Source organism: Antechinus flavipes, chromosome 1, assembly GCF_016432865.1.
Source record: "Antechinus flavipes isolate AdamAnt ecotype Samford, QLD, Australia chromosome 1, AdamAnt_v2, whole genome shotgun sequence".
In the NCBI taxonomy this organism is placed as follows: Eukaryota; Metazoa; Chordata; class Mammalia; order Dasyuromorphia; family Dasyuridae; genus Antechinus; species Antechinus flavipes.
Window position 1 is genome coordinate 536,163,989 of NC_067398.1, and position 72,089 is coordinate 536,236,077.

General features: G+C 34.1%; 1 protein-coding gene and 1 non-coding gene across 2 annotated transcripts; both read left to right on the forward strand.

Moving 5' to 3' along the window:
* The first annotated feature begins 6,372 nt into the window (after window positions 1-6,372).
* On the forward strand, window positions 6,373-39,078 carry LOC127544089 (nuclear transport factor 2-like). The gene is made up of 6 exons (XM_051970580.1): window positions 6,373-6,924; window positions 12,594-12,706; window positions 19,648-19,719; window positions 36,219-36,317; window positions 37,362-37,507; window positions 38,991-39,078. Exons 2-6 carry the CDS (start codon window positions 12,608-12,610, stop codon window positions 38,992-38,994), a joined length of 420 nt encoding a protein of 139 aa, XP_051826540.1. The 5' UTR covers window positions 6,373-6,924; window positions 12,594-12,607; the 3' UTR covers window positions 38,995-39,078.
* On the forward strand, window positions 25,980-26,085 carry LOC127546057 (U6 spliceosomal RNA). The gene has a single exon (XR_007949921.1). It is a non-coding gene; the product is annotated as a U6 spliceosomal RNA (small nuclear RNA).
* Window positions 39,079-72,089: the final 33,011 nt, after the last annotated feature.

A 72,089-nucleotide genomic window follows, 5' to 3' on the forward strand; every position in this document is an offset into this window, starting at 1 on the left:
ATCCTCAGTTTTGCTGGATAGATTTTCTTGGTTATAACATAGCTCCTTCACTTTCTGAAATGTCATAATATAAGCTCTCTTCTCTTTGATAGTGGGAGATGCTAAGTCTAAGGTGATACTGATCACGACTCTGCATATTTCAATTATTTCTATATGGCTGTCTTTGGTATTTTCTCTTTGACCTGGTATTCTGCATTTGGGCTACAATATTGTTGGGAACTTTCATTTGGGAATTTTTGGGGGATGTGACTGGTGGATTCTTTCAATTTCTACTTTACTTTCTCATTCCAAGATATCTGGAGACTTTTCCTTGATAATTTCTTAAAATATGACATCTAAACTCTTTTTTTAATCATGACTTTCAGGTAGTTCAATAATTTTTAAATTATATCTCCTCAATCTTTTAGCCAAGTCAGTTGTTTTTCCTATAAGATATTTCATTTTTTCTTCTTTTTCTCCTCTTCCTCCTTCCTTACTTCCTTTCTCTTTCTCTCTTCTTCCTTCCTTCCTTTTTTCCCCTCCCTCCCTTTCTTCTTTTCTCTATCCTTTGTTTCTTTGTTTCTTCCTCCCTCCCACCCTTCTTTTCTTCCTCCCTCCTTTTCTTCCCTTCTTCCCTCCCTCCCTTTCTCCTTCCCTTTCTTTCTTTTCTTCCTTCCTGCCATCCTTCCTTCCTTCCATCCTTCCTCCCTCCCTCTCTTTCTTTCTTTCCCTCTTTTTCTTTCTTTCTTTCTTCTTTCTTTCTTTCTTTCCTTCCTTCCTTCTGTCTTTGTGTCTATGTTTCAACTTTGTTTTATTGTCTCTTGATGTCTTATAGAGTCATTGGTTTCTACTATTCCAGTTATAATTTTTAAGGAGTTATCTTCTTCATTGAGGTTTTATATTGTTTTACCATTTGGCCAATTCTGATTTTTAAGGAGTTCTTTTCTTCAGTATATTTTATGCCTCTTTTGCCAAGTTATTAAATACTCTTCTCATAGCTTTCTGGCATAGTTCTCATTTCTTTTCATAATTTTTCTTCTACTATTTTTATTTGATTTTTAGGATTAGTTTTGCTCTTAAAAAAGCAAATCTTTAGCTTTTTCAGGGAATTTTTCTTGGGCTTGTGTCCATTCTGCATTTTACTTTGAAGGTTTGCTTGTAGTTATTTTTAAGTCATTGTCTTCTTCTGGATTTGTATCTTGAGCTTCCCTATCATCATAGAAGTTTTTTATCGTTAGGTATTTTTCATTGTTGTTATTGTTAGATCATTTTTCCAGTTTATTTCTTTACATTGAACTTGATATTAGAATTGGATTATGTTCACCTCTGGAATATGGAGGATATCTGACCTGAGTTTGTCTTTGCTGCTTTCACAGTTCAGAGCAGAGCTTTAAGTTTTAGTACTTCTACTAAGGTGTGATCTGGGAAGAGTTCTCTTCACTCCTCATCTGATTTGCACTTTGGTCCTTATCCAGGTAGGGTATTTGTTCCCTTAGGATCACTCCTCTCTTTTCCCTCAAACTGATAATGGATAACAGAGCTGCCAGATGGCTACTAGTCTTGTGTTCAGTGTTAGGACAAAGTTTCACTGGGATTTCTTTTAAAATAGATGTTCGGTCTCCTTTTCATCCTTGGGTGTTGGTTTGCTCCCTACTACTGCTACTATTGTCATAGCTAGTTGTTACTACCACCCCTGATGCTGCCTTTGCTGTGCTATGTTCTTGACCAGCCCCGACTCCAATACTGTCCTTCTGACCAGTCCCTATCTCAGTAGTGTCCTTAGGCCCCTCTTTTTTACTTTGTAAGCTACCCTAAGCTGGAAAAAATAACTTTAACTTTTGACATCCCTGCCCACAATTCCATTTGACTCATTTCAAGGTTATTTTCTGGGGGAACATGTGAGTGGAGGATGTTAGGAGAATTTGGAAAAATGATACTTTTACTTTGACATACTGATTCTTTCCTCTATTACAATTCTATATCCTAAAGACTAACTTTAGGCCAAATCCAGTCATCCTGAACTATATCTGGCCACAGGATCCAGATGGCTTTAGAGAAGAAAATGAAGCTGGTGACTTTGCACAGCCCTCCCTTGCTTAAATCCAACTCACTTGCATGTCATGGCATCACCTCCCTGATGTCATGGTCCTCTTCAAGAACAAAGGACAAACAAACAGCACCGAAAATAACTTCTTGGACTTAATAACAAATAGAATAAGCATGAGATAAGGGTTTAAACAAAAATGATGACAATGATAAAAGAAAGGAAAATGTGGAATTGAGAAGTATTTTTGAAAAAGTGACCAGTTGGATACAAGAGGTAAGAAACATGACAATGGGAACCTATGAGCTATAAGGCTATAAAAACCAATCCCAACTCCTCAAAGTTAATTCTAAAGGCCCTGCTTCATAGAGATGTTGTGAGAAAAGGGTTTTGAAAGTCTTTTTTTGGTACCTATAGTTTACAACTGCATATATATGAGTTATTTTTATTTGGAACTGTGTACAAGAAAACAATAGTTGAAATTCTGAAGGAATATGGGATCAGAGGGAGGAGAGAATAAATCTGAAGTCATCCCCTGATCCATAGGCCTTCACTAGAATAGCTTCCAAAGTAGTTTTTTTTTAAATAAGTTTTGATTGATGTCTTTTTTTAATATCATCATTTTATAGCATCCTTTCTCTTCTTCCTCCCAGAGAGCCATTCCATAGAACACAAACTAGTTTTGTTATAAAATAAATTAATCAAAACCTCAAGACTCCTCTAATATCACTACTAAAACATAAATTAAAAAATAACAACAACATTAAAAGGGAGCCAGGATCTGAGCAATTGAAAAATGATTACTAGTCCCAGAAAACTTATAGTGAAATATACTTTCCTTCCCTCCACAAGCTAGGAGATGACTAGAAGGGAAGTAAAATGGTCATTATAATGATAGTTTTTGCTTTGCCATTTTTCTTTGCTATAAGAGAGATCTTAATTTTGGGAAAGGCAGATATATTCAGAAGGGACTGTGACATTAAAAAAAAATTTTTTTTTAACTAAAAAAAAAAAAAAACCCCAACCCAAAATCCTTAACATAACAAAGAGTTCAGTGTTGGATAAGAGAATAGGTCAGAACAGTAGGTCTGGAAAGAATCTTATGGATATAGATACATATATGTACATATATACATGTATATGTATGTTTACTTATACATGCATACATACACACACATACATATATATGTATATATATATATATAATTAGTGTCTAACAATCATCAATATGCAAATGAGCAGAAGAGTTATATAGCAGCATCTCTGAGCATTTCTGCCCTGATTCCAGCCCAGACTTTAGAGCCATCATCCCAAGAGACTAATTTTATGGAGAAGGAACCATCCACCCCCAATTTTCAACCAATTGACATTCATTGTTGAGTTAAGGCAACCTAGTTGAAGCAGTAGAGCAACCTGAGGGAGAGATAGAGGGCAGCATGTTTCTGATAAGTCAAACTATCACTATTTCCTTGACCATCATTTCCCCATAGATCCTGATGGAGACAATCTAAGTGAGCCTTTGGGACAACAGTACTTACATCCCCATGTAGGTACATGGTAATTGTGGCCTCTTCTTTATTGTCATTTCCACTGACAGAATCCTATCAGTTTCTGATGTTGAACCATTTAATGATACCAAGGACTTTGGTGGGAAGAATTTTCTCTTTTGTATCTTCAGTAACTGTGGCTATACCACTTGCAGAAATAATTACTAAATTGATGTAAAGATCTCAAAGTCCTTAGGGTCCTTTGCATCAGTCTTGCAGCTAAAACCTTGCACATACAATGTCTCTTCCATTAGAATGTGAGCTCTTAGAGAGGGACTGTCTTACTCTTCTACAAATATCCCTTCCACACTCTTGGGAGTTAGAGATGTGGTACCCATGTGACCTGGAAAATCCAAGAAACATTTTTTGGCCCCTCTCTTTGTACCAGAGAAATCTGAATACTTTTTCTTTTTCTTTTATAATGTATTTACAGTATTAAAAGATAAAATTTGTTGATATTTTACCATACTGTGCATATTTTATGTATTTTTGAGTTTTCAAGCTTTTACTGTGTCATCTGCTGGCTTTCTCAACTTGTTTGCATTTTCCTCGAAACTCCCCCCAAATTCCCATTTAATTTCTTATGCTAACCTGAGATATATCAAAATCACAATGGAGAACATTATGATGTGGAAGTGATAACTGTACTTATATCCTCAGCACTTAACACAATGATTTACTCATCATTCAGCACTTACGATATGATTCATTCACTCATTCATACTGCTATGAGTTGCAGGATATGGAAGTGCCATTATCTCTACAATTAGATGACATGACTAGTGGTATCTAGGAACCATAATAAATATTCAGTGAAAAAGCAGCATGATCAACAAGAAAGGTACTGGAATGAAAAGAAGTACTAGAATCAAAAAGATTTTTGCTTGGGCAAAACATACTAGAAAACAGTTTTCTTAAATAATGAGATAAAGTTGGGATAGGGGAGTAAGAGAAGAGGCTAAATACATGAATTGCCACACTTAGTTATTCTTTCACAATAGCTTCAAAAGTTGGAAGCAGGTCAGATCTGTGTCCCAACCAGATATCTGTGGGATTTAGCCATAAGAAATGGAGTCACGTGTCTGTTTGCCTTGAAATGGAGCTCTATCACAGATTTTGCAAATATAGATGTCCAGATTCCTCAAACATATGCATTAAGGAACTTGGTGTGGTGGGAAGGGGACTTAATTTGTCTCTCTCAGAAATTAGGTTTGCATGCTACCGCAACTACTTATTAAATAATATATTAATACAGAAATTTATATAAGAAATAATACTATAAATGAACTAAATTACCTTGAACAAATTACCTACAAGCTCCCTGTCCTTTAGTTTCTTCATTAGTAAAATGAAAGCATTGTACCAGAAAATCTCTAAAGTCACTTTCAGCTCTAAATTCTATGACTATATACCACATATTTAACCTTATTTACATTTACTTAAGTAAATAGGCAACCTTATTTACATTACAACTGTAATAGAAACTTGTTAAACAATAAAGAATAATTTATTTGTTTTAGATATGAGATAAGTTCCACTGTGATTCAACAAATATCTATTAAGCACCTACTAAATATAAGGAATGCTACTAGGAATTCAAGGAAAAATTATATAGTGCCTGCCCTCACGGAGTTTACATTCTATGAGAAATGTAAGAGTTGGAAAATCATGAAAATAAAGGAGATATTAAACATATTCTGGAAATATTTGAGAAAGGATATTTTTTGGCTAAAGTACATCTAAGCTGGATCTTGGAGGATCATGAAAAAAAGAAAAAAAGAGGGAGTGCAGACCAGTAACATGTACAGGAAGAGATGGCATGTCAGTTTTGAGGAATCTAGGCTCAACCTTGACTAGGGTTTACCTAAAGGAATAGAATAATTAGTCAGCATTTACTTAGTCCCTTAAGGTTTTCAAAGTGCTTTACAAATACTATCCCAGTTTATTCTTACAAATGACTAGGGAGGTAGACATTATGATTATTTATTTTAGAGATGAGGATATGCAACTGGGGGCTCCCATATTCTCGTACATGTTTAGATCTTTCTGAGTTGTTAAAGCACTTTTAGTTGGGATCATTGGAGAAAGCTAGTCGAACTCTTTCATTTAGCAGATGAGGAAACTGAGGCACTGAGGGAATAAATGATTTGCTCAAGATCACACAGGTAGTAACTATCAGAGGCAGGATTTGGACCTACACTTCTCATTCCAGAGCCTTTAATTTTTTTCAGCATAACTTGATAATCAGAATGTTTATAGATTAAATTATAGGTCTTAGGGAACTTTTTTAAAGTTGAGAAGCCTAAAAAAACCATAACCCCATTTAAAAATCTCTTGGGTCATCTTGGGGTTTACATCAGGCTTCGTTGCACAGATAGCCCGTCTGCACATTTCCCAGGGATGAATATGCACCACTTAACATCAAAGGATTTTTAGAGTGAGATGAGACCAAGTTCAAAGCCCACAGTTTACTCACAGTGAAACTGAAACTGACATGGTGAAATGAGTTTCTCCCCCAAGGTCACACAGTTAGCAGGTGACAGAATTCAGATTCGAAACCAGACGCTTGAAGCCTAAATGCGGGTCTTCCCACTTGTTTTAGCAAGATTTGCCCACAGTTGCTTATTCGTGCTTATTCTTTCTCTGTGTCTCTGTCTCTCTGTTTGTGTCTCTGTCTCTGTCTGCCTTTCTGTCTCTGTCTGTCTCTCTGTCTCTGTCTCTCTCTTTCCCCCACCCGCCCACCTTCCCTCCTCCGGGAGATTTTTGTTTCTTTAGGTACCTATCTATGCCTAAGAAGAAACACTTTTCCCATCAGATCAAAGTAACTGGCAGATATTGGCAAACAAATTAATTGCGGACGCCCATCCTCCGCCACCCTCTCTCTATCCTAAGCGGACATCTTCAGCTCTCCGCTGCCCCCTCCCATCTTTCTCCTCCGCACGCCCCAGCAAATCTACTTCAAACGCTGCTCCGATCCCATTAATCATGCTCCTTAACCTCCAGTTCACGCGTGGGGGAGCACGGCCTAGTGAAGGAGTTTTTATGAGGATTCCTACGGGGGCAGGGAGAAAGCTCGGGGAATTGCCACCCCCTCCCCAGGCATTTGTACACCTCACTGCATTCTGGAAATTTTTCGCGCCCCCGTCCAGAGACGAGGCACTGGGTTCAGACAGCAACAGTCAAGGCTGCTTTCTCGGCTTCAGCTCTTCGTCCGAGTCCTAAGACCACCAGGGCAGCGCCACCTACCGGCCAGCCGGCACCTGGGAAGCGGGATACTACCCAATAAGGTCTTGCCGCTACTCCTGCACGATTTTCTTTTTTAGCTTCCCGGGCTCCTCCGCCCCAGTGCCGCAGGTAAGAAGATGGGGTGCTGGGGAAAGCATCTTGGGATGGGGGCTATGGGAGAGAATGTGGGTATGGAAGTTTACACCTGAACGGCACAGGATACAGCAACCACGACAATCTCGGCCATGCAAGGGTGTGGGTTTGGGTTTTGTTTTGTTTTTCCATTCCAGTAGTCCCAAAGTTGGACGAGAAGCTAAAAAAGAATCAACTTTGCTTTGGGAGCCGAATAGGTCATTGCACGAGGAGGGAGTACATTTCTTTATCCCTCATAAAGCAATGGGATGCTAAGGGGTTGGGGATGATGGTCAGCCAACGACCTGGACTCTACAGAGTCAGCTCCCGGCGGTGGTTACCCGCTTTGCTCGCGGGAAAGTGAAGCCTTTTGCATCTGGAGTTAGCTGCCAGACTCGAGGCACTCATTTTCCTTCGAGAGGAGGTGACAGCGGCAGTGGAGCCGTATCTCTGCAGCGGCTGGAGAGGAGTTGTACCGCGTGCTGCAGAGAGCGGGGTGCGGAGGGCGTGGTTCGAGGGCTCTGCAGCCCCACAACGCCTGTGTGCTTTGGGGGAAGGGGAGAAGAAGGGGTCGGGAGTAGACGAGGTGCAAAGAAAAGGGATGGAGCGCTACTATTGGGGCCCTGCAACTGAGGGATAAACGAGAAGAGAAGAATGAGGCACTTGAGTAAGTATAAGCATCTGGGGAGGGGGCCATTTACAGATGCCAGAGATGGGGAAGTGTGTGTGTGTGTGTGTGTGTGTGTGTGTGTGTATACGCGCGAGCGCGCGCGCACGCGCGTTATAGTGGGTGTGTTTGGGTGTGTGTTGTGTGTACGGATGATGAAGATTTGGGGGTGGGGGCTTGTCACTAAAACTGGGAGAAACGGAGCTTGGCTGAAGCTTTCCTTGCACCTAGTAGTTCTAGAAGTATTGCACATAAGCCCCTGGGGGTAGGGAGAGGTCGGAACAGGACTGTTCATCTCCTGCCGGGTGCCCCAGCGTGTTACGATCTGGAAGTGGGACCGTGGGGACCAGAAAAATGCTTAGTATGTGTGTGCCTCTCTTGATAGGAAGGCGACTTGTACCCAGGAGAGCCACTGCCTAGATCTCCCTAGCTTCTGGAGGGAGGAGCTGGAAGAGAGGGTAGGAGGCGGAGGCGGTGAGGGGGCTGTGGGTGGCACTGCTACAGCTACAGTAGGTGACATGCACGTGTGCGCGCGGCCAGCGCTGGGCTTGTTCCCGAACACAGCTTCTGAGTGTATCCCAGTTCTGGGAACTGGAAAGTGTGATCCGATTTGGAGGGCGCGGGGTTTTCGGAGGCAAGCGGGCGGGTGCTGAATTAGAATGTCTTTTGGAGCAGGGGATAAGAAAAAAGAAAAAAAACACCTCGTAATTTAAGGTACTTTGGGGGAGAAGGAAGAGTTGAGGAGATACAGAAGAAGGACGGAATCTTTTTTAAATGCCCCGAAGTGATGGCTGCGGGGGCGGTTTTGCAAGCTTTTCCTGCGGCTATTTCTGACTGGGGCGTGGGGGCGGGTGCGGAGGGTGGGTACTAGGGAGGGGGAAAACCCGCTGAGAATCGGTACAGATAAAAGTTTTAAGCTAGGAAGCAGAGATCGGCCTCTCATCTGCATCTCTCTTTGCAGCTGAAAGCGAGATACAGGTACTCTCCACTTTTTTTTTTTTTTTTTTTTTTTTAATTCCGCTATTCGGGACTGTATATGCTACAGCTGCTTCGTTGGGGGGAGAGAGGCAGTTTGGTTTTTCTTCTTGGGAAGGGAGATGGCCTGAAGAGCCGAAGGTTAAGCAGGCCTTGCCCCAGTTCTCCCAAGGTGAATGAACCCTTTTTGGCTTCTTGGAGGGGCTCTGGGCATAACCTCTGAGAGCAGAGATTCGGCCCTCCAAGTTGGGTTACTGATAATAGGGTAAGCTTATAATACTACAGTGGACCTTGTCTTGGTACGGGCAACGTTGTCTCGAGACTGAAGACAGTTTTCTAAGTTGCAATTTGTAGGCTACGGAGGAAGCAAAAAACATTTGGAGTGAAAGAGTTTCTTGTCCTCATCTAATGGCACTACGAATTTCAGAGGTCTCTTTTTCTGGGGTTTAAAAGACCTCAAGAATAGGGTTAGAATTACTTAAATAGCAAATAGCGAGGCAGCATCATGTGGCCCGAGTTTCTTCCTTCTAAAATAAGTTTTTATTATTTTGTTGAGATCAACAAGAAACCCTCAAAAAGAACTTGTAGTTTAAACCAAAATTCAATGAAACTAAACTAGTTCTTTGCTAGAAAGACGTAAAAGTTTTTTTGTTAGCCCATTTTGCACGTGTGTGTTTTCATAGGATGTTAAAACTGTCATTTTATCATTTCCTACTTCTGGATTTTACTAAGGAAACAGTTTGCAAAGTTTGCAATTGTCTTGGCTTTGGTGTTTCCTTCCAGAGTAGATGATCCACTCTTTTCCTACCTTTGTAGAGGAATATTCATTATGAGAGATTGTTTAAGAGCTCCACTTCAAGAATTCTAGTTTGGAATTTAGAATCTCTTTCTGTATTGATGCTCAGTGATACAAAATGAGAAGAATGGTCTTTAGAGCCATGGAAATATATTTTTAAAAAATTGTCATACTCTTGTTTGTGATGCCTACAGAAGTTTACTATCTTCTATATATTTTCATTTAAGTGATCAATGGGTCAGAGTAGTTAGTTTCACCATTGAAGATCATAGACATCTACAGCTCATTTCTATCCTCCAACTACCAACTTGATGATGAGCCCCCCTAAATAATTCTGATGGTCTTTAACCAATAGATTTACAAGTCATCACAAGAGCTTTGCTCAGAACCATACAACTTTGATAAGACTGCTAGAAATTGTGCTTTGCATACATAGCCTTTGAAAATAATAATAAAAATAATAAATCACTTTAATTTGTAATTTGGTCTGGACTTGTGATTTCACAAGTATAGCAAATTCTTAATGTAGAAACTACTTCCACTAATGTAGATCAGCAACTTCCCTCATTGATTACTATGTATAATCTTGAGCAATGCCTATATTTTGTATTTTTACTGTTCTTTTTAGCCCAGTTTCTTAACATGGTGCCTAACCTTTGATAACCATTTAGTAAATGATTGTTGATTAAGTTGTTCTTTCTATTCCTAGAATCAAATACCAGCTGATAAAGCCTCATAATATGACTACAGTAAAGTGGCTCATGTATTCAGACATCTTTAAATAGGACTTCATAGGAGAGGCCGGGAAAGAAACAATTAAAAGAAGCCATATTTGCTTCCATTTCTGCTAATTATACTAATTTATGAAAACTTAAGAGATGACTGATTTAACATCATAACAATTATAATTGAAATCTTCAAACTTCAAGGTTTAACTTGTTACTGAAAACCAGTTACTTCTCATCTGATAAGTTGTCAATAATAATTCATATGTGTATAATGCATTAATATATAAAGTACTTTTTCACACTTGTGAGGTAGTTAGTACAAATGGTATTATCCCCATTTTAAAAATAAAGAAAAAAAAAAAAAACCCAGGCTAACTAAAATAAAAATTAAGGTCTTCTGAGTTTAAGGTTTTGCCCCTCAACAGTGCAACCTTAATCATGTGATTCTAGCTGAAATGGAAAATGTTCTAAAGTCAATGGGAGGGGATAGAGGGAAGAAGCTAGAGTCAGGCCATTGAACAATGTCTCTACAAGGTACTTCCCTTTCTTTCTCTCTATAGGCAAATACAGCCAAGGAATCTCTACACTGCAAGGTGGAAGAGGGCCTGGGGAGCTTTTTAAGAAAAAGATCAAAAGGATCTTTTGTTACATTCTTGTTTACTAAATTTAACATAATTACCAGTGACATTTATTGAAAACTTTTCCAGTTTTCTGGATTAACACAATTTGTCTCACACCTGGCTCTTTTTTCCTCTTCCTGCCACTTAATCATTACTATTGCAATAGCATCTTTTGCTCTGACTCCCATCTCCAATCTAATCTTCATACTATTGTCAAGTAAAAAGAAAAAAGGCCTAGGATAGAGGCCAGGAATACATTCATATTATAAATCATCAGAGTAGGACTTAGGGTGAGAAATACTTAGTAACATGTTCAATAATTATTTGGTGTTGGCTTCAATTACTACATTTCTAGGCTTGAAGCTTTTTTGGGTTTTGTGTTTTTTAAGCTATATAATTGGCTTTGAATGGATTAAAAGCCTTTTTTTTTTTTAAAGTATACAGTTACTATATGTCAAGCACTGTGTTACATACTGAGGCTATACATAGAAAAAGTAGCAATCTTTGAGATGTGAGGATTGTACTGTGGGAGCTCTTAGTGTATGTGGGAAGACACCACATGAAGATAAGAAGGTGCTGTTACAAGGTGAATGGCAAGACATAGAATCCTTTGGATATCTCACAGGAGTGGCTCCCTCACATTGGAAAGGGAGGGAGAGGTCTTAGGAGATTGGAGTTTCTTTCAGTCAGACTAAGACCTGGTAAAGATCTTAGCTTAAAAGGGCCAAAGTCTCTGACTGCATCCAGGGCCATCTCCAGTTATCCTGCTATATATATCTTGCTCCTGGACCCAGATGGCTCTGAAGGGGAAAGTGAGACAGGTGGTCTTACACAGCCCTCCCTCACTTAAATCCAATTCACTTGCAGGTCATAGCATCATCTTCCTGATGTCATGGTCCTTTTCTAGAATGGACAAATAACTCTGTGTGTCTGTGTGTGTGTATGTACTGTTAGTGAACCCTATTAGAATATTAACTTGAGAGTAGAGATTGTTTCATTCTTTGAACTTTGATTTCTCAATGTCTTGCTTAATAAATGATATTATTAATATTGCTATCAATATTAATAAGATTAAATAGGTGCTTAATAAATGACTGTTGAGAAAAATGCAATCACTTTATATTATTTGAGCCTTACCACAGTCCCAGGAGGGAGGTAGCTCTGGTACTGTGTAGAATCATTTTACAGTAGATATATAACCTATAACTACATATGCTATAATTAGTAAATAGAAGTTAGTATTTAAATTCAAGTCTTCCCATTTCTAGTCCAATATGCTTTTCAATCTGAACCTAATATCTTGGTTGTACCTAACAGGCTAAAATTGATAGGTATTCTAGTTACACCTTAATTTTTTGATTTTTAGATTTCCTTTTTTTAAAAGGTAATCCCTGAAGACTAGTTTATATCCCTGTGATTACCTCTAATTCTTTTAAAAGATTGTGGGTGTTAGCTGTGTTTCAGAACTTTTATTTTTATTCTCATGTTCAGCTTGGTATCTGCTATAAGTTTGATGATGGAAAAATTTCATTGAAATTTCTGCGCTCTGCTCTTTCCCTTTTCTCCTCTACCTTTTTTAAAAGCTCTTTTGTGAGTTTATATATAGGCTCTGCATGTGGCCTGTCACTTTATTTTTAATGAATTCCTGTGGTGAGTCCTGAATAGCATGGTAAGTAGGAAATGAATTGATATATAACTGTTTTCATGGGAAATCATTTACTCAGCATGTAGTACCCTGACTGTGTACTGTTAAAGAAAGAACATTTCCCCTTGCCTTTTGTTTTAAAAATTTGTCTGCATTTTCCAGCAATTTTACCAATATGGTAGCACTTTGTGTTGTTGGCACAGGGTCTTTAAAGCAGTCTTTGCTTCTTTGACAGATATTGAATGAAAAATGGCTGAAAGTCCTATGTGGGAGCAAGTTGGAGCAAGTTTTGTGCATCTCTATTATCGCCACTTTGATGCTGACAGGGTACAACTAAGTGCTCTATATGTAGGTATCAATTTGAATGTGATTAAACTCTTTTTTTCCCTTCTTCATTGTTGATCTCCTTGAGTGACAAAATTTATTTCGAGAATAATGGGCTTGGTGTACTTTAAAAACTGAGAGAAAATTCTTTTTGGAAAGTAACAATTTAAAGATAAATGTATATATGAATAGAGAACTTTTTCTCCCAAACTATATGACCCTTAATTTTTGGGTCCAATGCTTACGTTTGATATTCTACAGCAAAATTATTTACATGTGTTTCACTTTTTCCACTTTCTAATTGAGAGCATATGTGTGTGTGTGTGTGTGTGTGTGTGTGTGTGTGTATAAGGACACTTATAGAAAATGAGAAGAAAGGAATTAATTATTTTAGATGTTCTCAGCAAATGAATAATAAAGTCTGATATTAAGTATTTGTTCTGGGGAATTGGAATGCAAAAATATGATAGTTATTTTGTGAGTACAGTAAATGATTAATTGATTTTTATTTTTCAAGTTTTTAGCTTATTGGAAGCTGTCTATTTCTGGTAAATATCTGTACACAGGTATAGAGGGAAATGTAAATAGAAAATATATGGCATTTATGTTCTCTTACTCTCAGCACTCATAGGGTTCTTATACTCTTAATTAGGATTTTAGATGATTAACAGCCACTTTCTTAAGGAAATATTTAATAGAGACCTGCCAAGTAGCCCCTCTCCCCACATTTATTCCCTATAGCCAAATACTAGCATTGAGGGAGTTATCCCCCAGCTAAATGAAAAGCTAAGAAGGGAAATAAAGTTCTTAAAACTTAATATATTTTTAAATAATTAAGTCTCTTTTTTCTTTTTTTCCCATTTAAATTAAATTTTATTTACATGCATATATATTTTCAAATATGATAAATAGGTACAGATAAATATACAGTTTATGTCTTAATCTCTGAATTCATCATTTCTCTCAGGAGGTGGGTGACATGTTTCATCTTAAGTACTCTAGAATTATGGTTGATAATTGTGTTGATTACTAACTTTGTAAAGACAAAATTGTGTCTTTACAGTATTACTACTAAAGTATCCATTGTTCTGCCAGCTTTCTTTATTTCACTCTGCATAAGTTCATACAAGTTTTCTCTGATTTCATCTAATAAAAAAATTTTTTAACTATCCCTTCCATTATTTCTTGTAGCAAAATAACATTCCACTATACATCTATTATAACTTGTTAAAGAGAGATCCCTCAATGTCCAGTTCTTTTTTTTTCCCGAGGCAATTGGTGTTAAGTGACTTAACTAGGGTCATACAGCTAGGAAATATTAAGTGTCTGAGGCCATATTTGAACTCAGGTCCTCCTGACTTCAGGGCTGGTGGTCTATCCACTGCACCACCTAGCTGCGCCTCAATGTCCAATTCTTTACCACCAAACACACATGGAAAAAAAAGAACTATTATAAAGATTTTTGTACACATAGATCCTTTCTCTTTTTCTTTTATCTTTTTGGGATATAGACTTCTAAGTGCTATTGCTGTGTCAAAGAGGATATACAATTTAGTAGTTTGGGGAACAGAGTCCCAAATGACTTTCCAGAATGACTAGCAATGTTCATTGCTCAATCAATTTTTCCATTTTGGTCAACTTTATCAATATAATGAGTGAGCTTCTCCTTTTAATGTTTAATTATAGCCTGCTAATGAGAGGCAGATTGGTTTTCCTCATTCCATTATCTTGATGATTAAATAAAACAAAACACTTATTATGGTTTTGAAATCCAGTTTCTTTTTTTGGCCTTTTATATTTTCTATTATTCTTGTCACTTCTCTTTCTGTTATTTAATAATTGATTTCAAGTCTATCATACACATTTTGAATAGATAACTTATACATATCTATCTATTTATAAATATATATCCATGACTGAGTAATAACTTCCTTGTAGTTTTTAAAGATTATGAAAACTTTAATATATTATCTCAGTTAAAATAAAAGGCATGTGAAATGGGCAAGTGGTATTAATCATAAGTCCACAGTAGGGAAACAAAAGCTTAAAAAGATGAACTTGTCCAAATTCATATAGCTGGAGAGTGGAAGAGCTTGAATGTGATGCTAGTCACTAGGATGCTAGTCCTTTTACTCAATCCATAGTTCATTTCAATAATTTTATAGACTTTCTGGAATCACAATATTCAAAATTATTTTATACTTTAGAGAGGGTTAAGTGTATAAGCATTAGTTTTACATCTTCTCTTGCCAACTAATATTTATTAGACACTATGTGCTAAGTACTAGGGGTATAAAGAAAAATAAAAAGCAATCCTTCCTTGCATTGTGAAGAGGCCAGGTTCTGAAGAGCTTTAAAAGCTAAACAGAGGAATTTATATTTGATCCTAGAGGTAACAGCAAATCACTGGTGTTTATTGCATTAGAAAGCAATATTTTTAATTTATATTTTTAGGAAGATCATTATAACAGCTGATTGAATGGAATAGGGAGATTCATGAAACAGAGAGAAAAAGAAGCTAACTATTATAATAATCCAGTGATGAGTATCTAAGCTAAAAAAAAGATCATTAGTAAATTCGGAGACAGAAATTTTGGTTGAATGATGTAGTCAGAAGCCAGATTGCAAAGGGTAAAGAGGAGAATGAGAGGAAGAGAAGTGGAGGCACATTTGAAATCCAGTTTCTTTTTTTGGCCTTTTATATTTTCTATTATTCTTGTCACTTCTCTTTCTGTTATTTAATAATTGATTTCAAGTCTATCATACACATTTTGAATAGATAACTTATACATATCTATCTTGGAACAGTGTTCCAAGGAGGTTAACTAGGAAAGGAGGAAAGGTACAGGACAATAGCTAATGGGAATGGACAGATCAAATAATAATGTTTTGAGGATAGAGGCAATGTAGACATATGAATACATAGGCATTAAGGAAGCACCTACTAAGTAGACAGAGAAAGACTAAAGATTTATGAATAGGGATGGTAGAGCATGCAATATAATAGAGATGAGATGGAATGAGATCACTTGCACATGATACACTTGATTATATATACTTGATAAGAGAGAAATAAACAGAAGTTAAATGACGTGACCAAGTTCACACTGCTAAGGAAGTAGGAGATGCCTGATTTGAACTCAGCAGATTTGAACATTCTGCTATGCAGAGTTTGATAGGGAATTGATTTAGAGAGATTGGTAAAGATTGCTTTACCAATATGAGGGCTCAGTTGAGATTGTGTAACATAAATTTATAGTGGATCCAGTCAGTTTCATTCAGTAAATCTTGTGTGAGGGTAAAGCAGTGAATGGTAGGAACCATTCAAGGCTAAGATAGGGAAGGGCAAGATCTTTGAAAAGATAAAAGCAATAAGGGACTCAAGAGGAAAGTGGTTTACCAAAGGGTCAAGCTGAGGAAGGGAAGAGACTAAGCAATGTAAGAGTGAAGAGCTGAGAAAGAACTGAAGTATGTAGAAATTGGAGATGGTGGTGAGAAAGATGAAGGCAGTAAGGACTTGCAAGGCAAAATGAAAAGTAGAATAACAATAGATTATGAGTAGATAAAGGAATTTTAGAGTTCATGAAGATGGATAAAGAGCAATTGGAGTGATGGCAAAAAGCTGTGGTAAACTTGAAGAGTAAGTTATGAGAATTGAAGAAGTTAAAGCATTTGAGCATATTTGGTAAGTATGATGAAATCCCTTAGTGTGAGGGCAGGAGTGGGGGAGAAGACAAATCTGTGAGCCAGGCACTAAACTTATGAAGGAAGGAAAAAGAAATTCCTGGAGGTGTGTAGATGACAGATTCAAGAATCTTGATTAGATAATAAATATGGATTGAATGAAGCTCATAGAAGTAGAGATTACTGAGTTATGGTGATAGAGGAGAAACACAAAAGTGGTCATAGGGAAGAAAGAGTAATATAACTTTCTCAGCATGACCAAAGTCAGTTGGGAGATTTTAGTGAAAGCACAACCAGTTATGGAAAAGGTAGCCAGGGAATCTTTGTCCTGAGGGGAGCGGGGGGGAGGGGGCGAAGAAAGGGGGAGAGGTGGGTAGACCAGGTCTCAGTAATAAAATGTAAGGAATAAGAAAAGAAAAATATTTAAGATGAAATCCAATTGTACCCATAAGCAGGCATTCCAGAATGCAACTTGCATTGCATTTGGGTACTTTTGGAGTGGAATATTAGGAGATTTAGGTCAAAGGGAATAAAAATAGGCAATAGTTTTTGGGGAGTGAATAGGAGAACAGGGTTTGAACAATGGCAACCAGATTCTTAATCACTGATATGGAATGAATAGATCAAAGTAGAAGTATAAAAATTATTGAAGAACAAGTTCAAGTAAGTTGGCATTGTTAACTGGGGTTCAGTCTCTGACAACTAACAGCTTGATGGGCTGGAAATCAGGAAATAGGTAGGGCTGCAAAGAAAAGAGAAGAGGAAAAAAAGATGAAAGGAAGAGCAGAAGGTGGCCAGGCAGAGGCAAGGCAAGTCTTTTGGTGCTGCAGGTTGCTAGTGAGGATATTGGCCTGAAGGTCATCTTGTCATGTTTCTTCTGTGGGTAAAGATAAAACAAGGTGAAGATAGTGTTGGCAGGAAGAGCCAAGTGGTAAAATATGTATAAAGTTTCATAGTTGTCAGTATGTGACATCAAAAGATTGCATCTGTTGTCATATTTTCACTGCTTCTGCATCCCTTAGCCTGTTTCAATGGAGTTACCTCCTTTACCTTCTAAATTGAATGAAAATAATTGCTCTTTTCTTTAGAAAAGAAACCATGTTTTGTGTTCTATGCAGCTATATGACATTCTGTGGTAAAGGGAATTATCAAAGGTAACACAGAATGCATTTGGTGCAGAATGTGCCAGTTTACCTGCTGATTAGAGTATACAATGGTAATTACACTGATGTGATCATCTGTTCCCAATATGTCCTTGGAGTATATTTCCTAATGCATTTCAATGTTGTAGTTTTATTTTTAAAGGATCTATGAGGAATAGATTGGGGCTATACCTTAAAATACATCTGGGGTGGGGGGGAAATTGGCATACAGGTATGTTAATAAACCTCCTACAGATGAAGTCATTAAGCAAATGAGCATTTGAAGTTTGTACCATCTGGGTCTTCCAAATGTTTCCCTTCTTACAACCCTGCTCCTCTTCCCCAACCTCCCACAGATCTAAATAGACTGTACTATAACAATCCAGTGCAAGAATCATACTATCTATACTGGTTCTAGATAGGAAAAAACCTATTTCTGCCATTTTAAATTTAAAAATATTCATGAGGTACATAAATTTTCACATTTAAAAAATAAAAGTGACCCACAATCTCAATATTCATTGTCACATATAACATGGTAGTTGTATTATAAACATTTGGTTACTGCATCAGTTTAAAAATCACATAATTGTTAGATTATACAGCATCAAACTACCCAGAAATTCTCTCAGCCCTTGTTGCTTCTCTTTTGAATATTCTGTGCTTTTATTTGAAATAGTAATTGTTCTTTTACCTTGATTCGTCCTGTTAGGATATGTTAAGTTAGCATACACTAAAAATCCTGTCAATTGATATGACTGAAAAATTACTCCTTCTCATTGTTATTTCCTATGGCCAAACCTTGTTTATTTCCTATGAAAAATGCAGAAATTCAGAACTGATAGTATTTCCAGTTCATTTCATCTAAATGTAAGTCTCATAAATAAAGACAAATAGCACCCCCCCCCTTTTTTTTTCTGAGGCAATTGGTGTTAAGTGACTTGCCCAGGGTCACATAGCTAGAAAATGTTGTGTCTGAAATCAGATTTGAACTTGGATCCTCCTGACTTTAGGGTTCATGCTCTACCTACTGCACCACCTAGTTGCCCCAAAATAACCCATTCTTGCTCACTCTAATCCAAAACAAAATCTTCCATAAAAAAAAAAAATCATTATTACAAGAAATAATAAAGTAAAATTCCCTTTAAAACAATACTTCATATATATAAATTGCTTTTTAGCATTGTAGGTAGCCTCAATTAACCTCACAATAGATAGTCTCATTTTACAACTAGAAAACTTGAAGGGTTTGTGTTGTGTTGATTTTTTTAAAAAGCAGTTCTTAGGGTAGGCAAAGAGAGCAATTTTTAAAAAAGCATTCTCAGGAAATTTACACTGAAATTTACTGTATTAACAAGGTTTGATTTGTTGTTCCACTCATATAGAAATATCCACATGATAAGGAAGGAGAGTGCTATAGTAAGACTGTCAGACATTTATCTAAGGTCTTTTTGATTGCTTCTTCTGTATTCCAGGATACTTTTCTAGATTGGCAGGTCTAAAAACTTGATGTTATCAATTTCCCCAGGGTGTGATCAGATACTAAAGAATTAATTTCATAAGGATCAAATTCATAAGAGACTCACAGCAAAGTTGCTCATGTCCATGAAGAACTAAAATATCCCCATGTAAGCACAAAATGTACTTGGGAAAGAGAATTAGTTCCAGAAAGTTGCTTGGTGAATATGAAATCAGAACAAAAAGAGTTGAATGTTCTTAAAGGATATATTCATTAAACTACTGACTGCCAGTCTTCCACATTTGGTTATCAAGCTGCATTTTTCTTAAACAGTGATGGATACACCCACTAACTTGACCTCCTGGCTGGACTATAGGATTACACTGATTTCCCTGAAAGAGCCAGTCTCTACTTTTGGCCTTTGCCCAATTTATCTTAAAACAACAAGAAAGATAAAAACAAAAACCTTTGGGTTTTTTTTTTTTAATGTCTATCTTGCTGAATCCTAAATCATGGATTTCTTTAACCTGGCTAAAATGAAAACCCACATACTTTCTCTTTATCTTTGATACTTTTATTTTTGTTCCCTTCTGCTCATTATTTTTGAGTGTGATAGTGGTAACATATAAGAAACTAAATTTTTTTTCATTTTTTTCTTATTACATGCACTACATATTCAGACAGAAGCTTCTTGTTTATCATGGGAAGGAGAACAATTTCAAGGAAAATCAGCAATCATGGAAAAAATGCTGGTATGTGCTTTGTGTACAGAATGTAAGGAAGTTGGGACACAATTTTAATATACAGAGCATTGGACTTCAAGTCAGGAAACACGTTTGGATTATGGATCTATTAATATAATACTCATGTGACTTTGAGCAAATATTAAATGTTACTATAACAATGGTTTCTAAGCATTTAAAAGGGAAACTGTCATCACCAAAATCCAGCTTAGATTTCCAAGAATAGATGGCCAATGTCAATTTTTGATATTGTTACTAGAGTGATAGATCAATGAAATACTTTAGCAATAGTTTACTCAAATTTTAATAAAACATTATGAGAGTGTTTACAGATGAGCTTAGTTGATGCAACTATATGGATTTAAAATTGGTTGAATGAATGGATCAATGAGTACTTATCAATAGGTTCACTAACATCTACTTTAAAGGAGGTAGCCTTTCAAGATTTGTCCTTGATCCTATCAACATTTTTATTGATATGAAAAAAGACCTGGGAAAATGCTTATTAAAAGACATGAACCTGGAAAGGTTATGTAACTTTTAAACAGTTCAAAAGACAGTTTCTGGGTAATTTAATTATTAATAAGGCTAGCATGTTTATTAATAGAAAGAAGTTGATGACACTCTTACATGCCAAAGACTGTCATGGTGATGGACTCACAGTTTATATACCTTTGGAAGGGTGGGTGTTTCTGATGGTAGCAATCAATTTTGATTGATCAACAACTAATGAGAGAATGAATATTATAATGGGAGATAGACTTTATTAATATGAGGGTCTCGGACATACATGACTTGGATCATCCAAGTGAGATATTAATTTCCACATTATCTGTCTGACAAAAGGGAGAGAATCCACATTTCCCCAGACCTGTCTGAAGAAATACAGTGAGCAGGAGTCCTCCCACTAGGCCAAACTTAGAATTTCTTTTACTGGCTGATTAGATCTTGACCTGGGCAAGTCTTTGCCCAAGATTTCCCATATTGGTTGATTTCTATGTGAGAATATAGAAAAAAGGAAAAATCTTGGTCTGGATGCAATAATTAATTATTAATACATAAGAGAAATAATCATTTCTCTCATTTTTAAAAATGTGGAGATTTTAAAAAATCTCCACAAGCCAAAGTGATGGTCTGCTTCTAAGAATGTGAAATTTATATATAGATAGATACACTTGTAAGATTAAAAAAAAAATCAACTTCACAAATAGAACATCATAGCTAAACAATATTGTCTGGAAAAGACTTGTGAGTTTTAAATGAATTGCAAATTCTCTATGATCCAACAGGGTGATATAAGAGCCAAAAAAGTTATTATGATCTTACTGTATTGAAAAACATGTTTCCAAGACATGGAGGTGATCATATTTAGAGGATTTTGTTCAGTTGTGTGTTCCATCTTTTTGGGAAAATGTTGGTCAGCTGGAATATATACATAACAATGAAATCTGAGACCATGTCCTATAAGAATTGGCTGAAGAAATTGGAAATGTTTAGCTTAGAGAAGAAAAGAGTTGAATTTGGAGGGAATCGATAGATCTTCAAATACTTAAAGAATTATTCAGTTGTTTTAGTTGTGTTTGATTCTTTATGATACTATTTGGGGTTTTCTTAGCAAAGATATTGGAGTGATTTGCCACTTCCTTCTCCATATTTAAAGATAGCTATCATATAGAAGTAAGATTAAGATTAATAAGATTGGACCCAGAAAAGAGAGCTAGAAATTATGAGTGAAAATTACAGAAATGCAGACACAAAGCAGAATGATCTTATCTCCAGAAGTACTCTGTAGAGTACTTCAAATTATGTTAGGAATGTTGTTTTGTCCCTATTCAGGTATGGTTAAATGACTTCAGAGTTCTTCCTACTCTACTTCTGCATTGTTAGTTATACTCACTGGATTTCATTGTTCTTATTTGTAAAATCTGGGTTTTAGATTAGATAATTTCCCTTCTAGCTCTGAATCCTATGATTGTAAAAGTAGAACAGTATAAATTAAACCTCCCTCTTCCTCCCCCCAAGTGTTAAACTGTTACATTAGTTAAAGAGAGCAGATATAATTTTCATGTAACCAGAAAAGAACCAGTATATTTAAAAGCATTCCAAAGTGTGAACTGCTGTATTTTGTCCATGGCCAAGGTAGATTCGTTTAATAAGTGATACTTTTAAAAATTATCAAAAAAGCCTCAATGAAGTATTTTATATTAAAGTTTTATTTGTAGTGAATATAATTGGAAGAGAACTATTATTAGATGAAACAAAAAACATGTTCTTAGATACATTGATTTATCACTTTATCAGCACCTTCTTGAGAAGACTAAAAAAAATGTTTAGACTGAGTTCAATCCCAGTTCAACCAGAATATATACCCCCCCCAAACTGGTGCATATATACTATATTTAGGTAGTCTCAATTCCCATATATTTACATTATAAATATATTTGATTGAGATTAGAGTGTAATTTTCTGGAGGAGAGGGACTGTTCATACCTATGGAAAATACTAGTCATTACAGGGTGGGGGGTCCACAAGTACTATGGGTAACAGATAGTTGTTGTTCTGCTGTTGTTCAGTCATATATGGTTCTTCATGACTCTATTTAGGGTTTTCTTGGCAAAGATACTGACATGGTTTGCCATTTCCTTCTCCAATTTATTTTACAGATGAGGATTCTGAGGCAAACAGGATTAGCTGTCTTGCCCAGGGTCAAACTGCTAGCAGACCCAGCACTCTCTATCTATTGTACCACTTACCTACCATTAGATAATCGGTAAACTATGCTTTATTTATTTTAAGTATACAGAAACTATCTCCCCTATATAGTTGTTACAAGTTTGTTTTCTATTTTTTCCATCTCAGTTAAATATAGAGTTCAATAACTGCTAAGGATGTTGACCAATGTGCAGAATATGAGTTGCTAAGCTACAAAGGTTTCCTGGTCATTTTCACCCTACATTGCCCTTTTCCAAATTCCAAGACCACTTGTTAGACTCATTTGTTTAATTTTCATACTGTTGTTTTACCTTTTATGCTTTTTGCTGTCCTTCACAAGTATACTTGGTTAATGAAAGGAGATGATCCTATATCTTTGAAGGCTATAAAGTGGAGTGCAAGCTTTAATCATTTCTACTTTGCTGCAAGGGTTTTAAATAAGGTTCTAGCAAGATTGTAATTGTTTTAGATGAAAAGCCTAGCTAAGCACTCAGAGCCATCACTAGGAAAGTAGCCACACGGTACTGATTTCTTTGATTACAGTGATCCATGAAATGAAAAAAAAATACAAAATGACCCTAAGCACTCTTTCATTTCTGCTGTGATGGGACCATAAGATGCTAATACACACACACACACACACACACACACACACACACGACTAGAAGCAGAAACTTAGCTATTGAGACTCTAAAAGGATGATTTTTGTCTAGTGACTAAGTGGACATGCTGTCTGTTCTATCAGAGTAATTTTATTAAAATTACTCTACAAGAGTCATTTTATCCTACCTAACTTGATAAATCCAGAAGGCAGAAGGAAATAGCAGTTAAATTGAAGGATGGATCACAAATTCTCCTTCGAAGGACAAGACAGTGTTTTTTTGGTCACTGTTGTTCACCCTTAATTTCAGTTCTTATTATCATTATTTTCAAAGTGACCAACATGAAAATAATCATCTCATATGCTTACATTTGTTGCACAGGGTAAAGAAGTGCAAAAGTGCTACAAAAAATTCCAAATTAAGTCCACATTTACTATATTATTCAGTGACCCTAGTGTAAAGGAGGGAATGTGAGAATTTATAATGGACAATAAGTTTTAAGAGTAAGGATTGAGAAAAGACAAAGATTATAGACCATTTAGAAACTTCGCACCTGTATATTAGTAATATTTTTCTTCTAAGATAAGAATTGGGTCATGTGACCAACAAGATGAAGTACTAAATAAATATTTTGTGCCAAAAATAAAGCAACTTCCACTATCTCTATGGTGTAGGAAATAAGGAGCTCAAAAGAAGGTTTAAAAACTCCATGAACTAATGCCTTATTTTATTTCACTCAGACTTCTTCCATACCTCTATTAGCACTAAGACTGTACTATCCACCCAATCCACAGGCTTGCAACAAAATGCAATCTCACACTCTGCTTCTTCTCTTTCTTTCCAATGCTCTGTAAGTTCAAACTCCAAATTGTAGAAATTTGCTGAGGCTTCAATAGGCAGAGTCTTGGCAATATTCTGTCCTGTAAAAGATCTTTGTAGGGAAGCAGAAAAACAAAGAGAAGGAGGGTAGAACACATCTAGTCTTGAAATAGAACTCAACCTCATACCCTGATACCATTATTCTAGTGCCGGGCTATCTAAACTCTGAGTGACAGAAATTAGTACAAACTGAAATAATAGCAGCATGACAGTATTCTTCTATATTGCTGGACCAAAGAACTGTGCAACAGAGTAAAATAAGATACATTAGGAAAAGGAAGAAAGAGGTTCTGGATGGGGCTAAATAATCCTCTAATAAGCCTGAGAGAAAAAGCCCAGCATCTATCTGGGGCCAGCCCTCAAAGATCTAAACTTGGAAAAAAGATCTAACTGGTGAATGGGAATTGTTTAGTATAAAAGTAGGCTGAGAAGCTTTGAGATCTAGCCCTCAGGGGAAATCACCATAGAGGGGAGTCCAAAGGATAGCAGTAAGGGAAAATAGAAGAAAATGATTAAAAACAGCAAATATTTCAGGAAGAAATTCTTTATAGAAAATAATATAATTAAAAATAGTTATTTATTCAGGGAACACAAAAGAAAAGGCACAGACTCAAATACAGACAATGATAAAATCTTAAATAATGAGTGAGATAAAAAACAAATCATAGAAACAATAATTAATGTGAAAGAAAATGATAATGTGAAACAACTAACTAAAATTTCTGAGATTCAGATAAAGCAGTCCTCAGGAGAAAAAGCATATCTCTACAAATAAAATTTAAAAATTAATATTAACAAAATTAAACAAAATTTTTAAAAGTTTAATGAACTGAATATACACTTTTTTAAAAATTAGAAAACTAACAAGTAAAAAACCTAAAATAAACACAGAGAGAATAAAAATTATAGAAGTAGACAAAATGAAAATAACCCCCCCATAAAAATGTTAAATAAAACTAAAAATTGGTTATTTGAAAAGACTAATAAAACTGATATAAACTATTAGCTAATTTGATTTTAGAAGACAAGAACAGAAAATCAAATAAAAATGGAAAATGATCAAATGAAATTGCATAAAACCAGAGAAAATAAAAAGAATAATCAGAATATGTTGTGTATAATATGCTAATGAATCAGGACAAAAAATAGGCTATCTTAAAAAAAATACAAAAATATCCAAACTATTAGAAGATCAGAAAGAGATTTTTAAATGATCCAATCTCAGAAAAAGAACCAGAACTAGCTTTAAAGTAACTATCAGAGAAGGGAGGGACCTTCTAGTCTTGATGGACTTAAAGGAGAATCATATCAAACCCTTAAAGAACAATTAATATCCATATTTTGACAATTATTTTCAAAAGTTGAAAAAGAAAAGCACCCTACCAAAATCATTTTTAAAAGACAAATATGTTATCCTAATACCAAAACTAGAGGATAAAACACAAAAGGAAAACTGTAGGCCTATGTTATTTTTAAAATTTATTTATTTTTAATTCACATTGCTTTATTTGTATTAAAAATGCACATAAAGAGAAAAATCAGAGCAAAACAGGAAAACCATGGGATAGATTTAAAAAAAAAAAAAAACAGGAAAAAAAAAGAAGTAAACACAGCATGTGTTGATTTATGTTCAGTTTCCGTAATTCTTTTTCTGAATGCAGAAGGCATTTTCAATCCAAAGTCTATTGGGATTGCTTTGAATCACTAAATCACTAAGTCTTCCATAACTGATCATCGCATATTTTTACTGTTACTTTGTACAATGTATTCCAATTCTGCTTGTTTTGCATACTTTATTTGCAATCAGGAGACCCTAGAATCTTTTCCAATAAATACAGGAGTAAAATAAGGATACTAAACTCCCTGCTCTTAGAAAAACAAGTAATAATAATAATAATAATTTTAAAAAGGCATTAAAGTCATAAAGATAGATAGAAAGGAAATAAAATGATCCTTGTTTCCTGATTTAATGAAGGAACACTTGGAAAATCTTAGGGAATCAGTAAAGATAGTAACTAGGACAATAGCTTCAGCAAAGTTGCAGATTACAAAATAAATCCTCAAAAACCAACTACATTGTACTCATTTTGACAACATATATACTGAAATTGGAACAAAAAGAAGATTAACATCTCCCCTGAACAAAGATGACATGTAAATACATAAAGAATTCCATTTTTTAAAATGTTGTTTAAAAGAGATATACTTGAAAGAGAAGGATTTACAGAGTTAAAATAAGACTATTTTACTTCAATTAATTTTTTTTTAAAGGCCGGGGTGACAATTATGTTTTCATACAAAGCAAAAACAAAACTAGATCTAATTTTAAAAAAAGAATAGATGAATTAATATCAATTACATATATGGTGTAGCATTTAGATTTCAGAAAGGAAAAGTTAAACGAGTTATAGGAAGAAATAGACAATAAAATTAGAATAGAATAAACAATTATCCCTTGTCAGACCTCGATCTAACCATAAAATAGTCAAGAAGCTAAAGAGATAGTATTTTAGATATTCTAATCCTCTAGAGAATGTTGAATGAAAATAGAAGGGAATATACCTATTGCTCAGCTTTGCATAGCACCTTCATAATAATATGTTATTTTTTAGGGCATTAAAAACTTCATAAAAATGCATACATGCAGAAATATTAAATGTATCTGTTTTCTTACCATAATGCAATAAAAATAATGTTCAATGAAGGACCTGTGAAGCATAGATTATATAAATAACAGAATCCTGAAAAATGGAGACAGAAGTCAAAGAACAAAATATAGAAACAATCAATAATTTCATTAAAGATAATGACAATAAGAAATATACTGAAGTCTTGGGGAAGCAGGCAAGGCAGTAGCTAGGGGAAATTTTATATTTCTAAAAGTTTATATCAATCAAAGAAAGAAAGAGCACATCAATAAATCAGGCATTAAACAACACAAAAAAACCAGAAAAGCAACAAGTTAAAAACCCCAATTAAATAAAATGGAAATCCTTACAAAAAGGTTTTTAACAAAATTGAAAGTAAAAAAAAAAAAATAGTTGAAGTACTACAACTAGGAATTGGTTTTAAAAAAAAACAACAAAAATAGATTAAACATTAGCTATTTTAATTTTTTTAAAGAGTGAAAATACCAGTATCAAAAATGAAAAAGGTGAATTTATAACCAATGAAGATAAAATAGAAGCAATTATTTGGAACTATTTTGTCCACTGATATGCCACTAAAACAATCTAAGTGAAATAGATGAATATTTACAAAAATATAAATTACCCAAATGAAATACTTAATACTGTTAGAAAAAGAATTGAACAAACCATAAATGAACTCCTGAAGGAAAGAAACCCAAGAGTCAGATGGATTTATAACTAAATTCTACCAAAAACTTAAAGAACAATTAATTTAAATGTTACACAAATTATTTGAAAAAAGATTTAAAAAGATACCACCAATTTCCTTTTATTACATAAATATAATTTGGATATATAAGCTATGAAGATTCAAAATGGAGAAAGAAAGCTATAGAACAATTTTCCTTATGAATATTGATGCAAAATTTTAAAGTAAAATACAAAAATTTTTATACAAAGCTAATACTACTAAAATCAGAAGAAAAACAGGATACTACCAAAAAAACCCTTTATAACTTGTTTCTTGGATAAAAAGATCTCACTTCCAAAATATACAGGAACCTGAGTCAAATTTTTAAGAAGAGACATTCTCCAATTATAGGTGGTCAAGGGGTCAAATAGTTTTCAGAGGAAGATATCAAAGTTCTTAATAATAATATGAAAAAATATTCTGAATTGCAATAATTAGAGAAATGCAAATTAAAGTAACTCTGAGATAGAAAAAAAGGAAAATGACAAATGCTGGAGGGGATGTAGGAAAATAGGTCCAGTATTGCATTGCTGGTGGAACTGTGAACTAATATGTTTATTCTCTAAAGCAATTCCAAAGGAATATTAAACTCTACATATCCTTGATACAGCATTACCACTGCTAGGTCTATATCTCCAAGAGATCAGAGAAATAGGGAAAAGATCCATATAAATAAATAAATATACATATATATGTGTGTATATATATATATATCAGTTATTTTTGTGGTTTTAAAGAATTGGTTACTGAGGAAATGCCCATCAATTGAGGAATAGCTGAACAAGTTACGATTATATGAATGTAATGAAATATCATGTTGCTTTAAGAAATGTTGAAGGGAATGGTTTTAGCAAAAACCTGGGAAGAATTGTATGAAGTGATGCAAAATAAAGATAGAACCAGCTAGTTTACATAGTAACAGCAATATTATAAAAAATAATAATAATAATAACCAACTCTGAAAGACTTGGTAACTCTATCAAGCAATTCTCCACAATTTCAAAAGACTCAAGAGGAAACAAACTATACACCTCAACACACAGAGCTGATGGATTCTGAATACAGATTGAAGCTGCTTTCTCTCTCTCTCTACCCCTTTCTTCTCCCCTCCCCCCCACATCTCCCCATCTCTATCTGTGTGTGTGTGTGTGTGTGTGTGTGTGTGTGTGTGTGTGTGTGTCTGTCTCTCTCTCTCTCTCTCTCTCTCTGTCTCTCTCTCTCTCTCTCTGTGGGTATCTGTATGCTTATGTATGTGTGCCTGTCTCTCAAAATGCATAAAGTATCTGGATACTGTTCTATAAAAGCACAGAAAAGATTTGTATAAATTTAATTACAATGTGTTCCTTAAAGAAATAAAGAAAAACTTAAATAACTGGAGGAATATTCAGTGCTTGTGGCCATGACAAAATAATAAAAACGGCAATGTTGCCATTAACTTAACATGTTTCATGTTGTACCAGTCAAATTACCATAAGGATACTTTGTAGAACAAGTGAAATGGTGAAAAGAGATACAGATAGAGAATGGTATTTAGAAACATCAATGATATTATAAAGCAGTAGTCCTCAAAACCATCTTTATCAATTTAAAAATAGATAATGGAACAGATTGAATGGAGAATCAGAAACAATAGAACACAACCTATTGTTGATAAAATGGAAAACATAAATTACCTAGCAGGAAAAAAAGCTCTTTTTTTTTAATTTAAAAAAACTGCTGGGAAAACTGGAAAGCAATCTGATAGAAACTGAGCTTAGACTAATATTTTACATAAGATTCCACAACACAGTCTAAATAGTTATGTAACCTTAATATTAGAGACCAAATGATTTTTAAAAATTAGAAGAGAAGCAAATCACATACTTCTCTTAGCTAAGGGTCAACAATATATTCATAACCAAACATAATTATGAATTATGAATATATAAATATGAAATGGGTAACTTTTATTACATGAAACTTTAAAGTTTATGTACAGCAAAATTTATGTACCTAGGATAAGAAGTGAAGTAGTTGAATGGGAAAAAACTTTATATTAAATTTCTTTGATAATAGTTTGGTATCCAAGATATACAAATAATTTATAAATCCATCTATCATCTATCTGCCTACTTAATAGGCATTCAACAATAGATAAGTACTCAAAGGATATGAATAGTTCTTGAAAGAATTGCAAAGTATTACCAAGAACATCCAAGAATGCTCCAAATTACTAGGTGACATGTGGCTAAAGCACCAACCCTGCTCTCAGGAGGGCCTGAGTTCAAATCTAGAATCAGACACCTACTAGCGTGGGCAAGACTCTTAACCCCAATTGTCTCCAAAAAACAAACAAAACATATCACTAATCATAGGAAAGATGAAAAGCAAAAACAACCCTGAGATTTTACTTTGCCCCTTGCAATTTGGCAAAGTTAACTAAAAATGGCAATAGTCAATCTTGGAGAAGTTGTGGGAGCTGAAACAAAGTATAAGTAAGCAGAGCAAAGAAAACAATATTTATACTAGGACTTCAATGTAAATGAAAAGAAAAATTACATAGACAAAGTCAAAAGTAAATTGACAAAATTATAACTCAAATGAAGAGATATGAGTAAACCAACTCCCTCTCCCCCAAATCCAACCTGCCCTTTCTTTCATGGAATTAGGAGATCTACTGATGTTGCACATTACAAAGACTTTTGGACTTTTTCAATGCATTGATGGTCGTCCTCTTCATTTTCTTCCTCCCTCCCTTCCTCATTCTTTCCTTCCCTCCCTTCTTCCCTCCTTCCCTCTCTTTTTCTCTTTCTCTCTCTTTCTTCTTCCCTCCCCCTCTCTTTCTTCTTCCCTCCCCCGCTCTTTCTTCTTTTCTTCCTTTCTTTTTTTTTTTTTTTTTTTTTTTTTTGGTATATTGAAGATACAGTTGAAATTGTGTGCCACAGTTTTTTAATGGAGTGGACCCAATCAACATAGTTCCATGATTTTTACCAATTCCATTCAGCAGTATATAAACATAAGAGTAGATTGATGGTGGGAGTAATCCAAAACATAATCAATAATAGAACAAGGGGGAAAGATTTTCAAATGTAGATGATAGCATAGAATTGGAATGATTTATTTAAGGGTTAAAGAAGGGAAGGGAGAAATTTTAATAAGTGTAGGGGATATGATCTGGCAAAGAACCAAAGACTATAGGGACTGCATGCAGGTCATGGTGAATATGAAGAACAGGATTAGGGACCACAAGGCAGAGAGAAAGAGGCTATTTTTCACTTTTTTTCTAGTTTTGTATTACTTTTGGTCTTTGTTCTATCAAGACTACAATTAACTACCTCTGAAATTAGACCACTAGCTTGTTCTATGAAGCTGCTGGTCTAATTTCAGAGGTAGCTAATTGTGGAATAACTTCCACATTGATATTGAAGTCTTTCTCTCTCCCTTCTCCAATATAATTGTCTTTAAATTTAAAAAAAAAGGGAAATAAAAGAAGTATAAATATCTCTTTAGTTGATTTGCTCTTCTACTTACCACAATGGCTAAAATATTTCATTCCTCTACAATCCTCCCATGGCACTCCTCCCCCTCTCAGCTGAGGAGCTCACTTTACACTTCACTGAAAAAATGGAGGCCATTTGCCAAGAAATCTTCCTTCCTCTTCATCTCACATCACTCCCATGATTGCCATCCTTAGTCTCCAGGAAAGAGGTAGCTTTTCTCCTTTCCAAAGCAAACTCTCTACATTTGTGCTTGATCATATTTCCACATGATTTCTCAGTCAAATTGACCTTATTGTCATTCCCATTACCCCCTTTATTTTCAGTCTTTTTTGGATCCTTCTCTGCTGTTAAGAAAAAAAAATATTTCTGTCACACCCACTTTTTAAAAAAATTCTCTCTCTTGAACAAATCATCCTTAGTATTTGTCATACTATATCTCTCTTTCTATTTTCAGCTAAACTCCATGAAAAAGTAGTCAACAATTGATGCTTCTATTTTCATTCTTTTAATTCCTTAACTTTTTGCATTCTGGCTTCCAACTTCAACATCTAATTGAAACTTTTCTTGAAAGTTACCAATAATCTCTTAAAATATAGTTATATATATTTACTTTTTTCTCTTATCAAGAATTTATTTTCTCTTTGTCCCAGAAAAGCATAATTTTTCTCATATTTAACTTACTCATTTTCAAGCAAAATAAATTCTCAAATTGTTTTTGGCCAAAAATATCTCATTTTATATCTTGAATCTCTATCAGGAAGTCGGTGACATACATCCTCTGGAATCATGGTTGGTCATTGCATGAATCAGAATTCTTAAGTCTTTTAAAAGTGTTTGTCTTTATGAAGTTATCATTTCCATATTACTTATAGAGGTTATTATTTCCACATTATTTAATGTATGTTATTATTTATGAGGTTATTATTATCCATAAATTATTCTTCTGCTTTTGTTCATTTCACACTATATCAGTTCATACAAGTCTTTCCAAATTTCTTTTTTGTCATTTCTTAGGCCATAAAAAGTTCTATTACCCTCATATACCATATTTTCATGAGTCATTTTCAGTTTATGGACAGAATCAATCTCTTAATTACCAGTGGTCTTTCTGAGTCTTTATCCTTGATTTCTCTGTAGTTTTTTACATTGTTGATCATCTTCTCCTGGATACTCTCACCTCTCTAAGTTTTTATGACACTGCACTTTCCTGGTTCTCCTACTACCTTTCAGACCACTCCTTCTCAGTCTACTTTATTAGCTCCTTATCCAGGTCATAACTGCTAAATTTAGGTGTTCCCCCCCCCCCCAAGGCTTTGTCCTGAGCCCTTTTTAATATACTCTCAGTTGGTGATTTCATCAGGTCCTATTTTTTCAATGATCATCTCTACTTAGATAATTGCCAGATCTATATATTTAGCCTAGTCCTGCATCTTCAGATGCATTTTGTATATTTCAAACTTGATATCTTTTAAGCATGTGAAACTCAACATATCTAAAACAGAGCTCAATAGATTTCCCTTCTTCCAAAACTCTATCCTCTTCCCAATTTCCCTATTATCCTCAAGAGTACCACCATCTTTCCCATCACCCAGACTCAAAATCCACTATAATCCTTAACTTCTCATTTGCTCATTGGTCTCCCTGTTTCAAATCTCTCTACCTACCATTCAATTGCCAGAGGGATTTTCCTAAAGCTCAAGTATGAGCCTTACCACTTGCTTTCACTATTCATTCAACTCCAGTGGTTTTGTATAAACATCAGGAACAATATTAAGACCCTCTGATATATGAAACCCTTTTTGTATTGACTCTTTTCTGTCTTTCCAGATTTATTATTTTGCACTTGTCTGTTCAGCTATTGACATTGCCAAAGAGATATTCTTGACACATTACACAATTTTTCCCAACTCCATATATTAATACTGAATGTTCCTCTTGCCCAAGCCTCCTAGATTTCCTAATTTCCTTCAAGACTCAGCTCACCATTTTACTTTATACAGGTCTTTCCTAGTCCCCTTAATTGCTAATGTCTTCCCTCTGACATTGCTTTCCAATTATACTGAATATATCTTGAATATACATAGTTATTTGCATGATTTCTGGTTCATTAGAATGTGTATCCTTGGGATAGGCCTTTCTTGTATCCCCAGCCTTAGCATAGTGCCTGACAGTGCTTAATAAATTTTTACTGACTGACTGCCTAATTTTAGATAATCCTTGAGTTGCTGTGGTCAAAAAATTTTGCCTTGGAAGCAAACCTTTTGGTGATGAAAGTCCTGGAAAGTCCTCATACAAAGCATAGATTTAAGGATAAAAGTGACTTTAGAAGCCATCTACTCTTCTTTTCATGATGAACCTGAAACCTGTAGAGATTGAATAACTTGCCCAAAGTTCATTTACACAATTAATAAGTGGCAGAGATGGGATTTAAATTACTGTCTTCTGACCTCAATTTTTATGTCCTTTCCACTGCACCATGCTATCTTCTTGGACAATAGTCTTTTTCTTATAAGTATGTTATAGTGATTACTCTGGCCTTCATTGACTGCAGAACAGATCTGTTATATTTTCACCAATTCCTCCAAGGTTTTCTGTATATACTCTTAAGGATTGGGGAATGTCTTCATCTATGCTTTTGGCTCAAGCCTCCACTTATTGTGTTCAATTAATTTTAGGGATCATACACTTTAGGTCCATGTAATAATCAGGTTAGCTTTTTGAAGAAATATTTATTTAAAAGTTATAACAAACATTTATACTAATATCTAGAGGGCATAATCCTTCCTAGATATTCTTGTTTTTTGGAAAAAAGAAAAAATTAAGTCCACAATTTAGCTCAGTTCTAATACAGCTTTAGTCCTAATAGGTTACAAATCCAAATCACCCCACTAGCCTTTTATCCCAAATCACTCTCTGTATTCTATGAGCTTCTTTGCTGAGCTGGTGGCAATATCAATTTGGATTCCTGGGCTCCCGGCTCACTTTTACTTGAATTTTTGTGTCTAAGACTACATTCTACTCCCTTAGAATAAAAAGAACAAATGAAGTGAACCTTAAACCTTTTTCTTTGGCCCAGAGGGCTAAAGGAAAATGTGTTTCATTCCCTAACCAACATTATCATAAGTCTAGTGCCTTCATTCTGTATTTATTTCCTATTTATCCTGTATTAATAGCTTGCTTTATAATATATTCGTTTGCATGTGATCTTTCCCCCATTAGAGTGTAAGCTCCTTGAGAACAGGGACTGTCTTCAGCCTCTTTTTCACTTAACACAGTGCCTGAAACATAGTAGGTGCTTTCTTGATTGATTGATGGTCCCTTTCTTGTGAGCAAACAAGACCTTTATTGTTGGATGCCACTGGAAAAAGAGAGACTGCCTCAGTAAGGTAGATTTTTTAAAAATAAAGACAGTTCTTTTATATATCCCATGAAAAGAGGCTGCTCCTAACTATGTGATAGGACAAAGTAGAGTGGTCTTCTCAGAAACAGGTCCTTGGGGCATCTCCTTTGTGGGTGCCTCCTTCTTGACTGTTTGGGCATGTACCAAAGCCCCATCACAATATTGTATTGATGTTTTTGGTTTTTGTGTTTTTTATAATAATAACTTCTTATTTTCATTTAAAGAAATTTTAATAATAGCTTTTTATTTTCAAAATACAAGCATAGTTTTCAACATTCATCCTTGCAAAACCTTATGTTCCAAATTTTTTCCCTCCCTTCCCTTTAACCCCCTCCCCTAGGCAGCAAATAATCTAATATAGGTTAAACATGCACAATTCTTCTAAACATACTTCTACATTTATCATGTTGCACAAGAAAAATCAGATCAAAAAGGAGGAAAAAAAAGAAAGAAGAAAAAAAAAAAAAACAAGCAAACAACAACAACAGCAACAAAGATGAAAAATACTACATTGTAATCCACACTCAGTCTCCATAGTCCTCTTTCTGGATGCAGATGGCTCTCTCCAATCCATGTCTATTGGAATTGACCTGAATCATCTCATTGTTGATAAGAGCTATGGACATCACAGTTGATTATCAAATAATCTTTTTGTTTCTATGTATGATTTTTTTTGGTTCTACTCACTTCACTTAGCATCAGTTCATGATACTTTTGTTTTATGCCGTGGCTAGTTCCCAGTAATTTTCTTCTCCCTCTGTTGCAAAAAATAAAAAGAAGTTTGAAAAAGTTAAATAAAATCAATTGACACAGTACCCATATCTATATTTTTGCATTTGTAATCAACTCAATTCAATAAATATTTATTAAGTATCAATTGTGTGTTAGGTACTGTGAAAAGCACTGGCAATATAAATAATGAGAAAGATAATTTCTGTTATAAAAGAGCTTACAATCTAATGTGAATAAGAAGTCCATAAAAGGAAACTGAAAAAGAATAGTAGAGTGGAAACTAAATGAAAACATGATGATCTGTGGAGTTGAAACCAAGCAGAGCTGCTGCTGAAAAATGGAAAGTTACCTGGAAAGTTCTAGTCTCCACTGTAAAGGAAGGTTTTGGGAGGAGTTTATTAATCTACCCTCCAGTTCTATTACCAGAAAGGAGAAGTATCTAAGAGAGTAAAGTTGTTGTTTTTTGAGGTTGTTCACTTGCTTCAGTCATTTCTGACTCTTTATGACCCTATTTGGGGTTTTCTTGGTAGAGATACTTAAGTGGTTTTCCATTTCCATCTCCAGATCATTTTACAGGTGAGGAAACTGAGGCAAATAGGGTTAAGACACTTGCCCAGGGTCACACAGCTAGTAAATGTCTGAAGCCAGATGTGAATTCAGGAAGATGAGTCTTTCTGACCCCATTTTCGGCACTCTGAGAGTCGAGAAGGTGTTGTCAATCAAAATCTTCCATCTGCATGGTGATGAGATTTGAGGTGATCTGCTTACGCTAGAAAAGGCATGATGCTAAAGCTCATCAGAACTGCTGATGGAAAATGGTCTTCTAGAATCAAAATTGAAGATCTTTGTCTCTTACTGATCCAGTTCTTGAAGTCTTTTCCCTAAGGACTGGCTAGAGATGGAGTTCAATCAGCATAATCTAAAAGAACAAGGATCATCTGCCTACTACAGTGATGTCATCTGGAGAGGACTTTTGAGTATATAATTTTAGAACAGCAAATGATCCCTTTCCATTTATTTTCATCTTGTTTCTTAGTACTGCTTTCTTCTGCCTTTGTAGTAATCCAGCTTTGAGAATAGAGTGGTGAATTTAGATTTTTTTCAGAGTCCCATAACAACAGCAGAAATATAATAGTTTATGTTAGACTTTTGAACAAATAAAATGTAATAATTCATTTTCACCTAAAATTATACAAGGATTTGATGGAAGTAATTCCTAAGTAAATATACCATTTGTTGTTTTTTTCTTATATAAAATTTAATAAATATTTACCTATTTGAAATTTAAATATTTTGTATCTGTGTCTCTCCTCTTCTTATCAGAACCTTCCATTCCAAAAAATCCAGCACAGTATCACATCTCAAGATCATCAACCAGCTCCAGATAACTGTATCCTTAGCATGGTTGTGGGTCAGTTAAAGGTAAGGATTTGAAAAATCAATGCTACTTAATGCATATGAGAAAAGTATTTGGTAAGTATGAATTTTATTGTTTCTCGGTATTCTTATTATATTATTGGCAATCCCTCTACACTCCCTGAATTAATCGTTGATTTAAAAACTGACCATCTTTATTGATTAGCCCCCTTAAGTACTTTCCTTGCCCATTAACCTTAGTTGGTTCATTGATTGGTTTTTAAAATTTCTACCTGCATTATCAGATTAACCTTGGTAGTATACTGAAACTTACTGAGTTTCTTATACAGATCTTATTATATTATTATTATATTATATTATACATCTTATACAGATGAGGTATAAAATGAAGTATAAATACCTCAGCCTTTGTGTGAAGTAATTTACTATTTGTCAGCAATAGAATTTATCATTCATAGAATAACCTATTCTATGAATATATATATATATATATATATATATATATATATATATATATATCTCCTTGGATATCAAGCCTATCAAATCTTTTAGTTTTATTTATGTGCTTCAAACAATACTAAAACAGGATAAAAGGGAAATATACTGGACTTGGGCTTAATTATTGAATAGAAACTGTACTGAGAGTTGATAAGTAAATTCATCCATACCAGGAAAAAGAAAACTAAGACATCAAAGGGTTATTCAGTTTATGAAAGAAAAAAAAAAAAAAAGGAAAAATACAAATGTTTTGGGGAAAGACTGAGAAAGAAGAAAGAAGTCTGAAGACTACTTAAACACTATACTAAAATATCAGGGGAAATGGATGCTATAGATTTATTGGCCAACTAGCAATAGTCAAGAGGTGGTCTTAGTAAAAGGAAAAGTCTCTCTTTCCCTTAAAAAAAAATTAAAATATCATATGAGAATAAGGAAGCCCCAGGGAAATAAGCTAGATATTAGGAGGGTCAAAAAATATTTTGAAGAACCAGTTTGAAAATCCACTGGACAAATGTGTTTAAGGAAAAAGGATGATGGTTGATTTGGAAAAGTGAAAAATTCAGATCTTTGATACTCAATTTCTCTGGGCAGGGAAGGTACCAAACTGATGAGTTTAGAATGCCAAAAGAATTATTGTTGGAGTTCAAGAGAGATCACAAAAATATTGGGGTTCCAGACCAGTGTCGGGAGGTGTCTCAAAAGAATTTACAGGTTTGGACCCATCTCTACGTCAAGGGGTAAAGTTTATTATAATTGTAATGCTAATTAAAGTGGGCTAAGTTCCATAAGAAGTTAACAAAGAAGCAGAAGCAAGAAAATAAATAAGTGCTTGTCACTGATATGCTAATTTTATGACTCTGAGGTGAAGTTGAGGAGTGATTAGGTTCTGACTTTGTGCACAGATGGCATACTCATAGTTCTCTGAGCAAAACTCAGGGGATAACCTTCCAGAATTGTATTTTTAGGCCTGAAATGTCACTAGGTTAAATGGCAAGCATCCAATTTTGTCTTCCATCTGCATTAACTTTAAGCACTTTGTTATTGTTGCTCATTAATCTCAGAAACCCTATCACTGACCAACAGTTATCTGACAGCCAGCAATATTTGTTGGCTCAACATCCGGATCATACAGAGTAAACTAGGGCAATATAGCCTAAAGGAAGAAATGTATCATTTCTAACTACATCATTCTCAAGGTCAGATGGCCTTGGAGTTATTGCTGCATCCTTCCTAAGAACTATACCACATTATTATCAGCCTATGCTGATAGGTAAATAATCTAAATTACAGGTAAAAAGGAAAGGGTCTATAATTCAGGGCAGAAATCTGAGGACAATGGCACACTATGCTGTCAGTAATAGACATCAAAATAAGCATGAAAACATGATCTTACCTTTATTTAATAAATCCCCATCTAAAACATTATATTCTGCAACACTGCAGTCTTTATTATACTTCAGAAAACAAATGAAACTAAGGGATGTACAAAATAGGGCAAATGGAGAGGAGAGGGTTGGGAAATTGGTAATCTTCATTCAACAAAGGTATAAAACATACCAATATTTGCAAAAGTTGTGGAAAGAGACTATCATAATGATTCATTTCTGGTTTATAGGGCCTCTCTATTGTAAATTTCACAATAAATTTATAGAAGCCTTCAGTCTTGGTAAGCAAGAAATATTTTATTAAGAAGGGACATATGTGGAATATATTACTTTATTCCAAACTAATAATGATGAACATTTAAATCCTATTGATGGTGATTGGATGCCACTTAAAACACTATATAAGCAGAGCCAAGAAAACAATATATACAGTGGCTACAATAATATAGTAAATAGGACAACCATGAAAGAAATCAAAAGTCAGTGTTTCAAAATTAGAAAAAACACATATGGCTCAAAGGAAGACATATGTTAAAATATCTCCATTCCATGCTTTATGGTTCTCTGGAAGGTCTTTAAGTGTACACTGTACATATTATCAGAGTTTTTCAATGTATTGATCAATTATGTTCATTTCCCCCTCTTTATCTTTCTATTTTTTGTCATAATATTGCTTATTATATAGGTTGATTTTCTGGGCAGATGAAAGGAAGGGATAAGATACTTGGGAAGTTATGGTGATATAAAAAAAAAAGTAAAAACATTTTTTAAAAAAACCAAATACGAGAGAATAACTTCTTCCTTCCTGTTCCCCACCCCCTCTTTTTTTTAAAAGGTAGATGAAGAGCCTGTTATGGGATTCCACCAACTGTTTATTCTGAAGAATATGAATGACAAATGGATTTGCACTAATGATATTTTTAGATTGGCTTTGTACAACTTTGCTTGAGTATTTTGTATTCTTTCTACTCTCATACTTTCCCTACTTTGTTGTTCTTGGCTTGGTTTAACTTATGATAAAGAGGCAACACAGGATTTTTTTGTTTTTGGTTTTGCTCTGCTATGTGTTGACAAATAAAAGAACATGAATGGCTGTATAAAACAATCAAAGGGCAATTTCAGGGAAAGGATGGAGAGTCCTGCATCAAAATTTCAGGATGCTGGGAAATTGACTTAAGCAGGAGAAGCACCAAAGTGCTATCTTGGGAGAACAGATGCAAACAAAATTTACCTTTTAGAAAAAGAGCCCTGTTTCGGGCACCAAAATTCAACTTTTTGGGACTGAGGAAAAAATTCTTTCATCGCATGAATTTAATAATAATAATGATAGATACTTCTCATTTTAAAGAAACTCTGGATTGGAAAACTCAATTCACTTCCTTGATGCCCCTGCTTTGTGTTCAACCAAAATTTAGTTAGCAATGCAGTTAATTCTAGCAAGTTATTTTTGTAGCTGTATTCAGAACATCTGTGGGATGGTGGTTGACACAAAGTAGACTTTTGCGTGTCAGATATTAGAATATAGGAAATTGCTTTTTCACACAGATTTATAATGTTTGTGTTTCTGTTCCATCGAGCTGAATCCTGTTATCCTTATGTTCGTAAATGTGTGAAGTCACCAATTTAGTATTAATTTCAATGAACCAGAAAACTCTGGATATTAGGAATGATGAAATACTAATTTAAAAAAACAAACAAACATAAAGAAAAGTAATTTTTTTAACCTAAAGTCTACTGTACTAAATGGGCAAAAAGTAATGGCCAACTCACATAGGTTTATTTTTAACTGTAGAAGGACAGTAGTCTCTCTGAGCTTAATTATGTCATATTGGTTAGGATAATTGCCAAGTATTCAATGAATTATGAGCACACCATGTTCCTGTACACCAACAGAAGGCATGAAGAGCCAGACTCTTTTGCTTTTTTTATTCTGGTTTATGAATTTTCTATTATGTTTAACTCACTTTAAGAGAAAGTTCTACACACAAATTCTGATATGTAAAAATCAACATGAGATATTAATTCATACTGAGAAAGGAATAAAGTAGCACATTCTATGGTTCCAATCAATAGATCAGTGTCAAAACTGGAAGAGAATTTAAAGTCTAGCTTATTCAATTACTTCATTTTATAGATAAATTGCAGACTCAGAAAAGTTGTGACTCTCCTAATTATTGGCAAAACAAAATGTCCACAGATATCTCCTGAGCCTGTAATCTTACCATTCTTACCCTTTTCATCCCCATTCATTGCCAGCTATCTTTCATTGTTCATAGTTGACTGTGTTATCTTTGCAACTTCACTTATTCCTGAAGAAGGATCCTCTCCACAAATTTCAGACAAATGGCCATCTAGGCACTACTTGAAGACTTCTAGTGAGAGAAACATATTACAAATGCTCATTCTACTGTTGAATCTCTCTGATTGTGAAGAAGTTTTTCCTTACATCCCATCTAAATCTGTCCTTCTGCCACTTCCATCTGTTGCTCCTAGTTTTGTCCTCTAGAGCCCAGCAAAAATTGAATCATTACTATTTGTGATGAGCATTCAAATACTTGAAGACAAGTATTGTATTCTTCCTTCTCATTATTCTTTTAGCCCTCCCTGAAAGCAGTTCATATTGTCTATCTATCTAAAATACAAGGTCCAGAATAAGACGTTTCTTCAAATGTAATTTAATTAAGACAAAATTTTAGGAACTTGCTATCTCCTTTCTTATGAATATTGTGTTTCTTCTCAAAGCATCTGGTGGAGAGCATTCAATCTTTTGGTTGCCATATCACATTGTTGACTTAAATTGATTTTGCAGTCCACTAAAACACCTACATCTCTTTCACATGAGTTGTTTTCTAGCCATACCTCCTCAATCTTGTATTTATAAGCTGATTTTTTAACCCATGTAAAACTAGATTGAACTCAATTTAATGTTATTATATTTACCACTCCTCCACCCCCTGCCATTTTACCCACTGAAATATTTCTGGTTCTTTATTCTTATTCAACATGCCAGCTCTGTTTCATAGATTTAAGGTTTTTTGTTTTGTTTTTTTTTTTTATTTCTTAAGGATGAGATTTGTATCTGTATGCAATTGCTTGAGGAAAATATTGAGCAGAATTGGGCAAATAGCAAAATCTTGAGGCACTCTATTATGTACCTACCTCTGGTTGACACTAAGTTATTAATGAGTATTCTCTGAGTATGTCAGTCCATTCATCAAGTTTCAGAATCACCCAACTATGTTGTTTGATATCTTTTATATTGCTAGTTCCCAAAACAAAAGTTAGCTTGACACAATTTCTTCTTCATAAAGTCATGCTGACTTAGTGATCACTAGTTCCCTTTCTGAATATTCTGAAAAATGATCCATAAATTGGACAGGAATCAGTTAAATTCCTTGGCTTATAAAGTACTTTCACTTTCTTCTCTCTTTTGAAAATCAGGATATTTGTATAGGATAACCTACTTTAACCTGAAAGAATGTTAGATATTACAGTGTCTGAGGCAGGATTGAAATTCACTTCTTATAGATTCCAAGTTCATTGCAATATCCATTAGACCACACTGCTCATTCTCCAATGTAATGACTTGCCAATCAAATCTACCAGTTCTTTCAGTTCATTCTGGAATGTCTTGATTGGAATTTGCTGGTGGAACTTGCCATCAAGGGTAATTAGTGTACTCTTAATATCCACCAGCCTTGGAATTCAATTCCCTATATTATATTCTTCAGGCCAGAGATTATCCTCTCTGGAAGAAGCAAAATAATTAAGAACTAAACAATTCAATCTTTTTGCTGTTATCCTTATTATCATCCATCTATCCCAAATAATGGTGTTCTCCCCTACTCTAGTCCCATTTTAGGCAAATAGGTAATACAATAGATAGAAAGCTGAGTCTAGAACAAAAAGACCTGAATTAAATTATAGCCTCAGATACTGTTTAAGTTATATGACCCTGGATAAGTCACTAAATATTTATCCCAATTTCCTTAACTCTAAAATAGAGATAATAACAATACCTACCTTACAGGATTGTTGTCAGGATCAAATATAGTAATATTTGTAAAGGCCTTAGCATAGTGCTGGTTTGGTACTTATTACCTGCTTATTCTCCTCACTTTCCTTCTCATGACTTTAAAAACTTTTGATTTCTCTTAATATTCTTGACCAGTTTCAGATTGTTTTAGGCATTGGGAGCCTGTTTCCTTATATTCTTTTGCACTGAATTTGAATTACCTGCCCAATCTTCCCTTGTTACTTTATTAAAAAAAAAAAAAAGCGAACCCAAAGTCCATCAGTAAGCTACTTGTATGTTTACAATGATACTTTTTAGAAAGTTCCCCTTAGGGGTTGTCATATTTGACAAGATTTGGGAGACTTTTAATCATGCCCTAGGAAGATGGCAGACCAATCTATTTTTATGTCACACTGTCAAACGGCCCTCTCACTATTCCTCAACAGATTGTCCCTTAGTCCTCTGACCATTATTAAATGACCTTGTGGGACTTAAGGATTCACATAATTTTTCCAAGCACAGAAAACTACTTCCACTTGAGATGGACCAACTCCCTCTGACAAGGAAGAATATCATAAGCTATTAACTCAAATATATTCAATGGTTTTCCCTTCACCCTTTAATTGGTAATTAGTATGTTTCTGGTATGTTTTAAAGTAAACAGAACCTGTTGCATAAGCACAAATCCATTTAGATCTGATCATCCACTTTCTTTCTCTTTACTTGCCACTTAGCAAGTGAATGGAAAGAAGTTTCAAGACTTAACCATACCAAATCAGTTTATGGAGATTCCTAATTTTTTTGCACTCATGCATTGTGATTGTAATATGTGTTTTATGCAGTAAGTAAAAAGAAATTTTACTACTTTATGCTCATCATGATAATCATACATTTATCTCATAAAGATATTCAAAATCATAATCTTAGAGCTGGAATGCACTATATGAAACTGACTGCATATTTCTAATGTGTGCTGAATTTAACAAGCTAGAGTCTTCTGAGCTAATTCAATGGAAATAGGTTCTCTATATCTGTCTTCTGATTGTCAGATTAGATAAGAATTAGCCAAATCTTCAGCAAGCTTTGGTTCTTTTTGCTTGATTGTCATAATCTGCATGTGTTAAGTTAAGCAAATTGATAACCTGCATCATAGTGAAACCTCTCTCACAAATCTGCTGATATAACCCTTTACAGTTAAGGGAATTGAGACAATGAGATGAGCTATAATTTAGAACAAGAAAAGGCCATATGTCAGTGGTACACATGGCTTCCTGTCTTCTTTACTCCTCTACCTCTAAGAGTGGAAGTTAAAGGTAACTTGGGTGTTTATTTGCAAGTTTGACATGGTAACTGTTGTCACCTTGTAAGCTCCAGAGGAGCAGGGACCATATCTTATCTAAACTTTATACCTTTCTAGCACTTGGCACAGTACTGTGCACTACAATAAGGGCTTAATGTTTGTTGAACAAATTACTGAGAAAATGTGAATATTTGGGAGAATGTATTCTTTAATAGTTCTTAGAAATGTCTATTTCTAGGGTGAGGAGAAAAGGGTTGAACATATTCCTAACAGTTATAAAGGTTTATGCATCAAAGACTTGGAAATGACAATTTGTTTATTAAAATAATTCATTCTGATAAACTCACAAAATCATCTGCATTTTTGTATATTTTTAATACTAAAAGAAATACCTCTTTACAGTAATAAAAACATCAATGGCATTGATTTTTCAAGGCATATGGAAAACCTACTTAAAGACAATTTCCAAATTGATTTTGACAGAAGACAATGAAAAACTAAACAAATAAAGGAACATTCTCAGCTTAGTGTTGGGTTGAACAAAGTTAAGATGCTAACACTACCCAAATTAGCTAACAGACTTATGGCAATACCATTCAAAATACCAATGTGCTGTTTCACACAACATATAATTTAAAAGTCCATGTTGAACTAAGCAAGAATATCTTTAAATACATGGGAAAGACTAATGAAGATGGAATATTCATTGATTAGATCATGAAATGTTCAAAAAAGCAATAATTATAAAAACTTGTTCTGACTGAAACAGAACAAAGAACCCAGGAATAGAAACTAATGTATATAAAAGGTTAGTATTTGCTAAGCTCATGCCTGAAGAGGGATTAAGGAATGGTATAACTATTTAATAAAAACTGCTGAGAAAACTGAGTAATTATATAACAACAAAAAAAAATATGTTTGGAACCAAACCTCAAAATACATTTGGCAATGAACTCTTTAAAAAAAAAAAAAAAAAAAAAAGAGTGATCTTGATGCAGTCTGGGTAGACTAAGTCTCTTTTTCCTTCAGTGAAGAGATGGCGCATATAAATATAATGATTGTAATAATAATAATTAAAAGCTAACATTTACATAGGAGTTATTATGTGCTGGGCACTGTGCTAAGTGCTCTATAATTATTATCTCATTTTGTCCTCATGATAATTTTCTAAGAAGGATAATTTGGCAAGAATTGTGTTTGTTCTCATCTAACCTATTCATGGTTGGCGTAGTGAAGGTACCTGGTATCCGCATCTTAGAATGGACCACCTCTTTGTATTTTAAAGTACAAAAATATTTAAAATTTTAAAATAACTCAGATTCAACCAACTTGATTGGTTTCCTAGAACTCAAATGTGCCACTTTTAACTTTGAAGACAAGAAAAAAAAATTTTTTTTTTTGAGATCCAAGGTAAGAGTGAAACACATCAGATTCATATCTTATTTGTATACTTATAAATGATAAGTTCATCCATCATCAATAAAATCCTTACAAAAAATTCATCTGAGTATGGGGCTCTACTCTTTAAATTCCTATAGTCTGAAGTGGCAAAGATTTAATTTTTTTAATCATAAAAATTAAGAAAATTGAATAGTATAGTTATCTCAGCTATGAAAAAGTAGGGCATTTTATCAATAAGAAGAAATTATTAGACATAGAATTTGTGGATTTAATAGCACAGAGATAGGATTGTACACAGCAAAAAAGAATTTTTCTAATAGATCAACAAAGAACATGAATGAACACTTTTTTACTGATGCCTTTTTTTTTCACATTTTATTCATTTTCAAATATGTCCCTTCTTTCCCCTCTATTCAGTAAGCCTTCCTTTGCAATGAGTTTTAAAAGCAATTGGAAAAAAATTAGTTCATTCAAACCTGCATATTATCAATAACAGATGGTATATCCAATATTTCACATTCACCGTCCATCACCTTTGCAAATCTCTGGGGCTCAGCTTGGTCATAATTAGACAGTATTAAGTGCTGATGATCAGGTAGTTTTTCAAAAAAGGAAATTAAAACTTAATAATCACATGACAAGAGGTTTGGGGGCCAGACCTGTAATTTTATTAATTTAGGAAACTGTAGGTGATGAAAATCCCACTATCAATGAAGATCAACAATGGCTCTGCAACTTACAGTCTTTGTTGCTTAAGAGGTTAAATAATTTGTCTAGGGTCACATATTTATTACAGGTTAGAAACCAGATCTGATCTTTGGTCTTCCTGATTCCAAGGCTGGCTCCCTAACTACTATTATGTTGCCTCTCAAGATATTAAGATTCCCTAATATATGTCCAATGTTGGAATATTACTGGCTATCCATTAGAGTAGCAAAAATATTTCCTAAATAGTGGAATTCTGTTATGGGTTAGAACTCTGAACTTGAAACAAAGGATTGTTACAAGGTATTAAGTCAGTGGAATTGATAGAGACAATTGTTATCTAATTTAGCATGTTTCAGTATGATTGATTTAATCCTACAAGGAGAGGTTATGAGCCAGAACTTGAAACAAGGTACTAAGTGGAATTGAGGGGACAGTGGATAAATCTAGTTTAGCACTGATTTAATCCTACAACAAATAATGGTTTCTTAGTGATGTAATGATTGGTAGCATATAAGCAGGGACTCACAGCCGCATTCATTCTTCCATCTCACACCACCTTGGTGGCAGGCTCTCCTCCTTCACTTCTTCACTAAAACTAAGACTCTGGAAGGCCTCCAGAAAACTAGCCGAGACCCAGGTGAAGGAGACAAGACTTTGAAAGAGACAGTAAAGGATTTGGACTTTAACCTCGGACTGCACTTGTGGTGATTACTGAACTGAAACGAAGGCTGCTTCCTGAGACCCCAAGAAAATCTCAACAGAGAATATTACATTTTAGAGAGAATATTACAGAATTCAATATTGGCAAAGCTTTAGGAACTCAAGAACTATTTTATATTAATGTTGGAACCATAGAATATTGTATGCATTTTGGAGAATAAGATTATCATATTCAATAAAAATTACAAAGCTGATTCATTTAAACACAGTAATTACACAGCTAAGAATTTATAGTGAGCATATCCAAAAGAAGTAAGTCTTTTGTAAAAAAAAAAAAAAAAAATCATATATGCTTGATTTCCAATAGCAAATATATATATATATAATGCTGGAGAAACTGAGCAAGACAGAGGTTAGAGACTAATTCAATAGTTTATTAAATGGAGAGATATACTGGGACCAAATGGATCTTGGTCCCAGGGCTGGACGAGACTATCATCTCAAAGAGTCCAGCAATTAAGTATCAGAGGGCAAGCTTTTTATAGGATAACAAGAACAATGACATAATGGGGGACGGACCTAGATGGGGATAACCTAATGGAAGGGGGGACCCCTAGGATGATACAATGGAGGGAGGTTACTGATATTCTAATGACATCTAAAATGGATAAACCTTTATCCTGTCAAACATTAAGAAGGAATGGCTATAACCTAAAGATATAAAACCTTTATCTCATCAACCATTTAAAAGGGAATGATTATATCCTAGGGTTTTGGGGCAGAGCAACTGAGGTAGATCTTTATCTCATCAAACATTGAGGGAAAGGTTATAACCTGAGGCAGAGTAACTAAATAGGACAATTGGAGAAAATGGGTCACGACATTAAAAGGGAACTTTGGCACAACAAAAATGAAAACAATATATTCAACAACTGGGAAATAACTGAATAAATTATAGGATATTAATGCAATGGAATAGAATGATACCATAGAAACCATAAATACACAATCCATGCATGTGGAAAGACCTATACAAAATAAAATCCAAATGAAATCATTCCCCAGAAATGCAATATATCTATATAGATATGTGTGCATGAAATCATCACCAGAACTGATATACATGTATATGTGTGTATATATATGTATATATACATACATATATAGAAGTAGAAAAGCAAGAAATAGTAATTTAGGCAAATATGAGGACATGGAACAGAAACTTTTTTTTTTTTGCTCAAGTTTTTTGTTTCATTTGGTTCTACCTTTTTAAGAGTTGATGGGTTTACTAAGGGGTGACCCCCAAAAGTTTGGGGTCATAGACTGGTGTTGCAAAGTGTCTTAAAAGAATTTTCAGGCTTAAACCCATTCCAAGTCAAGGGGCAAAGTTTATACGCAATTGCAAGTGGACTGAATTCTATAAGAATTCAGCAGAGAAACAGAAGCAAGGAGACACATTTATATATCTATGGCCCATAAGTAGGACAGTGGAGTGATCTCTGGAATTGACCAGATTATCACTGACCAGATTATCAATCAGTAATGTGTGGGTCAGAAACATTAATTAAAAAAAAAAAACTGGATAGATCTCTAGAAGCAAAGCAAAATTTATTATACATATTCGCGAGAATCAGGCGTTCCACACATCGAGCAGACAATTGAAGGGAGGAAGCACTGTAGGAGGCAGGGTCAACGCTTTTATCCCTAATGCAAATTCCCCCTCCCACCACTGATCCTCATCCTTATTGGCTGAGGATCTTACATTCTAAACGGGGAACTGTCCAAGAAATTTAACTTGACCAATAAGTACATAGTTGCCCATATTTGGCTGAACTTGATCAACAAGTACATAGTTGCCCATATTTGGCTGAAATAGTGAGGATAACAAGAAAGGGACTTAAGTATGCACTTAGGAAGATAGCAAGGAGGAGACTTTAAGTATGCCCTTAAGAAGATAGCAGGAAGGAGACACTTTAAATATGCCCTTGACTTAATGGTTAAAGTCCTTCAGGCCTACTCAAACTTTGAAATAGATGAAGCCTTACTCGATTTTCACAACTGTCTTGAAAGATTCCACCTTATCTTGTTCAGTAATGAATTCAGGAAGGTTCTATTCAGAATCAGACAGATTGGGTGTGGGGGTTTCCTGAAGCAGACTCCAAAGCCAGAAGATCTAGAATTGCTAATTTATTGCCAGAATAGAAATCCCCCTAAAATGAGGGGACTCCCAAATCATATTACATCAGTTTTATTATAACATTTTATTCATTACACATTTATTTGATTTTTCTGTTTGTGGTTATTTATAATAAATGTTTTTAAGAGGTTCTATGTAATAAGACAAGTTATAAATAAGTTATGTTAAGTAAGTTTAGCTTTATAGATGTGTGTGTGTGTATGCCTTAGTTAACATTTTTCCTTTTAATATTAGACACAAGAATATTAACCTTATAATAATTACCTATGTTATCAGAATGGTATGTTTTGTTCATTTTTATGTGAATGTGTTTCCTTTTAGTTATTCCTCAACTCAAATAAAGTAAGATGAAGCATTTCACTTCTATGATACTGGACACAGTGAAAGTGTCTGTTTGTTTGTTTTTACCCACCCCACCTACCATCTTATCTCCTATCACCCCTCCCCTCTTCTCTTAGTATTGGTTTTTTTAAGCCACTTCACCCACTACCTTATCTTTTATCACTCCTTTCCCCCCTTCTCTTAGCTTTTTCCCTAGTATTTCTGCCTTCCCTTTTATCTTTTCTTTCCTCTTACTCCTCCTACTTTTTTATAAGGGTAAGATAAATGTCTATATCCAATTGAATGATTAAATTATTCCCACTTAGAACTCAAACTGAGATCAAGCTTCAGAAAATACTCATTCCTCCTCCCTTCCCTCAATTTTAATAGGTCTTTTGCATCTCTTAATGTGAACTAATTTTCCCATTATGCCTCCCTTTTCCTCTTTTTTCCAGTACAGACCTTTTTCTACCCCTTAATGTCTTTTTCTTTGTTGTTATCACATCTGCGTCTACTTACAACCACATCTTCAGTCCATGTGATGCTCTTCTCTGTCTGCCCCAATAACATATAGTTCTCATACAGATATTGCTTTCCTATCTAGGGATGTAAACAGTTTAACCTTTAAATTATATGCATTTCCCCCTGTTTATCTTTCTATGCTTCTCTTGAGTCCTGTCATTGTAGATTAAAATTTCTGTTTAGTTTAGTTTTTTTTTTTTCAATAGAAATGATTGAAAGTCTCTTACTTCATTGAAACTCCTTCACATTATCCTGAAAGATAATGCTGAATCTCACTGGGTAGTGAATTCTTGATTATACTCCTAGGTCCTTCATCTTTTGGAATATGGTATTCCAAGCCCTCAAATCCTTTATTGTAGAAGCTGCCAGATCCTGAGTAATCTTGACTATTGCTTCCTGACATTTGAATTGTTTTTGTCTGGCAGCTTGCAGTATTTTTGTCTTGAGATTGTAGTTTTGGAGCTTCACAACAATGTTCCTTGGGGTTTTCCTTGTGGCATATCTTTCCAAAGATGATCAATGAATTCTTTCCATCAGTATTTCCCCCTCTGTTTCTAGAATATTGGGTCAGTTTTATTTAATGACCTCTTGTAGAATGCTATCCAGGCTCTTTTTTGGGGTCATGGCCTTCAGGTAAGCCAATAATTTTTAAATTGTCTCTTCTGTATCTATTTTCCAGGTTGGCTGTTTTTTCAATGAGCTATTTCCCATTTTCTTCTATTTTTTTTTCATTCTTTTTAGTTTGTTTGACTGATTCTTGCTGTCTCTCAAACTCATTGGCTTCCCTTCGCTATTCTAGTTTTTAATGTGTGATTTTCTTCACTTAACTTTTGTATGTGTGTGTGTGTGTGTGTGTGTGTGTGTGTGTGAGAAACCATTAATAAAAAAGAATGGATAAATCTCTAGAAGCAAAGCAAAGTTTATTATACGTTCTCGCGAGAATCCGGCGTCCCACCCATCGAGCAGACAATCGAAGGGAGGAAGCAGCGTAGGGGGCAGGGTCGACAAGTTTAATCCCTAACACAAATTCCCCTCCCACCACTGACCCCCATCCTTATTGGCTGAGGATCTTACATTCTAAATGCGGGAACTAAGAAATTGAACTTGACCAATAAGTACATAGTTGCCCATATTTGGTCGAAATAGAGAGGATAGCAAGAAGGGGGCTTAAGTATGTCCTTAGGGGGATAACAGGGAGGAGACTTTAAGTATGTCCTTAGGAGAATGGCAGGGAGGAGACTTTAAGTATGCCCTTAGGAGAATAGCAGGGAGGAGACATTTTAAGTATGCCCTTGACTTAATGCTTAAAGTCCTTCAGGCCTACTCAAACTTTGAAATAGATGAAGCCTTACTCGATTTTCACAACTGTCTTGAAAGATCTCACCTTATCTTGTTCATATATATATTCCCTCTCCCTTCCCCCCCCCCCCCCCCAATTTGGTTAATTCTACTGTTTAGGGAGTTGTTTTTTTCAGACAATTTTTTTCTTTCGTTTTTGAAGCTGTTGACTCTCCTGCATACCTCTCATTCCCTGGCTCATTTTTTCTTCTTTTAGGAGCACTTCCAAGAAGGTTCTTTGGACTTGAGACCAATTTATATCACTCTTTGAGATGTCTGTGGTCAAGGTCCTTTTCTGTTTCTTGCTTCTTCTTTCCTTTTCCTTTTGTATTTCCTCTCTCTTTTTAACTTAAAGTGGAGCCCTGCATCAGAGGTAAAGCTTCCTTTGCAGCTTTGAACTCTGGCTTTGAGCATAGGGTTCCCTTGTGTTTTCAGGGAGTAACTTTATCTGCTTTCTTCAGAAAACAGTCTGTTTTCTCAGCGTTTGCCCCCTGAGCAGGGAATGGAACCTGCCCCATTTGCTTCTCTACTGAGCCAAGATTGAGGGTCTTAGATGCTGATTTGCTGTGATTAAGACTTTCTCACCTGCTTTCCCACAATCTGTCTGAGCGGGACTGAACACCATTTTCACTCCAGTGAGACTGACTTTTCTAGAAGTTTTTTCAGTCTATCTTGAGCTGGAGAGTGGTTTCATTCCATTAGACTCTGTTCAGAGCTTGGTTTCATGTGGCTTTCGAGGGAAATAGTAAAAGTGTTAAATGCATATTCAAACAGTTGAAATGCATCTCCAATTTTCATTTGCTTTTTTTTTTGACTTATGTTTTCACATATATAGCTTCTAGCTTCTACTCTCAAATCTCATGTATCACTTTCCATATGAAATCTTTCTTGGTGCCTTCAACGCTAGTGCCCTCTTGTGAAAATTACCTTGTATTTATTTTCTTTCTCTTTGATCTGTATATACTTATAAATGTCCTCATTATCTCCTTCATTAGAATATAAGCTCCTAGCAAGTAAGCATTGATCATTCATTGTACTTATCTCCAGTGCCTGGCACAGTTCCTAGTACATGCTATGCACCTAATAAATACTTGTTGACACAATATATAATATAATGCATAGACACACCCTTCATGTACACTATTAGAGCTTCATAAAAAAATATAGATACCAAGTAAAATTTTATTATGCTCTTCACTTATAACTTGAATTCATTCACTGCAAAGTAAGTTTCAGTTCTAATTCCAGTATAGTGACAATATTACAAAGATATTATAACTGTGATTTCATTGATATACTGAACTTCCAACTGAATAAAATCCCTTTACCAGCCCAACTTAGAATCTTTCAATTCTCAAATTGAAAGATTATAGAATTGACTAGTACAGTGAAGGAATAAGTGACTTGCCCAGGATTACAGTCAGTATTTGTCAGAGGCAGGATTTGTATCTATTTCTCCTTGGATTTAAGGACAACTTATAAGAATATGCCTTTTTAAAAAGTACTCCAAAGATGGTTCACACATCCTGAGTATATCTGACCATCTGTGTTTTATTGTCTTCAGAACTGATTTAGACATAGCACAATATTTTTGGAATATCATCATAGCCCTTCAAAAAATAGTAAAACATTACACTTCTTGTTTCATGTATTATACAACAATTCTTGCATCTTTATATTTGGTATTAAGTGAACTTATGCCTCTTTGATTTAAATATTACTGAGTTTGGGGTTCTTGAAAATGAATTTCAGTCTCACAAATCCAAAGACTTTTCAGTCTTTTGGATTTTTTCATTTTTCAGTCATTTTTTCAAATATGCTTTAAAATTAGATAAAATGAGATAATTAACTCAATTAAAATTGAGTTGCTAGCTCAACTATATTTAACCTATTTTTATCACTTAAGTCTTCACTGGCTTTGTCATCTATTCTATTTGTTGTTTTGATATTTTCTCCCCTTTCTTTTTGCAAAGAGAAAGGTCACTGAGAAAGTAATCTTGAATATGATTTTGCAGACTTATATGCAAAGTGTCATGCATCCTTGTGCCATTTCTTTCCATAAGGAGGAAAGAGCTGTCTGGTGACAGAGTAGGATGAAATTGAGTGCAAAGCAATAGCTTTCCTCTTAGACTTCAGAAAAGAGTTTCAAGCCCAGATAAATTAATGCCTTGTAGTAATAAGGCAAGTTTCAGGATAGAGAGAAGCAAAGGGTAAGAGATTTAGAATGAATGCAAATGTATAAGAGTGGATGTGTGAATAAAAGGAATTAAAAGAGGGAAAAAAATGTGAAAAGAAAAAAAATAATTATCTTTTCCTCACCAAGATGTCTTTGAATGAATTTGGGGATTACGGCTAAATAGAACTGAAGTCAGAAACAAAACTCATATCTCTTGGATCCATTACCCTACTTAACACTGCTTTAGCTACACAAATAGAATCAGCAACACTTTAAAAAGAAGTGGTTAAAATGTGATTAAAAAATTAATGAGCATACATTTTTCTATCCTTTCCCAATTAAATAACAATAACAAAAAAAAGAAAACCTTAAAAACAAATATGCACAGCCAAAAGAATACACCATTGGCCATGTCCAGAAATATTTATACCATTCTGAATTTTATGTTCATCCCCATTCTCTCATGAAATGTGCATTTTGATTGGTCTTTGATCCTGTGAAACCATGGTTTGTCATTTCATTGATAAGTGTTCTAGTCTTTTCCTGTTAATTTCCTTTGTAATGTTATCATTGTATAAGTTGTTCTCCTGTTTCTGCTCACTTTAATCTGCATCAGTTAATAGACTTCTTTCTTCTGGTTCCCTCTGAAATTGTTTAACATCATCATTTATTATGGCACAATAACATTGCTTTTGATTGATGTAGCATAATATGTTTAGCAGTTCCCTAATAGATGGGCACCCCCTTAATTTTCAGGATCTTATTACTATAATAGCTGCTCTAGATAATTTTGTTCATATAAGTCTTTTTCCTCTTCCTATGATCCTGTTAGGCTGCATATGCCCAGGAATGGCATCACTGGGTCAAAGAATATGAACAATAATGTAATGACTTTAGGGTTATGGTTCCAAATTATTCCAGAATGGCTGGACCCAATTCACAGTGATTGTTTTGCATAGTCTCTTCAACATTTGCCATTTTTTTCTTTTTTTATCTGCCAGTCTGGGAAGGTGTTAAATGGAATCTCAGAATTGCTTGAATTTGCATTTCTTTAATTACTAGTGATTTGGAGCATTTTTCATATAGCTGTTGATAGCTAAGATTTCTTCCTTTGAAAACTGTCTGTTCATATCTTTTGATCATTAATCTATTGAGGAATGACCAATTCTTACAAATTTAAGTCAGTTCCTTATATATTGTGGAAATGGGAACTTTATCAGAGAAATATGCTGTAGAGAAATTTTTTCCAGTAACCTATTTTTTCTTTCTAATTTTAACTACATTTGTTTGTGCATATACTTTTAAATTGTATATGATCAAAATTGTCCGTTTTATTTTCTGTGACAATCTCTATCATGAACTATTTTTTTGTATATAGGATATTTTTTTCCTTGCTCCTCTAACTTCCTTAAGTTTATGTTTAAGTTATATATCCTTTTAGAATTTATCTTGGCATATGGGATGAAGTTTTGGTATATATCTAATTTCTGTCAGACTGTTTTCCAGTTTTTCTTTTTTTATTAGTTTTCTAATTTTATTTTTAATTACAAATTTTCTCCCTTACTTTGCCCCTCCCTCACTGATTAAGAATTTCTTCTTCTATATATGAAATCATGCAAAACATTTCTGCATTAGCCATGTTTTGGAGAGAAAAAAAAAGAAAAGAAACAAAAACAGAAAAAAAAAAAAAAAAGACTTCAGTCTGTACTCTAAAGCCACCAGTTTTCCATCCAAAAGCAGATAGCAGTTTTCAACATGCATTTTTGGAATGGTAGTGGATCATTGTATTGATCAGAGTTATCAAATCTTTCACAGTTGATTATCTATACAGTATTGTTTTTACTATATAAATTGTTTTTCAGTTCTTCTCACTTCACTTTACATCAGTTCATACATTTTTCTAAGTTCTTCTGAAACCATTTTCTTCATCATCTCTTACAATACAATATTATTCCATCACATTCATATGACTTATTCCATCATATTCATATGACATAACTTCCTCAACCATTTTCCAGTTGCTGGACATCCCTTTAATTTCCAATTCATTGGACCACAAAAAGTATTACTATAAACATTTTTATACATATGATTCATTTTCCTTTTTATCTTTGATTTCTTTGGATTCTAGACCTAATTGTGGTATTACTGGATCAGAGTATGCACAGTTTTATAGCTTTGATGGCATAGTGCCAAATTACTCTCCAGAGAGTTCACAGTCCCACCAACAACCTTAGTATATTTATATATTGATCAATGTTATTCTATCTTATTTTCTTTTCTTTCTTTTTTTCCCCCCTGAGGCAATTGGTGTTAAGTGACTTGCCCAGGGTCACACAGCTAGGAAGTGTTAAGTATCTGAGGTCACATTTGAACTCAGGTCCTCTGGACTTCAGGGCTGATGCTCTATCCACTGCACCACCTACTGCCCCATTGTACCTTATTTTCCATGTCCTATGCAGCATTTGTCATTTTTCTTTTCTGTCATTTTGGTCAATCTGATTGCTGTGGAGTGGTACCACAGATTTTTTTCATTTTCATTTCTTTAATTATTGTAACTTGGAACATCTTTTAATGTGATTATTTATAACTTTGATTTCTTTCTATGAAATCTGTTTATATCCCTTGATTGTTTTCATTTTGGAGATAGCTCTTATTCTTATAAATTTCCATCATTTTCCTATATATTTGAGAAGCCCAATATTCTATCCATTGAATTACATAGTAAGCACTTAATAAATATTTGTTGACTACCTGACTGGCCTAGAGATCCCTCTAGGCAGACCCCAAGGAAATCAGTGATTAAAAGAAAGATCCTATATAAATAACCCTTTTTTGTGGTAGTATAATAACTGGAAACAAATTAAGTGGCCAAAAAAACTGAAGAATGGTTAAACCAATTATGGAATGTAATGAATATAATAGAATATTTCTAGCATAAAAAACTAATGCATAAGAATTCAAAAAAATATGGGAAAACATATGATTGACGCAAATCAGGAAAACCATAACCAGGAAAATGAAATACCCAATGACTACAACAATGAAAACTAAAAAACAAAAAACACTGAATGTTGCCAATTAGCTATAGAGACAATTGAGTAAATGTTCTTTCTTCCTTTCTTCATATAGGTACAAGACTACTGAGGATAGTAAATTTTGTATACTGCCAGAACCAGTTAATATGCTCATTAATATTGCTGAATTATTCTTTTTTTCCCTACCCATTTAAATTTTTTATTATATTTTTTGACTTGTTAATTAGTTTTGCCAAACTGTTTATCTCTTCTCTCTTTAAAAAATTTTTTTGTTATAAGAGATGACTCTCAGGTGTGAAATATATTAGAAAATGTGGATGATGTAAAATTTTTATAAAAGCATAACAGGTATTAAAAATTCATAATGGGTTTTGCATTTTAACAATTAGCTATTATATCATAATTTATTTTGCTCTTACTGGAAAGTATATAATTCAAAATTGTATAAATCCAAACATGCAATCACAGAAGGGTCTTTTGCTCTCTCCTCATCCAGCTGCCATGTTTAACAAATGAGGAAGGTAAGTTGCAGAGAGGGAAGCTATTTGACCAAGGTCACACAGCAAATTAATGGCATATCTATGAATAAAAACCACATCATTTTTCTCTCAGTGAGGCCCTACCTTGTGCTACTTTTCTCATTATTTTTACATTAATAATTTGAGAGTACTTTATTTTGATTTCAGATTTATCTTCACTTGACAGTGGATCCTTTCATTGTCCATTTTCTCAATTTCATTCCTCTTTTTAAAGTAGCTAATGAAATGCTAAATGAACATAAATTTCCTAGGGAAGCTGCTTTCTAATTATTTTAAGGACACTTTCAAAATCAAATGCTTCTTTTGTGCAATTAATCTATTTTTAGATTCTAATTATCGAAAAATTTTGAGAGTTTACATACTATATATTCATATGAAACCAGATGATCTAGAATTCCTTCAGCAGCTCTCAGCTTAAAGCAAGTTATTCTCCTAGAGGTCTTAGAAAAGCTTAGATTACTGAACTGATTAAGAGTCTTGTACAAAGTTAACTAAAATTGTAAGTTCTTTATTATTCTGAGTCAGTACTTTCTGAAAGGAGAGGACAGTGAGAAAGAGAGGAGATATGGAGAGCCCTGGAAGTTAAAAACTATTTTAATCTCAGAGGGTAATTTGGGAAGATGGCACAAAACCAAAAAAAAAAAAAAAAAAAAGGCAAAAGGAAGACGAGAGCATGTGGAAAGAGATGGGCTAAGAAGAAAGAATGTTTCAGAATGATGTGTCAATGTCAATATGTTAGGAAAGGCTGAAAAATGATGATTAATTAGAGAAGGGAGAAGTAGGCCAGAGAAGGGAGTTGAAAAAATTGAACATCTTATTGAATTCTGAGTTTCAGTTATTTAATTCTTGCCTCAAAACAACTTCCCTAGTTGAAATTCATAATGTCAATTGTCAAAATTAGTTGAGAGCTATACTCAGTTTCTTTCTGACACTTTCTAGTTTGCTGCTGAAGTTTAGTAAATGTTCTTTATTTCCCTAATTCCCAAAATATTCCTTGAATGTAGCAGGTGCTTAGTAAATGTGCATTGAATTCCACTGCATGTAGATTCTGACAAGCGTGGTATTGCATGTTTGCTACTGATGGGATTCTGATTGTTGCTTCCAGCCGAAACTTTCCCCCAGCCTCAAACCCCACAAAAATCATTAATCATGGGTCTCATTAGAACCATGAGCAGGCTAGCATATTCTCTCACCACATGGTTACCACAAAATCTAACATAGAAATCAGCCAATAAGAAAGCACCAACGAAATGCAGAATAGGACATTGGACTGCAAATTTCAATAAATCCTCCTCCTGACATGGAGTTCACAGTTTCCCCTTCTTTACTGTCTTTGGGTGAACCTATGCTAGTTATAATATCATTTCATAAACTAATGTTTCCCTAAGGGGACTTTTCTATATGCATTCTGGATAACCATACTCACATTTCTACCAAGGCTTGAGAACCTTCACATATTAGCAAATTCCTCCTGTAATCTCAGAATTTACAAAACTTGTGATGTAATCAGCACCATTTATTCTATAAAAATCCTTATCTTGCTTTGCTGGGCTGCTGCTTCCATCAGGGATTTTGGCCCACCCATTTGGCCCAGTCTGAATTATTTCAGAAATGGGGCAGCTAGGTGGCGCAGTGGCTAGAGCACCAGCCCTGAAGTCAGGAGGACCTGAGTTCAAATGTGACATCAGACACTAAACACGTTGCTGTGTGCCTCAGCAAAAAACAAAACAAAACAAAAAAACTTTCAGAAACAACACCTTAACACATACCCGATACCTTAAAACCACTGTATTCCCAGAATCACTTGCTTATATTGACAGGATTTTCAACCAGCTAAATAACTCAAATTCCTCAGAAAATTTGAATATGTGGAACAGTACTAAAAAAAAAAAAAAACCCTCTTCCCCCCTACAACAACCAGAAAGAATTATTTGAAAAAAATAACTTGATACAAAAGTGGAAAAGAGAGAAATTAATGTTGCTACATGGTTCTAGATATCTTACTGCTGGAAAGTCCCTAACTGGCCCCTAGCTAAAATGAGTAAGAAATAAAAATTTCACCTTAGATGGTGAATAAAATAAAGCATTTGTATCCAAGAAGGATTTCATTGCTAGAGGAATAGCTTCCCACAAAAGAGATCTTAAATTCTGAAATTTAACAGAAGCCAAGAAGGGTTTTGAGCCTAAAATCTTGCTCACCCAGAGCCTCTTGCAATAAGACTGATAACCGTAATGACCTATATAGCTGTAGGCTATCTAAGGCCTTCTGCCTTAGTCTTTCCACTTTGATAGAACTTGGGCTTTATTTGGAAAGACCTTGAGAACCCAGAGCATCATCTGAGAAGGACATTTTGTAGTGGAATGAATTTCGAATGTGGTGATTAAAAAAGGTTGGAGAGACATAATTTCTGGGTAATTTAATCATCTTATTAATAAGATCAACACATTATTGAATGGGATTGACTGGGTGACATTTTCTTAAGTCAATGAGCCTAAGTCACGTGGTCCCTGTTCCCAGAGGTCTGCAGAGTTGGAAGATCAGGCCTTGGGCCCCAGGTTGCAGGAAGTCACATGATCTCTAGGCCTAGAGGTCTCTAAAGGCAAAGACCCTAGGTCAGTGGCCGGAAGTGATGGGAAGTCATGTGACCCACAGGAAGCAGACAGCTTTGGTCAATGATGGTTCCTTCCTTTTAGCCTATCCAGTGAAAAGGCCTGGGAATTTTGCTATTTAACCCTTTTACTACTTCCTGTTGGTCAGGTCAAGCACATGTTGGGAGCTGCGATGCCTCCTGGGCCTCTCCCTGCAGTGACTAAATAAATGCTTCCTCTTTGTACCTGAAGCTGTCTCTGAATAATCAATTTGGTAAAGGGGGTCTAGCATCCATCCCCACATTATTATAAAGAGGCTGATCATTTGGGTCATTTCTCTTAGACCAAAGACAATTAAGACAGCAGGCTCAGGGCCTACCTGTTCTTTTGGAAGAAAAGTGGCAATAAACTCCGATTGCTTAACACTATGGAAGGAAGAATATATAAAAATGAGAGGGATGTGAAATCATCCTTGCATAAAGAAAATATCTCTATGCCCAGATCACACTCAGTTTTTTTTTAATTTAATTTAATTTTATTTTATAATAACTTTATATTGACAGAACCCATGCCAGGGTAATTTTTTTACAACATTATCCCTTGCACTCACTTCTGTTCCGATTTTTCCCCTCCCTCCCTCCACCCCCTCTCCCAGAGGGCAAGCAGTCCTATATATGTCAAATATGTTGCAGTATATCCTAGATACAATATATAACACTCAGTTTTGGGTCATCTTTTCCATGAATGTATCCTTCACCCAAGTCAGAGCAAGAACCCAATCACTGCCCCATCAGGGTGGGGTCCCAGTCCAATCTCATTTTAACAGGTATTTCCTTAAGAGACTGAACTTTTAAAATCAGGATTTTAGGAAAAAGGGGGACCTCTGGATTTCCCCAGATCACTGATTACCATAATAATAATAATAATATCATAATAATAATTCCCCACTAACCTGTGCACTTTGATAAGGGTTTCCAATCATAGAAAAGAATACATTGATAGAAGAATGAGAGGGAGCATGACATAGTGGATAAAAAATCAATCTCAAGGCCAGAAGATCTGATTCAAATCTCACATCTGACCCATAGCTCTATGAATCTGAGAGAATTACTCTCAGTGCTCTAAAGACACTATCTAGAGTTATAAATTGCAGAGATTATAAATCGATAAAGGAAGACCCTCATTACAGGCTCCTCATATCAGTGAAATTACTATTGTAGCCAAGTACATAAGCACTAATTTGTTGGTTCTCCAAATGAGACATACTTGTACATGGAACTACAAATCAACACACTACTGGAGGAACTGAGTCATAAAAAATGTCTTTATTGCAATAAATAACATCAGAAGAATATAGGAAGCTACATTTAAATAAAATGATGGCTCATAGATTATCCTCAGAGAACAAAGGAGGTAATTAGCAGTATTGTTTTTGCATATGTCTAAAGGCAATGAAAAACATAATTTAATTTTATTTAATTAATTCTAAACATTTAATTAATTTATGTTGGTTAATACTTATGATATGCATTTGCAACAAGACAACCAGAAAGGAAATTACTTCACAAAATGACAATATCTATTACAAAACAGAAGGTAGAGAAATTCTATGAAGACCTAAGTCATGCTACCAAATTAAAAGAAATTATATTTTAATATTGGTGAGTTGCAAAGGTGAGTATAAAAGAAAATGTGGTATAATATGGTTTAAAATCAAGAAATGAAAGTGCTAAAGACTTAAAAACTACATAGAAGTCTCTTGTCCATATGCCACGAATACAGTCCTCAAAAAGAAAAGGGAGAGGTAGTGGATCCAGTGACTCTGAAAAACATTGAAAAAAAATTGATAGACTATATACTTTCAAACAGTAAAAATCTGTTATCCATATTTAGATTAGCTTAGTAGAAGATAAAAATTAATACTATGTTAAAAGAAAAATAAAAATGAGAAGATATAGAATGTAATTAACTAGCATAGTTACAATCTTATCTATTTAAACAATTTCATAGGAAGAGGAGAAAATAGGGGATTTTTCTAACTTTTAGGACAGTGAGCTCACTTCTGAAGAAGAGCATTATCCCAGAATTGTTAGAGGAGAGGAATTAACGTGCTTGTCCTGTTCTGTTATAAGGCTCTCCCTAGCTTTGGACTTATGTAGAGACTGGGTTTATTCCTGGGGAAATCTAACCCACCTGGGGGTTCCTTCAAATTTCTGACTTTTTGTATTGTACTCTCTAACCCCCAATTCTGGAAATATCATTTAAGGCTTGGTTAGGGTCAAAATTTAGGCTGCAATTCAGAGAATTCATTTGAATTGGAAATTAAGGGATGCTGTTAAAGTTAATTTTTTTAACCACTTTAAATCTGTACATATTTGAAGAGAAGTAGAATATTTAATATTTTTCCTAAAATCTTTAGCTTTGACTTTTGGTATATGAAAATTTAAGTATTCCTTATATTCAGGTTTAAAATGAAGATGTAGAATTCTAAAACTTCTACCTTGATTTTAGAGTAGCTCTGCAAAGTTTTGGTTGGATTCCTCCCAAATGTATTATTTTGGGCCTGGATTATTTGGGTTAGCTGTCTATATTCATCCAGACAACTGGCTAGCTGCCAAGTGAATCTTCACTTGATTCTGTTTAAGCAAAGACAGTCTTCATACAGCAGTTGTATATTATAGACAGCAAAAGGATAGATATATTTATGAATAAAACATGTTCATACACAAAACATCTGTTCAGAATTTAAAGAAATAATCTAGGCTGGAGACATTCATAACTATTCTTGCACATCAAAATTTCTTTAGGAACTCTAGGAAAATGGGTCAGGCAAGGAAAAAAGTATTTTCTCCTGGGCTTGCTGTTATTTAGTTGCTCCCAATGATATATTGAAACACTGAATTTTTAGTATCTCATCACTAACGTGTGTTATTTTCAGGTTTTGTATATTTATTCTTCAGATAGTGAATCATTTGTCTAAATCAAGAGCACATTATTAGTGGCCTACTTTCTATTTCAATAGGATAACCAAAAATACTGCATTTTTTTTCATTTATAGTAAAAACAAGAATAGTAACTAACTTCAATGTACCTTAAATATCGTTCAAGCTAATTGTTATTGATCACTAAAGCAAATTAGAGCAAAGTAGAATTAAAATAAAAGAATTGTTCAAAATCTCATCTCAAAATTTCCACTGACAACTTAAAAACATTTTTAAAAATCAACTATTTTATTTTTCTTGCTTCTTTTTTTTTTTCAATATGGCTAGCATGGAAATATGCTTTGCATGGCTTCACTTATATAATGAGTATCATATTGCTTGCTTGCTCTATGAGTAAGGGAGGAACAAGAAGGAGAAAGAATTTAGAATTAAAAAATGTAAATTAATATCAAAAATAAATGAGTGATTCAGCAAAAAAAGTATAACAAATTCAACACATTGCTTTTTAAAAAAGATTAACTAATTAACAAGCATTTATTATTATTCTTTAAGCCTAACAACAGCCCTGTGAAGATCTGCACTTCCTCCCCTTTTATAGATAAAGAAAGTAAGGCATTTTATAAAGAAAAAAAAAACTTAAAGTGACTTACTGAAGATAAAATAACTTGAAAAAAATCCACAAATAAATGAGTATTTCTTACATTTTTATTATGTGCTAAATACTGTGTTAACTGCTAGAGATAAAAAATACAAAAAGTGAGACAGTCTTTGTTCTTTAGAATTTTATTCAGATATATTTTGGAGATGTTGCAGATTTGGTTCCAGATTGCAATAAACTAAATATCACAATTAAGCAAGTCATATGAATTTTTTTTGTTTCATAAAACATATTTATACTATACTGTCATGTATCAAATATGCATTTATTCCAATTTATTCTACATAGATGTTGTTTGTATATAATTGTTTGCATCTTGTCTTTTTCATTAAACTGTGTGCATCTTGAAACTAGGAGCTGTTTTTTTTTTAACCTATTTTTGTATCCTTACCCACTATCTAGTACATATCCTGGTATGCCTGGCATACATAGTAGGTATCTAATAAATGCTTATTGATTGACTGTGGCTTCATACAAGTATAGCATTGTGTGCACATTAATATGTCTTAGTAATAATATAGGTAGCTTAGTGGAAAAAATTATTGATGTCAATTGAAAGTAAAATACCATTCCTATGAAATAAGAACTAAAAAAAAAAAATTCTAATTCCCAATAGCAGGATTCAAATGAAATTGACTAGTTTTTATAATTATGTTTATTATCATATTTATGGTCTCTATAATTGTATAGTTCCTCTATTTGCAAGATTTCCATTTTTAGATAGCCTTTTTTTTGTTGTTTTTGTATTTTTGTTTTTAATATTCAGGTTTGTCCTTTCATCTATGTCAGGAACTTTTGATGTGCAAGTTAACTCATCACTCTCTTATAATCTGGCTTTGACACAAAACTAGATGTATGATTCTGCACAAATCAAATTAGTATATTATATATATAACACCAGTCACAAATTTCAAAGAGACTGAAGAGATTTGAGTTTTCCTCTTATTGTCAATCCTACTCTGACAATTGAGGTTTGATTGAGTTGCACCATGAGGAGAATTTTCCATATCAATGGACTTTGCAACTAGAATAGCACATTTTTCATTAATAGTAGCAAGTACTTTTCTACTAGACATTTCTTCATATAATTGATATAAAGATATTTTGAACTATTTGATTTATATTAACTTTTAGGTTGTTGGAAGGACAAATCATTCACCAGAAGCTCAGCACTAGAAGGTAACTCATAGATTTCAGCTCCAAGCTATATCCAAACAATTCCTCTACATCCAAAAAGTGATCACTGGATTTTGCTCGCAAACTTCTAATGAGGGAAAGCCATCCAGAAGCAGCCCATCTAACTTTTGAACAGCTCTAATTGTTAGGCAACTTTTTTCCTGACATTGAACTTACCCATAACTTGTACATGGTACAAACAAAATATGTTTATTTATTCCTGCTTATATATGATAGCCCTTTAAATACTTGAAGAAATTTGTCATGTTCTCTCCTCCCTGATATGTCTTCTCTTTTCTAAATTAAAAATCCTAGTTCCTTTATCTGATCCTCAGATGGTATGAGCTTTCATTACCCTAATCACCATTTCTGCCCAGAGAACAGAGTCTATACACCAACTGATTGGCATACTTCCTAAATAGCGACTTTTAGAACTAAATATAATACCATATGTTCTGACCACAGCAGAATATAGAGGTACAATTGTCTCTTTAACACTAGACACTATGCTTTAAATTAGACATGCATCTCTATATATAAGATGAGTTTTAATATTATTTAGATTGTAATACTTGTCACAGGGGAAGACCTGTTTCATTTATTCTATCAGGAGTTCATATATCCAAGAAATATAATAAATTAAATGGACTGTCTCCACAAAAGGCCTCATATTCTTAGAGGAGAGAAGAAGTATGGACAAGATTTAATAAGACAACAGTGGCATCTGCAGGCAGCCTCTTTGCCCTCCATCTACCCTTCACAATTCCATAACATTACTGATGTGGAAGACTAGAAGAACTGATGGGCAGAAAATAATTTGAAAAGATAGGGGCGTGTTTTGCTTTTGTGTATCTGCCAAACATTCTTCTTCAAGAAGGGGAAAACATTCAAGACATATTCAGTTCAATTTTAAAAGTGTTTATTATATTCCTAGTAGGTACAAGATGGTTCTATGCTAGGTCAAAATATAAAATGGGTCCTGTCCTCAAGTAGCTTACACACCAATGGAGAGAAGTTACATGTACATAAATAAGTATAACAAATTCTCTTAAGTGCTTATCCCAGCTCCTAGTCTTACTGATGAGTTGGGTTCCCAGAATTATGATAACATATTCCCTGAGAGCTGTAGGGATAATCCTAAAAAATTGATGGGTATCTTTCTAGGATTGTCTACTCAAGTCTCTATTTCAGTGTGCTTCCTATCATAATTAAAACTTGACAAGCATTTAGTTAGATAAACTCAACCAGACTCAGCCAGTTCATTTTTACTAAGGATATTTACCAAGATGATACACAAGAATAGTTGGTATACAACCATTATCTCCAAAAGTCTATGACACACTCTCCCACCAGTATATACAGAGTCCAACTTAAATGGTCTCAAGCTTAAAAAGTACATATAAAAAAGGAGTAACTTAGAGATCCTACTTTATGTAAATCCTTTTGTCCCCTACGTGGAGTACTCATGAAATTCCCTGAAGCATGAAGTAGTTTCTTTGAATACATCTTACATAGTCATCTACATTGGCAATGGTATGCTGGAAATGTTTAACAATCAACCCTGGGCAAGGGAGCAAAATATATATATTACACACTTATAAATTTAAATTGTTTAATTTGCAGTGTTAAAACTTTCTCTACCACTTTTTAAGTCTGGACAAGCAACAAAACTATAAATAAAGTCTTGATTTGTATCATTCCTCAACAATCAGTTCTTCTCTTGGTGAGCCAGTTTGAGCTAGCTTGAGCAAATTCCTAGACGTAAATTACAGGAAGTTACTCCCAAGTTTTCAACTTCCCTGATATTTTAACAAGGATCTCTAGTCATCAAAGAAGGGTTCTCATCCTATCCAAATATTATACCTGTCCAAAGGCTTCCAGTTCCAAAGCCTTTTTCCCCCCACAAATAACGTAAAGCCTTTGACAGACTGACTAATTAAAACGTTTTTCTCTAAAGTCTTAAGCTATCTGATCACTTACTTTAACTGAAATAGGCTGATATGAATGATTTTTTTAACCAACATCCATTCCTTATGTAATTATGATACAAGTTAATTTGAAAAGAGAATATGAACAAAAATCTCAGAAATGAGATAAAACACATACTCCAGCCATGGGAAATAATTTGTGTTAATTTTCAGAGAAAGGAAATGGATTATTGAGTGTGGGGAAGGGAAAATAGGAATAGTTTAGTGTTGTGTTTTTCCTAAATATTAACTGTATGAAAGGAGAGTGGAAGAGTAGGTAATGAGATTGCTTATAAAGGGTTTTGAATGACAGGCTAAATAAATTTTAATAGTAAGATATGACGATGGTCTGACCTGTATCTTAGGAAGATAATTTTGATGGCTGTATGGAAGATGAATATGAGAGGGAAAATACTCTAAACAGAAATACCAACTAGGAAGTTTAGCAAGTGAAGGATAATGAAATTTTGATTGTGGCTGTGGTCTGTGAGTATGAAGATGGGAACAAATTTGAAAATTATTGTGGAGATAGAATTGAATGATTGTATATGGGGATAAAGGAGATGAAATAAATAGTGAATAGATATGATAGAGAGGGAATCAAAGATGACTTTTAAGTAATCAACTGGGATCATTGACTAGGAGCATGGTTTCCTTAATCAAACTAGAAAAGGTTGGAGGAGATAAGAGGAGATAGTGGTGAAAATCCCTTTAAAGTATGCTGATTTTGTGACCTTAGCAGGATATATTCCTCAGAAGAGATATGGAATGTAAATACAGAAGTGGGAATCATCTGCATAAAAAGTAATCATGGAACTTATGATAATGAATATTTTTAGTGACAGGACTCTTGTGCTTAGGATATTTGTAAGAAATCATCAGAATAAATAGTGAAGAAATGATCAAACAAGGAAGAAGAGAAAAAATAGGAAACAGTATCATAGAAACCTGAAAAAGAAAAAGTATCCAAGAAGAAGATTAACATTTCTGAAAGCTGAGAGAAATCAAGGAAGCTTAAAATGGAGAAAGATTATCAGATTTAACAATCAAAATTCATCAGGAATCATTGAGAAAGCAGCTATAGTGCAATAGTGGTTTTGAAAAATAATTTTAAGCAAATGTAAACAAGTTTTTCTAGAAGTTTAGTAGCAAAAGGGAAGAGATAGGATATAAATTTTAGATCTTAAATATTTAAGAAATTCATGAGAAATTTAAGCAGATGGGAAACCATTGAATGTAAATATGTTCCTGTTGAGGATGCAGGTGTCCAGATCTTTCCTCTATAGTCCCCTATGTCTCGAGATATCATGTCACAATTTATTACAATAATTAGCTTATTTTAAACATGGAGGAAATAAAATGGCATTTTAAGTCAAGGTGGTTCTTTCCTCTGCTCCTTTAGGGAGTTTATATTAATAGAAAGTTAGAAGTATAAATTTAATTATTTAGAGCTCACAGTAAGGAAAATTCCTAATATTTAGGAAGAGGTTTTAGTTTTTGCCTTAATTTAAGTGTATTATTTCTAGATCATCCTTGATCTTTGTGGGGTTCAAGCAAAATTCAGGTTGCCAGACACATTTGAGTTAAGAAACAAACACTTTATTTCAGTGTCTCTTAATATACAGGCACTGGGAAGGAAACTCTGGGAAAGAGCAGAACTTATTTTGGAATTTTATTCAATCCTTGAGGAGGATGGTGCAAGTGGTAGCTCTATAATAGAGGATCAATGATCCCCCTTGCAGTTCTCCTTTCTCTGACACAGTTCAGTCCTACTTTTTCTTGATTCTTTCTTTCACCTGTTGGCACTATGCTACTGATTCTTTATATTTCCTGTTCCTTTTTTTTAACTTAAATACAAAATAGAAAAAGAAAAAAAACAGAAAAAATTAAAAGAACGTTTTCATGTACAGCAGCACAAAAGAGAAGATTCAAACTATGTAACAATAAATTTCTATTTCAAGAATGTATAATATATATTATTATATATAAAATATATTATATATGTAGCATAATAATAAAGCAATTGTATTTAGAACTATCCATCTTTTCTTTGCTTCCTTGTAGTTTTTCTTTTGTTCTCTGCTATGTACTTTTAACTTTACTCTTTTTTCCCCTTTTCGTTTCCCTATCTCTTCCAAGTAAGTTAAAAATGGATTTATATATATATGAACACACACATGCATATACACATATACATACGTATATACATATGCATATGTAATACATACATATATACATATCTATAACCATATATGCTCATATACATATTCATATACATGTATTTAAGGTTGTACTACACTTATTTGTCCTTTGTTTCTCTGAAGAGATAATATCCTTCTTAGTTCCAAGTTTTTCCATATTTTTTGAAAAACACTAACTCATCATTTCCTATGCTACAACAATATTCTAATCTGATGCTATCTAGATGTTTTGAAAAGTCTAAAAATTATTAATATGACTGATATATAATATAGATTTCTCTCTTTTGGCTGAATCTGTTTTCATTTTCACTTTGAATTTAAAACCATCAGCAAGCATCATATGTAATGGAGATAAACTAGAACCATTTCTAATAAGATTAGGGGTGAAACAAGATTGCTCACTATCACCATTGATATTCAGTATTGTATTAGAAATATTAACTTTGGCAATAAGAGAAGAAAAAGAGATTAAAGGAATTACAGTAGATAATGAGTAAACCAAATTATCACTCTTTGCAGATGATGAGATGGTATACTTGGAGAACCTTAGAGAATCAACTGAAAAACTATTAGAAACAATTCACAACTTTAGCAAAGTTGCAGGGTACAAAATAAATCCACATAAATCATTAGCATTTTTATACATTACCAACAAAGTCCAGCAGCAAGAGATACAGAGAGAAATTCCATTTAAAATAACTGTTGATAATATAAAATATTTGAGAGTCTACCTGCCAGGGCAAAGTCAGAAACTAAGTGAAAACAATTACAAAACACTTTCCACACAAATAAAGTCAGATCTAATCAACTGGAAAAATATTGAATGCTCATGGATAGGCCAAGCTAATATAATAAAAATGACAATAGTATCTAAATCAATCTACTTATTCAATACCATACTAGTCAAACTCCCAAGAAATTATTTTATAGATCTAGGAAAAATAATAACAAAGTTCATCTGGAAGAACAAAAGGTCAGGAATTTCAAGGTAATTAATAAAAAAAATGCCAGTGAAGGCAGCCTAATTATGTCAGACTTAAAATTATATTATAAAGCAACAGTCATCAAAACCATTTGGTACTGGCTAAGAAATAGAGAAGTCAATCAGTGGAATAGGTTAGGTTCACAGGACAAAATAGTCAATGACTATAGTAATCTAGTGTTTGACAAACCCAAAGACCCCAGCTTTTGGGATAAGAACACACTATTTGAGTTCTGGGAACTGCTGGGAAAATTGGAAATTAGTATGGCAGAAACTAGGCATTGACCCACACCTAACACTATATATCAAGATAAGGTCAAAATGGGATCATAATTTAGGCATAAAGAGTGGTATTATAAGCAAATTAGAAGAACAAAGGATAGTTTACCTCTCAGATCTGTGGAGAAGGAAGGAATTTGTGGTCAAAGAAGAACTGGAGTTCATTATTTAACACAAACTAGATCATTTTAATTATATTAAATTAAAAACATTTTGTACAAACAAAATTAATGCAGACAAGATTAGAAAGGAAGCAATAAACTGGGAAAATATTTTTATGGTCAAGGGTTCTGATAAAGGCCTCATTTCTAAAATATAGAGAGAATTAACTCAAAATTGTAAGAATTCAAGCCAATCTTCAATTGATAAATGGTCAAAAGATATAAATAGACAATTTTCAGATGAAGAAATTGAAACCATTTCTAGTCATATGAAAAAGTGCTCTAAATAATTATTGGTCAGAGAAATGCAAATTAAGACAACTCTGAGGTACCACTACAAACCTCTCAGATTGACTAAGATGACAGGAAAAGATAATGATGAATGTTGGAGGGGATGCGGGAAAACTGGGACACTAATACATTGTTGGTGGAGTTGTGAACTGATCCAAACATTCTGGAGAGCAATTTAGAACTATGCCCAAAGGGCTATCACAAACTGTGCATATCCTTTGATCTAGCAGTGGCTCTACTGAGCTTATTTCTCAAAGATATTATAAAGGAGAGAAAAGAACCCACATCTACAAAAATATTTGTTGCAGCCCTTTCTGTAGTGACAAGAAATTGGAAATTAAGTGGATGTCCATCAATTGGAGAATGGCTGAACAAGTTGTGGTATATGAATGTTATGGAATATTACTGTTCTATAAGAAACTACAGCAAGATGATTTCAGAGAGGCCTGGAGAGACTTACATGAACAGATTCTAAGTGAAATGAGCAGATCCAGGAGATCATTGTACATAGCAACAGCAATATTATACGATGATCAATTCTGATGGATGTGGCTCTTTCCAACAATGAGAGAATTGAGGCCAGTTCTAATGATCTTGTGATGAAGAGAGCCATCTACACCTAGAGAGAGGACTGTAGGAACTGAGTGTGGATCACAACACAGCATTTTCACTCTTTGTTGTTGTGTGCTTGCATTTTGTTTTCTTTTTCATTTTTGTTTCCTTTTTGATATGATTTTTCTTGTGTATTTTCTAAGTATATAAATACATTTTTAACGTGTTTAACATATATTGATTACTTGCCATGTAGAGGAGAAGGTGGAAATTTGGAGCACAACATTTTGCAAGGGTCAATGTTGAGAAATTATCCATGCATATTTTTTGAAAGTAAAAAGCTTTAATAAAAAATTGTTTTAAAAATCCCTAAAATCAGCTTTAAAATTTTTTTCACTTTGATATCAGTGATCATTACTCTTATTTTTTTCCTAATAAATTATACTCCTGATCATTATTATTGTATTTATATATCTTGTTTGCTATCCCTACTAACTCTAGGTCTTTTAATCTGTGATACACAATATTCCCAAACCTCTGATTTTTTCTTTTCTTTATGTTATTTATTTTAACACACATTGCTTTATGAATCATGTTGGGAGAGAAAAATCAGAACTGAAGAACAGATCAAGAAGAGAAAACATTAAAATAATTCAACTACCTGAAAGTTATGACTTGATACAATAATACAAGAAATAATTAGAGAAAATTGTCCTGGAGTGTTAGAACAGGAAAAGGAAATAGAAATAGGAAAAATTCATTGATCACCACCTGAAAAAGATCCCACAACAAAATCTACAGGAATATCAGTCCTAAATTTTGAAAACCCCATATCAGAGAGAAAATGTTACATGTAACAACAATAACAAGAAAATTCAAATACACAAGAACCACAATTGAAATCACACAAGATTCTAAAATAAAGCTAAAATAAAAGACCCTATGGTAGATGAAGGTAATGGAATATTATTGTTCTATAAAAAATGCTCAACAAGTTGATTTTATAAAGGCCTGGAAAGATTTACATAAACTGATGCTGAGTGTAACAAGCAGAACCAGGAATACATTGTACACAATAACAACAAGAATGTGCAATGATCAACTATGAAAGATTTTGTTTTTCTCAGTGGTTCATTGATCTAAAGCAATCTCAATAGACTTTGGACAGAAAATATCATCTGCATGTAGAGAAAGAACTAAGGAGATTGAATGTAAATCAACACTGTTCACTTCTTTTTTTTGTTGTTGGCTTTTTTTTCTCTCTCAATTAACTTAGAAATCTAATCCTTTGCCATATCTTGTTACAACCATTTTCATAGCTCTTACATACATCCCTTTCTATACACTCACAGGGCCACTATCTTTTCTCATTCATAAATTCAGCTACACTAACCTGTTAATGGTTTCTTGACCATTATACTCCATCAAGATAAGGTCAAAATGGGATCATAATTTAGACATAAAGAGTGGTATTATAAGCAAATTAGAAGAACAAAGGATAGTTTACCTCTCAGATCTGTGGATCTCCATACTTTTGCACTACCTGTTCCTGACATGTGGAATACTCTATCTCCTTACAGTTTCCCTGGTTTCATTCAGGATTTCAGTTAAAACCTATCTTCTGCAGGAGGCCTTTCTCAATCTTCTCAACTACTAACCTTTTATCTATCCTGTATTTAAATATTCTCTACATACGTAGTTGTAGCTATGTACCTAACTACTTATTATCCTGTATATATAGAGTTTGTTTATATGCTATCTCCCCCATTAAAATGAATGTTCTTTGAGAGCAGAGACTTTTTTTGTCTACTTTGTATATACAATGTTTAATAAGTGTCTGATACATAGTCAGCATTAATAAATATTTGTTATCTGACCTATAGTAAGTCTAGTATATAATCATTAACTGAAAAATATTGCA

What these genes read in the sequence shown, in the direction of transcription:
- LOC127544089 (XM_051970580.1), top strand. Translation starts at nt 12,608, where the DNA reads ATGGCTGAAAGTCCTATGTGGGAGCAAGTTGGAGCAAGTTTTGTGCAT. An exon ending in CAATCATGGAAAAAATGCTG is followed by an intron (nt 19,720 to 36,218) that starts GTATGTGCTTTG and finishes TCTTCTTATCAG; the next exon opens with AACCTTCCATTCCAAAAAAT. An exon ending in TGGTTGTGGGTCAGTTAAAG is followed by an intron (nt 36,318 to 37,361) that starts GTAAGGATTTGA and finishes TTCTCTGGGCAG; the next exon opens with GGAAGGTACCAAACTGATGA.